The sequence below is a fragment of the Pseudophryne corroboree genome, chromosome 8 (genome assembly GCF_028390025.1).
Source record: "Pseudophryne corroboree isolate aPseCor3 chromosome 8, aPseCor3.hap2, whole genome shotgun sequence".
In the NCBI taxonomy this organism is placed as follows: domain Eukaryota; kingdom Metazoa; phylum Chordata; class Amphibia; order Anura; family Myobatrachidae; genus Pseudophryne; species Pseudophryne corroboree.
In genome coordinates, this window is record NC_086451.1 from 92,237,735 (window position 1) to 92,309,823 (window position 72,089).

Here is a 72,089-nt window from a genome sequence, read left to right on the forward strand (position 1 = left end):
GAGCAGCGCCAACAGGTATTGGGGAGACCAAGACCCATCTTAGAAAGAATATCAGGGCATCTATACCATCGAGAGATTAATTTGTACTGGGTTTCTACTACCAGTGTACTGGGGGAGCAAGCATGAGCCAGTTTGAATATTTTCTCCCAAACGTCTTCGCCCAGCTCTCTGTCGAGATTTCTATCCCACGCCTCAGTAAAGGGAGGGAGAGTTGTGCTGGAGTCTGCCAATAGAAGGTTGTATATCAGGGAGATAGAGTGGGGCGGGGGCGCCGAGCTGTTGCAGAGGCGTTCAAACGGCGTGAGGGCTTGGGGCCTCCCTCTAGAGTAGCCCTGAGACATCAAAAAATGGCGAACTTGCAGATATCGCCAAAAGTCTCTGGGCGGTAAATGCCATTTCTCTTGTAGATTCGAAAAGGAGACAACCTCACCCCCGTCCATCAGCTGCCCGACCCTCCAGAGTCCTAAATCATACCAAGATTGGAAGCCCCGTATGGCCATACCAGGGGGAAATCGTTCATTAAATAAAAAGGACATGTAAGCGGAAGTCGATGAGGAAATAGAGGGGGATTTTCTAATCGCTTTCCAACATGTTAAGGTGGGGCCTATAGTGGGATGGGAGATGGCAGGGAGGGTATGTAACCAGGGAGTGACAGCGATTGGTGACGGGAGTACTTGATTCTCTATCTGCACCCATTGTTTCGATGTTACAGCCCTAGACCACCAAAGGATCCTTTGGAGATGGCAGGCTCGATAGTAGCCTTGTATATCTGGCAGGCGGAGGCCACCTTTGTCTCTCTGCCTAACCATCATGGAAAATTTCAGGCACGGTCTCTTGCCTCCCCAGATAAATTCTCTAAATAGCAGTTGTACCTCCCGGAACCATGTTGAAGGGATTGTGATCGGTAGGGTCTGTAGTAGATACAAGATTTTAGGGAGGGAATTCATCTTGAGAATACCCAGTCTGCCTAGCCAGGAGAAAGACTTAGAAGTCCAGGATTGGAGATCTGCCCGAAGTTTAGTTAGGAGGGGGGTAAAATTAGAGTCGAAAAGGCGGGAAGGATCCCTGGTAATGGTAGTCCCCAAGTATTTCAAATGTGAGGTGTGCCAGGTGAAGGGGAGCGCAGCTTTAAGTCCTGATACCATGGCAGTCGGGGCATTAAGATTCAGGGCCACTGATTTTGAGTAATTTATTTTAAAGTTAGAGAGCTCACCAAAGAGCTTAAACTCATCCATTAAATTAGGCAGGGAGACTGTAGGGTTTGTGATCGTAGCCAGTAAATCATCGGCGTAGAGGGCAAGTTTGTATTCGTCATCCTTGAGCCTAATTCCAGAAATATTTGGGTTGAGCCTAATCGCCCTAGCTAAGGCTTCCATGCAGAGAATAAAAATCATGGGGGATAGGGGGCAGCCCTGTCTAGTTCCGTTATGAATATCGAACGATCCGGACAAGGAACCGTTTATCGCAATTCTGGCCGAAGGGGAGGTGTAAAGGGCCAGGACGCGGTGCAAGCAAGTCGGCCCCAGTCCCATGTGTCTCAGCACCCCAGCCATGAAACCCCAGTCGACTCTATCGAACGCCTTTTCAGCGTCAGTAGATAACAGGATCGACGGGGAGTTCGTTGAGGAAACGTAGTGTATAAGAGCTACGATCTTAGACGTATTGTCCTTCGCCTCTCGACCAGGGACAAACCCCACTTGGTCATTATGTATAAGGGAGGGTAGGAGGGACCTGAGTCTATTAGCAAGGAGCTTGGCGAAGAGCTTAACGTCAGCATTTAGAAGGGATATAGGCCGGTAGCTGGGACACAGGGAGGGGTCCTTGCCTTCCTTAGGGATGACCGTGATGTGGGCCTCGAGGGATTGCCTAGAAAAAGGGTTAGTATCAGAGACTGTATTGCAGGCGTCTAAGAGGAGGGGGGACAATTTATCTTTAAAGGCTTTATAGTAATTGATGGTAAAACCGTCCGGGCCAGGGCTCTTTCCAGAAGGGGTGGATTTGATGGCATCATCGAGGTCTTGTGAGGTAAAGGGCCTCTCCAACTCCTCCTCGGCCTCCTCCGAGAGTTTAGGGAAGCCGACCTTTGTAAGGTAAGCGTCGACGTCACGCGACCGATTGCTAGCCAAGTCGGAGGGGGGGAGATTGTAGAGGGAGGTGTAGTATGAACAAAATATCTCCGCAATTTTGTCTGTGTTATGGAAAAGACGGCCTTGAGTGTCCTTTATGGAGGGGATATATGAGAGCGCTCTCTGGGTACGCAAAGCCCTGGCAAGCATTTTGCCCGGTTTGTTGCCCCAGCGGTAATAACGATTGCGGCACTTTCTGAAAGAGAATTTCACCTTGTCTAATAGCAATTTATTCAAGGACGAACGGGCCGCAACCAGATCGACATAGGTGTCGGGGGAGAGGGAGGCCTTATGGGCGGTTTCTAAGGATTGGATTTGCCGCAGAAGTCCTTCAATTTGTCCCAAGCGTTGGTTCCTTAAATAGGAGCCTAATTGAATGCACTTTCCCCGGATTACACATTTATGAGCCTCCCAAATTGTCAAATCAGATACATCAGGGGAGACATTACAATCAATATACATATCGATGGCATCTTCTAGTTGGGCTTTACAGTACGGGTCGAGTAATAGAGATTCGTTGAAGCGCCACAAGCGTCGCTGAGCAGGGGGGAGTCCGATGGAGATGTCTAGTCTAACCGGAGCGTGGTCAGACCATGTCATCTGGCCTATTGAAGCATCGCAGGCCAGGGGCAGGTGTCTGTGGTCTAGTAGAATATAGTCTAGCCTAGAGCATGAACAATGAGGGGCCGAGTAATATGTGTAATCCCGGTCTGACGGGTGGAATATGCGCCAGACGTCGGACAGCTGACGTGGAGGAGGCGCCGCACCTTCCTGGACAAGCGGTGGCGTACCAGCGGGGACTCGGGGGAGGTGTCTAGAGTGTAGTCGAGGGCCCAGTTGAAGTCTCCTCCCACTATCAGGATCCCCTGTTTCAGCGCATCAACCCTATCCATAATAGCCTCGAGGAAGGCAGGTTGACCTTGGTTGGGAGCATATATATTAACAATTGTAAAGGTTGTGTTAAAGATGGAGCATACTAGTACGAGGCATCTCCCCTCCTCCAACCTATGGGCCACCACATTGGTAATAGGTAAATGTTTAGCAAAGAGGATGGCCACCCCTTTAGATTTAGACTGGGAGTAATTACAATAATACGAAGTGGGAAAAAACCTATTCCTAAAATGGGGTGCAGGGCAGGAGTGCCGGAAATGGGTCTCCTGCACAAAAACAATATCAGCCCTCTCCGCGTGGAACGAACGGAGGGCACAGGCCCTCTTCTCAGGGACGTTTAAACCCCTGGCGTTTATGGAGACTATCCTCAGTGTGGAAGCCATATGTCGGGGTGTTGTAGAGCCTCAAAAATCATATACTGCGGACCAGGTGACGAAAGGGAAAAAAGGAATGGTAGGATTAGGAAGAAAAGAGAAAATGGAAGAGAATCTAGGAACAGGAAAGAGAGAAGGCGACATACCTGAGTAAGTCGAACAGTAAGATACCGCAACCGGACAGGGAAGGGACCGTAAGGGTGTCCCTGTCTCGGGAAAACCGTAGCGGTAGGGGGTATATTAGGGGGCCGCAGCCCCGCCATCCTAAAATCAGTTAATTCAAGTGGAGCGTAAGCAACAAAAATAACCGGTGTTGGTTGTGCATTTCAAGAATAGTAACATAAATAACAACAGTAACAGCAATATTAATAATGATAATGGGAAGGGTCCTTCCGGGGGAGGAGATCAGGCGGCACTAATTAAGGGTCAGAACTGCGTGAAGTAAATGCGTAAAAGTAAGGTCCTAGGTCTAGAAACAAAGTAGTGATTGACAGCTATGGCATGGTACAGTGATGAAATACAGGATATGAATATTGTCAAGCACCTAGGGGGGCTAAGGGGAGAGGGAGTGAGGAGAGGGAAGAGAAAAAAATTTTTTTTTGGAGGGGGACATCACAAATCTGAAGTCATGAAGCAGAAACCACAGAGAAACGAAGCAAATAAGTCACCCATGGGGGACCTTCTACAGGTTCGTCCCGGGAGCCAGTACAATCAAAACTGGAGAAAGGACTAATAAAGTCCCTCAGCCGTACTCCCTTCAGGTGGCATCCATCAGGTGGAGAGGTTCTTCGCCTTTGGATTTCCGTTTTGGATTCTGGACTTTGTGCCACCTCTCTCTTCTGGTCGGATTGGTAGGGGCCAGGGTGGGGAGAGTGAAAGCTCGCCAATCAGGGAGGGAAATATCTTCTAGTCCCAGAGCAGAGCAAAATCCAGGCAAATCCACTGGGGATTGGAGAGAGAGGACCTTACCCGCATGGGATACTTGCAGGGAAAACGGGAAACCCCATCTGTACTTCAGGTCACGTTTGCGCTGCAGTTCTGTCAAGGGCTTCAGCAACCTCCGCTGTTGGAGTGTGCGCCAGGAGAGGTCTTGGAAGATTTGGATCCGAGTACCATTAAAATCAACACCTTCCAGGGCTCGTACTTTGCGCAGGATCTCCACTTTCTGTGAGAAGTAGTGGAGTCTGCAGATGACGTCTCCCGAGCGTTCGGAAGCTGGTCCTTTAGGTCTGAGGGCTCTGTGAGCTCGGTCAAATTCAATCGAGTCAGAGGGGTCCAGGCCCAGAATTTCGCCGAATATTTTAGTTAGAGCGTCAACAAGGCCGGTTGAAGGAACCTCTTCAGGGAGGCCCCGGACTCTAATATTATTCCGACGGCCCCTGTTGTCCAAGTCGTCTAATTTATTCTGCATCAGTTCCATGTCTGACCCCTGTTGGGCGACCGTGTCCCGAAGCTGGAGTAGTTGATCCTCCACTGTATCTCTTTCTTCCTCTAGGGAGACGATTCTGGATCCCAAGTGTTTTATGTCAGATTGTACCGACGAGATCTGGGTTTGAATAGAGTCCTGCAGTCAGCATTCCAGAGCTTGCATGTCTTGTTTAGAAGGAAGGGAGCGGACGTGGGTCAGGATCTCCCCGATTTCACCCCGCAGCTGGGACATATGAGCCTGTAGATCTCCAGGCGGGGGAGAGGAGGCCATTGTGGGTGGGGTAGTGCCTGTATGAGGCGTAGTGGGAGGGGGATCAACGGCAGCCGCTATGGACAGGTAAGATCGGAGATTCGGTTGAGATGAAGTGCTACGTGTAGACCGGGCGGATTTTCCCTGTTGGTTTTTCTTGCCTCTGGCCATCAGAGAGGGGTGAGTGGAAGGACCATTTCAAAAGGACAACACCGTATTCTTAGAAGGATGGCGGGGGATACATTCCCCTACTAGTTAGATAGCATAGCCGGTGGAGAGCATCCGCGCTCACATCCCGTCTGCGGCCCAAAGGCGGACGCCCGGGAGTATGTAAATGAGGAAGAGTACAGTAATATAGTGCACCGCTATCGGAGAGGGAGGGTCAGAGTAGTGCAAAAATCAACAGAGCAGCAGCAGCAGCAGCGATCGTCCAGCAGGAGGGTTCACCTGATGTATGGACGTAGAGCACGGGAGACCCCTGCGGTGATATCAGGGTATAGGCTCTGACCCCCACTAAGTCACCTAAAGCGGCAGGGATTCGGATAGTGCTCCGGGTGTAGAGCCTGCCCAGAGATCCCCAGTGCTCGCTTAATCTAGCAGGATGGCTGACTGGGGGGGAGGGGGGGGAGGTATTGCAGGGTAGGCAAAGTATTAGTTTGTAATCCCCAGGAAGCTCACAATCCTCCAGTGCCTATTAATATAGGAGACTTCAGATCATGGCCAATATTGCCGGAGGGATCAGTGCTCACACCTTACGGAGCCGCCTGCACAGCTGCAGCCCCCGTTCACGGAGCCCCAGCCCGCACCGCTGGTGGAAGGAGAGATGAGGGCGGACGCCGTCGGGACAGTTCACAGGCACTGCTCACCGTGTAGTATGCCCGGCTGCAGGGAGGCTGAGAGGAGGAGACCAGCGCACGGCGTCACAGCGGCTCCACAGCTCCAGGTGGTGGCCGGCAAGATGGTCGCCGCTCGATCTCCGGTCCCCGTGCAGTCGCCCCTCCGCGGTAAACCCCAGCACCCAGCCTCCAGACGGGGGTGTGGGGAGCCCGGACTGAGTAGCAGGACACTGACAACGGCTGGGGGGAGGAGAAAACAGCAGGGTCTCCACTTCGGACGTCCGGCCCGGCCCGTCCCCGAACTCGAGGTCCCGGCTTCACACCGGGGGAAGGCCGCAGTCCGCAGGAGCGCTTAGAAGCACTCCCCGACTCCGCGGGTCCCCAACGGCTACAGCAGTTGAGGGAGAGAGGGCTCAGGTAAGGGACTGAGGTTGATTGGTGCCCGGCAGGGGGGGAAAAGGGTTGTTGGTGAGGGTATTCCTTCAGGAGCTTGGGAGAGCACGTCCACTCTCCAACACAGCCAGGTCACGCCCCCAATATCAACCTTTAAAAACAAAAATCGGCCCTCTGGGTCTATCCATTCCTCCCTAATCTCGTAGTGCAATGATTTACGAAAAAGGAGCAATACTCCCCTTGTTTTGGTAGTATATGAGGCACTTCTAAAGTCTCCAACCCAGGTGTCCCTAAGTATATTAGGATCAGTAATTCGCCAGTGTGTCTCTTGTAGAAACACCACATCGGGATGGAATTTTTTAAGGTGGTTCAATACTTTTTTCCTCTTGATTGGTGTCTTCAAACCCTCTACGATCCACGAGACAAACTTGAGAGACCTCCTTGAGCTATCAAGGGGGGGCTCAACATCTTTAGGGTCCGGCATTATCCAATGCCCAGTCCGAAGGAACGCAGAAGGAGAAGCCACAATCGAAAGCCCAATCCCCCGTCCCAGCGAGCAGGGGAAGGGCTAAAGGAGCACGTCAGGAAGTCACGTGGAGTCACAATAAACATATATAACGAAACAATATGATACATGTATAAAGTACTAACCGATATAACTTTGGCCACCCGTCAAAAACATTTTTGAATTTTTTAACCCAATATGATAGTAGTAATAACCATCCATATGTAACAGAAACCTTAGTATGAATAGAGAAAGAGAAAGAAAAAGGGTCTGACAGAGAAAATGGAAGAAGGGCCTCCCGCCATCCCCGCAACCTCAATGAGTAAGAAAAGCACTTACACAGCAATGGCTGTAAGAGCCAAATGTAAATAATCAACAGTGTACTATCCATTGGAGCAGAAAGAAGAGATAAAAGAAGAGAAAGGAGAAAAAATACTAGGTTTTAGAAAAGTCAATCAGCATCGTCCATCCGAGAATCAGGTTGTGATGCGGGTAAAGACTTGAGAAAGTTGCGAGCAGAGTCCGGGGTATCAAAATAATGTGGTTTGCCGGCATGAAAGAGTCTTAGTTTTGCAGGGTAAAGAAGAGCGAATCTGATGCTTTTGGAGAACAGTTCTTTGCAGACAGGGGAGAATTCTCTTCGTTGTGTTGAAACTTGGAAAGAAAAGTCCTGAAAGAGCAGAAGTTTAGATCCTTCATAACGGAGGTCAGAGCATCTGCGATAGGCCTCCAAGATCTTCACCTTGTCAAGATAATTCAGGGTCAATTGAGCTGCCGCTGACGTAATGGCCTCCATCAATGGCGCCAGCTTTGCGTCTAAGAGTGGTGAGATGACTTCTGAAATTTCTCTGGCCTTTTGTATTGAGGACGGGCTAGCTCGGACATCGGCAAGCGACAGGTCATCTGCGTCTCTCCTGCCAGGAGAGGACGGATACCCCTGCTGAATAGGGCTTTGCTCTTTATCTTTAGCTGTCGGTTTATTTTTATTTTGAGAATTCTTATTCGCGCTGAGTGTTTTGGCCACATACTTTTCCATAGTGGAGAATATGAATCAAGCAACTATGTTTAGGAGGGTCGAGGCAGAATACGCTTCATCCAGGCACAAGTTGTGGTAGGGGGAGGTGAGGCAGGGAAGCAAGACAGCCCACGTGTAACCGCAGCAAGGGCAGAGCTCAGGCAGCGACCAGCGCGGTACCTGAGAAGCCCTAGATGTGTAGTGTGAACTCTTCTCCGACAGGCACAAGCAGGGGCCAGCACGATGCACACGTTGCCACTAGTGCCAGCCAGCCGATGGTGTAGGCGGTGCAGAGATGGCAGGGGTCCGCGTCTCTTCAATGAGGGCAGGGGGGCACAGGGCGCACCAGGTTCCCAGACAGAGGGTCAGGGGGAGACACAGCCGCTGCGGCGGCAGGACGAGTCACGTCCGCATGCACCTGAGACAGCGGAGTTGCCAGACAGCAGTGTGGGGTCCGGCGGGCCGCCGGGGGGCACAGTGGAGTGCTGCAAGCGGTCCGGGATCCCTCAGGCAGCCTAGTCTCGGCCCTGCACGAGGTCCAAGATGGCCGCCGTCATTCACTGCACACAGCGTGTGCGGACTCCGGCGGGCGAAACGGGGGGGGGGGGGGGGAGCGAGCCGGGACACACACCACTTCGCTCCCTATTATCTCCGGGACCCGCGGGTGTAATTGCGGGGTCTCCGGTCCAGGTTGAGCCGCTGGATTAGGCTAGTTAGTGAGCCTGGAGGGAGAGCTCAGGAGAGAGGCAGCCGGATCGTTCGGCCCACCAACCGGAAGTCGTGCTTTTAATTTTTAACAACTGCACCCCTTAATTTTTACAACATACAGGGCCAGCAGCAACCCTATATTTTACAGCATACAGGAGCAGTGTACTTTTAATTTTCAACAACTGCACCCCTGAATTTTTACAACATACAGGGCCAGCAGCACCCCTTTATTATTACAGCATACAGGAGCAGTGTGCTTTTGATTTTTAACAACTGCACTCCTGAATTTTTATAGCATACAGGGCCGGTGTAATGTTATTTGAACAGCACCACCACAATATGTTACAGCATACAGGAGCAGTGTGCTTTTAATTTTTAACAACTGCACCCCTGAATTTTTGCAACATACAGGGCCAGCAGCACCCCTATATTTTACAGCATACAGGAGCAATGTGCTTTTAATTTTTAACTGCACCCATTAATTTTTACAACATACAGGGCCAGCAGCAACCCTATATTTTACAACATACAGGAGCAGTGTGCTTTGAATTTTTAACAACTGCACCCCTGATTTTTTATAGCATACAGGGTCAGTGTAATGTTATTTGAACAGCAGCACCCCAATATTTAACAGCATATAGGAACAGTGTGCTTTTAATTTTTAACAACTGCACCCCTGAATGTTTACAACATACAAGGCCAGCAGCATCCCTATATGTTACAGCATACAGGAGGACAGTGCCCCTGCACCCTGTACAACACTGACAGCCAGGACAGCAACATCCATGTACAGCTGCAGCACCTGGCCGTAACAGCACATGAAACACCAGTGACAGCCAGGACAGCACCCCTAACACAGCACAGGTACACCACAGTGACTGCAGCAGCACCCCTACAGAGCACACACTGACCCCACCCGACGCCACCACCCACAGAGAGAGACAGAGGTCTGTCTCCCTCACTCTCCAAGTCCGGAGTGAAAATGGCGGCGACGCGCGTCTGTTAATATGGAATCCAAATCCCGCGAGAATCCGATAGCATGATGATGACATTTTGCCTCGTTCTGGTTTCTGAGTCTGGCGAGAAGTCCTGAGCCGGACTCGGATCCAGGTTCGGAGCGTGAAGTTCGGGGGGGTTCGCTCATCCCTAATTTTAAGCCACTGTTAAAAAGACAGCAACTTGTAACTGCACTGTTAAAAACACCAGTCCCATCCATACAACAGTCCCATATACCTGTCCCACCTCTTTTTAACCCATTGTTCTGCACTTTGTAAAATATCACCCCTCAAATTACATGTAATTATTGGCCAAATTAAATTACTTATAAACTTCTAATTTCCTATTTAATCATTTGGAAGGGGAAGGTGGGTCTCTGGGGTTCTTAGCCAAGGTGGTAATTCAGAGTTGATTGTGATCACTTTCACAGACATGCGAGGGGACACCCAGCACCGGGCTAGTCCACCCCACATGTCTGGCTCTGCCACGCCGCACAGGTACAAGAGCATCGCACAGCGGCGATGCTTTTGTACCTGATGAGTAGCTCCCTACTAGCAGGGCCCTCTTAACAGCAGTGTAGGCCCCTGGGCACAGCAATGCACTGGGCCCCCTACCCATCCTCCAGAGGTAGGGGTGGGGGTGCTATCAGTGGCAGCTTTGATGTCCTGTGGGTGGTAGAGGGTGTTATATATTCCGCTCAGCATGTAGGTCCTGGAGCAGTAATTTCTGCTAATTACTCCTTTACTGCACAGATGGGGTAAACTGTAGAAGGGGCATTGGGCTGAATGAGGAAGCCCTGGTACATGACTTCCAGGGTGGTAGGGGGTGTTTAATATGTAGGGGAGTCGTGGATAGTGGAGTGGGCTTAATATTTATAATTTTCTGGTGGGAGGGCAGCTTGCTTGACTGCAGATATCTCAAGTTGCTCAAAATAGATTTCTTAGCTTTGAATGGGATAAAAACCTAGAGAGTCCCACCTTTTGGATTAGCCTCAGAAAAACTCGAAGTCAGACAGAACCTGAGATATCTGGCTGGGAAGAGCAATTAACAGGATTGGATGGAGACCACTGCTTTGAAGTCGGATATCTCCGGTTCCCCAGGGCCGATTTTAAAAAATCTGGTACCCCTGGAAAGAGGGGACCCCCAGCTATCAGCCTAGTGCCCTTATACTCATGGGGCCATTGGGCAAGAGCCCATTGAGCCCATACGAAAAGATGGCCCTGCCTACCAGCGCAGCTCCAGCCAAGAGATGCTGATAGCGCACGGCAGCCGATACGCGTGCGCACTCCACAAAAAGATTCAGACTGCGATCGCTGCCGCTGCAGCGATCCAGTCTGAATTACCCCCCCAATTCCCAACAGTTTTACCTTAAAATAGCAATTTTCCCCGACTTTGCACCTGCTCTGGGGTTGCAAGTAAAAAGCCATGTTAAATCGAGTTAAAAATTAACCCGGCTAAAATTCTGTGGCTAATTGGAAACCAAAAACCTTGCACCGGGCCGGCCACGTTAATTGGCAAATCAGGTTAACATAACCAATTAAATAAGCCCCTAGGTATATCCAAGCACTATATTTGCGGGGAGACGTAATTGCGTGTATCTACCTGTCACTTGCAAAGCAAACAAGGATACATATGGACAAACAGGTTGCCTCCTGCGCTCTTTGTCACTGCGCTCTGAGGGCCTAATTCAGAGTTGATCGCAGCAGCAAATTTTTAGCAGTTGGAAAAACCCATGGGGGTAATTCAGAGTTGATCGCAGCAGCAAGATATAACATGTGCAGAGAGAGTTACATTTGGGTGGGATGTGTTCAAACTGAAATCTAAATTGCAGTGTAAAAATAAAGCAGCCACTATTTACCCTGCACAGAAACAAAATAACCCACCCAAATCTAACTCTCTCTGCAAATGTTATATCTGCCACCCCTGCAGTGCAACATGGGGGTCATTCAGGCCGGATCGCACGCCATCTTTTTTTGCAGCAGTGCGATCGGGTCTTAACTGCACATGCATATGCACCGCAATGCGCAGACGCATCGGCTGCCGGAAACGAGGATCGCCGGACAGCATCGGATTTTACGAAGAAAGCGATCTCACCGGTGATCGCAAGAAGATTGACAGGAAGAGGCCGTTTGTGGGTGGCAACTGACCATTTTTATGGAGTGTCCAGGAGAACGCAGGCGTGCCCAGCCGTTCGGAAGGAGGGTTTCTGACGTCAGCATCGGTCCGGATCGTCGCAGCAGCTGAGTAAATCCTGGGCTGTGCAGAGACTGCACAAACTTTTGTTTGTGCAGCTCTCTGCACATCCGTTCGCACCCCTGCACACAGATAACCTCCTCCCCTGTAGGCGGTGACTACCTGGTCGCAGTAGTGCAAAAAACACCTGCTTGCGACCAGGTCTGAATTAGGCCCATGGTTTTGCCCAACTGCTAACAAATTTGCTGCTGCAATCAACTCTGAATTACCCCCTGAGTTTCTGAACACCATTATATATTGGACTGTTAAAAAGATGTCACTTGAGTGCCAAATAAATACTGGTGGAAGATGTGTATTCCCAGGAAGGATAGTCGCAGGACAAGTCTGTACCTTCATCACTCACCCTTAACAGTTTGGAGCCCATGAGTAAACCCTTACACAATCATTCATCTATGTCTATACTGTAGGGTTCTAATTGCGATTTACATACTACAAATACAAATAACTGACTTCTATCTAGAAAATGTCCAAGTCGGATATGTCTTATATACGCAGGTCTAAGAGAGAGAATAATTTATTCCTACTTTCATTTCTGTGGTCGGCGCAGTCTATCGATCACCATCATTCTCATTTCTAAGCAAATTTTGTTTGAATGTTTTATATGTTTTATTGTGGAAAAGAACAAAATAAGTTTATAACATTATGTGGTTTTGGAAACTCCCTCTCTTTTTCCCGCGACTTTCTGTATAGGAAAAGGATTCCTCTAGTAACTCGTCATTTAAACATACCTGCTAACATTACTTATTGGAAAATCAGCAAAAAGTGAGCAATGTCCTGAACATCCAATCCACACACCAATCTATCTAAAAATCTGATTCACCTAAACCCAACCAGGATCTACCTACGCCACACCCGATCCATCTAAACTGTTTCTTAAACCACATAAGCCACACCCAATCCACCTAACCCACTTCCCAAACCACATAAACGCCAACCTAATCCACCTTACACCCACTCCTATTTACATAAACCCAATCTCAATCCACCAAAAACCACTCCGATCCACCTAAACCCTACCTCAATCAAGCAAAACATCTTGAATCACATAAGGCACATCCTGCTACACCTAAACACCACCCTAATCCATCTAGCCCACAACTCAGTCCACCTAAACTACATATTAATCAACTGGAACCCCACCCTTATACATCTAAATCTCCCCCTGACCAAAATATACCACATCTCGAACCACACTAACCCTGCCTTGATCCAACTAAACCACATTTCAATCCACCGAAACCCCACCTCGGTCCACCTAAACACACATCTCAATCCACCTAACCTTCTCTCCATACATCTAAAGCTCATCCGATCAGGCTAAACCACTTCCCTAAAAACATAAACCTCATCCAGAATCACCTAAACCACATCTCAATCATCTAAACCACATTTGAATCCACCAAAACTCCTCCCTCATATGCCTAAACCTCACCCTGATATACCACATCTCAAACCACAGTAACCCCACCCTTCCAAATAAACCCCACCCCAATCAACTAAATCACATCTCAATCCACCTAACCAACTCTCCATACAACCAAACCCCACCTGATCAACATAAACCACATCTTGAACCACATAAATCCCACCCAGATCCACATAAACCATATCTCCATCCACCTAAAACCAACCCCAATTCTCCTAAACTACATCCTGATCCCCCTAACCACACACTGTTCTACCTAAACCGCATCTCCATCAATTGAACCTTGTCTATTCTGGATTATTCCATTACCTTTTTTATGCTGAAAATCGGGACAATCCCAGAAAAATTAGGACTGTTTGGCAGGTACACACTTACTTGAAACTGGGAGCCGTACTATATTGTGAGCTGAGAGGGGCGGTTATCAATGGCAGGAAAGAACAGGGCCCCCTGGCCCTTAAAATACTAATTAAATTAGAATAATCAAGATTAATTATTACCTGTGCTGATATATTATTGATCCTGTTCATATGGCGGTTGTGAGTCATGTGACATAAATGTGGATGGGGACCTAGTAAATTGGGGGATGGTGCTGACTGGGTCAGGAGTCAGGACATGATCTGAACAGATCAGGGGTGTGACATATTCTTCCAAGACCCTCTTATACAGTTCATTTTTTCAAATATAATGAAAAAAATAAGATTTTAAACCTACCGGTAAATCTTTTTCTCCTAGTCCGTAGAGGATGCTGGGGACTCCGTAAGGACCATGGGGAATAGACGGGCTCCGCAGGAGACATGGGCACTAAAAAGAACATTAGATATGGGTGTGCACTGGCTCCTCCCTCTATGCCCCTCCTCCAGATCTCAGTTAGAGAAACTGTGCCCAGAGGAGACGGACAGTACGAGGAAAGGATTTTTGTTAATCCAAGGGCAAGATTCATACCAGCCCACACCATCCACACCGTATAACATGGAATATACGAGCCAGTTAACAGTATGAAACAAAACAGCATCAGCCCGAGACTGATCAAAACTGTAACATAACCCTTCTGTAAGCCAAAACTATATACAAGTCTTGCAGAATTTAGTCCGCACTTGGGACAGGCGCCCAGCATCCTCTATGGACTAGGAGAAAAAGATTTACCAGTAGGTTTAAAATCTTATTTTCTCTTACGTCCTAGAGGATGCTGGGGACTCCGTAAGGACCATGGGGATTATACCAAAGCTCCAAAACGGGCGGGAGAGTGCGGATGACTCTGCAGCACCGACTGAGCAAACATGAGGTCCTCATCAACCAGAGTATCAAACTTGTAGAACTTTGCAAAGGTGTTTGAACCCGACCAAGTCGCCGCTCGGCAAAGCTGTAATGCCGAGACACCTCGGGCAGCCGCCCAAGAAGAGCTCACCTTCCTAGTGGAATGGGCCTTTACTGAATTTGGTAACGGCAATCCAGCCGTAGAATGAGCCTGCTGAATCGTGTTACAGATCCAGCGAGCAATAGTCTGCTTAGAAGCAGGAGCGCCAACCTTGTTGGCTGCATACAGGACAAACAGTGCCTCTGTTTTCCTAACCCGAGCCGTTCTGGCTACATAAATTTTCAATGCCCTGACCACATCAAGAGACTCGGAATCCTTCAAGTCCCGCGTAGCCACAGGCACCACAATAGGTTGGTTCATATGAAAAGAGGAAACCACCTTAGGCAAAAATTGAGGACGAGTCCGCAACTCCGCTCTATCCACATGGAAAATCAGATAGGGGCTTTTATGAGATAAAGCCGCCAACTCAGACACTCGCCTTGCCGATGCCAAGGCCAACAACATGACCACTTTCCAAGTGAGATACTTTATTTCCACCGTTTGAGGAGGCTCAAACCAGTGAGACTTAAGGAACCGTAACACCACGTTAAGGTCCCATGGTGCCACAGGAGGCACAAAAGGAGGCTGGATATGCAGCACTCCCTTCACAAAAGTCTGGACTTCTGGGAGAGAAGCCAATTCCTTCTGAAAGAAAATGGATAGGGCCGAAATCTGAACCTTAATGGAGCCTAATTTTAGGCCCAAATTCACTCCAGTCTGTAGGAAGTGAAGGAAACGGCCCAGATGGAATTCTTCCGGAGGAGCATTCCTGGACTCACACCAAGACACATACTTCCTCCATATACGGTGATAATGTTTTGCTGTCACGTCCTTCCTAGCCTTTATCAGAGTAGGAATGACCTCATCCGGAATGCCCTTTTCCGCTAGGATCCGGCGTTCAACCGCCATGCCGTCAAACGCAGCCGCGGTAAGTCCTGGAACAGACAGGGCCCCTGTTGCAACAGGTCCTCCACGGATCTTCTGTGAGCATTTCCTGCAGATCCGGATACCAGGCCCTTCGAGGCCAATCTGGAACAATGAGAATTGTCTGTACTCCTCTTCGTCTTATGCTGAGGAAGTCCGCTTCCCAGTTGTCCACTCCCGGAATGAAGACTGCCGTCAGAGCGCTTACATGATTTTCCGCCCAGCGAAGAATCCTGGCGGCTTCTGCCATTGCCACTCTGCTCTTTGTTCCGCCTTGACAGTTTACATGAGCCACTGCGGTGATGTTGTCTGACTGAATCAGAACCGGTAGGTCGCGAAGCAAATTCTCCGCTTGACGAAGGCCGTTGTATATGGCCCTTAATTCCAGTACGTTGATGTGTACACAAGCCTCCTGGCTTGACCATAGACCTTGGAAGTTTCTTCCCTGTGTGACTTCTCCCCATCCTCGGAGGCTCGCGTCCGTGGTTACCAGAACCCAGTCCTGAATGCCGAACCTGCGACCCTCTAGAAGGTGAGCACTCTTCAGCCACCACAGGAGAGATACCCTGGCCCTGGGGGACAGGCTGATCATCTGATGAATCTGTAGACCCGGACCACTTGTCCAGAAGGTCCCACTGAAAAGTCCTTGCATTGAACCTGCCGAATTGAATGGCCTCGTAAGACGCCACCATCTTTCCCAGAACTCGAGTGCAGTGATGCACCGACACCCTTTTTGGCTTCAAGAGGTCCCTGACCAAGTTCAGGAGTTCTTGGGCCTTTTCCATCGGGAGAAAAACCCTTTTCTGGTCTGTATCCAGAATCATGCCTAAGAAAGGCAAACGGGTCGTTGGAACCAACTGGGACTTCGGGAGATTGAGAATCCAGCCGTGCTGCTGCAACACCCTCAGGGAGAGTGCTACGCTGTTCAGCAACTGCTCTCTTGATCTCGCTTTTATTAGGAGATTGTCCAAGTACGGGATAATTGTGACTCCCTGCTTGCGCAGGAGCACCATCATTTCCGCCATTATCTTGGTGAAAATCCTCGGGGCCGTGGAAAGCCCAAACGGCAACGTCAGAAATTGGTAATGACAATCCTGTACAGCAAATCTCAGGAATGCCTGATGAGGCGGATATATGGGGACATGAAGGTATGCATCCTTTATGTCCAGGGACACCATATAATCCTCCCATTCCAGGCTGGCGATGACCGCTCTGAGTGATTCCATCTTGAACTTGAACCTTTTTAAGTATAGGTTTAAAGATTTTAAATTCAGAATGGGTCTGACCGAACCGTCCGGTTTCGGGACCACAAACAGGGTTGAGTAATACTCCATCCCCTGCTGAAGCAGGGGAACCTTGACCACCACTTGTTGAAGACACAATTTTTGAATTGCTGCTAAAACTACCTCCCTCTCTGGGGAAGAAACCGGTAGGGCCGATTTGAAAAACCGGCGAGGAGGCACCTCTTCGAATTCCAGCTTGTAACCCTGGGAAACAATGTCTATTGCCCAGGGATCCACATGTGATTGAACCCAGACGTGGCTGAAAAGTCGAAGACGTGCCCCCACTGGAGCGGACTCCCTCAGCGGAGCCCCAGCGTCATGCGGTGGATTTTTTAGAAGCCGGGGAGGACTTCTGCTCCTGGGAACTAGCTGTAGTTGGCAGCTTTTTCCCCTTGCCCTTACCTCTGGCAAGAAAGGAAGATCCCCGTACTCTCTTGGATTTATGCGACCGAAAGGACTGCATCTGATAATGTGGCGTTTTCTTAGGCTGTGAGGAAACATAAGATAAAAAAGTTGATTTACCTGCAGTAGCTGTGGAAACCAGGTCCGTGAGACCTTCCCCAAATAAGTCCTCACCCTTGTAAGGAAAAACCTCCATATGCCTCTTCGAGTCGGCATCACCCGTCCATTGTCGGGTCCATAGGGCTCGCCTAGCAGAAATCGCCATCGCGTTGGCTCTGGAACTCAGTAGGCAAACGTCTCTCTGAGCATCTCTCATATATAGGACAGCATCCTTAATATGACCCAAGGTCAATAAAATGGTTTCCTTATCCAGCGTATCAATATCAGCAGATAAGGTATCTGTCCACGCTGCTACAGCGCTACAAACGCAAGCCGACGCTATCGCCGGTCTGAGTAATGTACCAGTATGTGTGTAAATAGATTTCAAGGTAGTCTCCTGTCTGCGATCAGCAGGATCCTTGAGGGCTGCGGTATCTTGAGATGGCAGCGCTACCTTTTTGGATAAGCGTGTCAACGCTTTGTCCACCCATGGGGAGGATTCCCACCGTATCCTGTCCTTAGTCGGGAAAGGATACGCCATAAGAATCCTCTTGGGAATCTGCAGTTTCTTGTCTGGAGTTTCCCAAGCCCTTTCAAACAACTCATTTAGCTCATGAGAAGGGGGAAAAGTAACCTCAGGCTTCTTTTCTTTAAACATATGTACCCTCGTGTCAGGTACCGAGGGGTCATCTGTTATATGCAACACATCCTTTATTGCAATAATCATATAATGAATACTTTTAGCCAATTTAGGCTGCAACTTCGCATCATCATAGTCGACACTGGAGTCAGAATCCGTGTCGATATCAGTGTCAACTACTTGGGATAGTGGGCGCTTCTGAGACCCAGAAAGTCCCTGCGTCATAGTGAAAGGCAGGGCTTGACTCCCTGTACATTCCCTGGACTCCGCTTTGTCCAACCTCTTGTGTAATAAATTCACATTTGCATTTAAAACATTCTACATATCCAACCAGTCAGGTGTCGGCATTGCAGACGGAGACACCACACTCATTTGCTCCACCTCTTCCTTAGAAGAGCCCTCCGCTTCAGACATGCCGACACAAGCGTACCGACACCCCACACACTCAGGGAAATCTCTAATCTGGAGACAGTTCCCCAACAAGGCCCTTTGGAGAGACAGAGAGAGAGTATGCCAGCACACACCCAGCGCCAATGACCCTGGAAAAATCCCTGATATATATAGCACTTTTCTTTATATAATAACTGCGCCAAATTATGTGCCCCCCCCCTTCTTTAAAACCCTCTGTCACCGTGTTCAGCAGGGGAGAGTCCGGGGAGCCAGCTTCCCAGCGGTGTGCTGTGGAGAAAATGGCGCTGGTTAGTGCTGAGGGATCAAGCTCCGCCCCCTCAGCGGCGGGCTTCGGTCCCGCTCGATTTCTTCAAAAACTGGCGGGGGATTTAAATATACAGCCCGCAGAGCCTATATATCTATACTGGCCAGTCCTAGAGGTTTATTATTGCTGCCCAGGGCGCCCCCCCCTGCACCCGTCAGTGCCTGCCATGTGTGTTGTGTGTGGGAGCAATGGCGCACAGCGTTACCGCTGAGAAGATCTGAAGTCTTCTGCCGCCTCTGAAGTCTTCTATCTTCTTATACTCACCCGGCTTCTATCTTCCGGCTCTGTGAGGAGGGCAGCGACGTGGGTCTGGGACGAACGGCTAGGGTGAGACCTGCGTTCCGATCCCTCTGGAGCTAATGGTGTCCAGTAGCCTAAGAAGCAGAGCCTAGCATTTAAGTAGGTCTGCTTCTCTCTCCTCAGTCCCACGATGCAGGGAGCCTGTTGCCAGCATGTCACATCGCGAGTCGGCCGGTGCTGGACGGGGCTGCGTCTCGGCAGCGCAACCATCCATTACCCCCATGAATTTAATTTTTACCCCATTTGGGGTAATTTACCCCTGCTCTACAGTGTCTTCAACCTCCATCTGCTACACATCCCAGCGTGCCCTGTCACAGTTTTGCTATTAAGGCATGCTAAAATTGAGGCTAAAATGCTGGGATGTGTAGTTCTACAGCAGCTGGAGGGCCACATGTTGAACACCCATGCAAGGCGGTCTACACTCTGGTTATGCATGTACTAGCTTTGTAGATAGACAGCACAATGAATAAAAACTTGGTGATGACACTCAGAAAGCTGACACATGAAGCAGTGAAGAGAGATAAACCAAACACACATAAGACTACACTACCCAGGACACCCCCAGCCCAGCATAGGAAATGTTGTGTATCAGCAGCTTAATATCCAAGACCTGCAGCTTTACAGACAATTAATATAGGAACTTGGGAGAGTTCAGCAGCAGAGAATCATCAGGGAGAGGGGCAGAGAGTGGGCACTCCTGCAGCAGAGACAGGGGCAGAGAGTGGGAGAGGGTGCAGCAAGGACAGCGGTACACAGTGTGCAGCAGGGATAGGGGCAGAGAGTGAGAGAGGGTGCAGTAGCGACAGGGGCAGAGAGTGGGAGAGGGTGCTGCAGGGTCAGGGGCAGAGAGTGGGAGAGGCTGCAGCAGGGGCAAGGACAGAGAGCGGGAGAGGATGCAGTAGGGACAGAGACAGAGAGCGGGAGAGGGTGCAGCAGGGACAGAGAGCGGGAAAGGGTTCAGCAGGGACAGGGAAATAGAGCGGGAGAAGGTGCAGCAGGGACAGGGGCAGAGAGTGGGAGAGGGTGCAGCAGAGACAGGGCAGAAAGTGGGAGAGGGTGCAGCAAGGACATTGGTACAGAGTGTGCAGCAGGGACAGGGGCAGAGAGTGGGAGAGGGTGCAGCAGGGACAGGGGCAGAGAGTGGGAGAGGGTACAGCAGGGACAGAGAGCGGGAGAGGATGCAGCAGGGACAGGGAAAGAGAGTGGGAGAGGGTGCAGCAGGGATAGTGGTACAGAGTGTGCAGCAGGGACAGAGAGTGGGAGAGTGTGCAGCAGAGACAGGGGCAGAGAGTGGGAGAGGGTGCAGAGGGATAGTGGTACAGAGTGTACAGCAGGGACAGAGCTAGAGAGTGGGAGAGGGTGCAGTAGAGACAGGGACAGAGAGCGGGAGAGGGTGCAGCAGGGACAGAGAGTGGGAGAGGATGCAGCAGGGACAGGGAAAGAGAGTGGGAGAGGGTGCAGCAGGGATAGTGGTACAGAGTGTGCAGCAGGTACAGAGAGTGGGAGAGTATGCAGCAGAGACAAGGGCAGAGAGTGGGAAAGGGTGCAGCAGGGACAGGGGCAGAGAGTGGGAGAGTATGCAGCAGAGACAGGGGCAGAGAGTGGGAGAGGGTGGAGCAGGGACAGGGGCAGAGAGTGGGAGAGTCAGCAGCAGAGACAGGGGCAGAGAGTGGGAGAGGGGCAGAGAGTGGGAGAGGGTGCAGCAGGGACAGGGCTAGAGAGTGGGAGAGGGTGCAGCAGGGACAGGGGCAGAGAGTGGGAGAGGGTGCAGGGGCAAAGAGTGGGAGAGGGTGCAGCAAGGACAGTGGTATAGTGTACTGGGTGCAGCAGGGATAATAGTGTACTGAGCGTGCAGCAAAGAGAGTGGCAGAGAGATTGCAGATGGTGTAGAAAGGGCATAGAGTGGACAGAGAGGGCTGTGGGGTCAGAGAGTACAACAGGTACAAGGCTAGAGAGTTGGTAGAGGGTGCTGCAGGGACAGGGGCAGAGAGTGGGAGATGCTGCAGCAGGGGCAGGGACAGGGAGCGGGTGAGGATGCAGTAGGGACAGGGACAGAGAGCGGGAGAGGTTGCAGCAGGGACAGAGAGCGGGAGAGGGTGCAGCAGGGACAGGGAAAGAGAGCGGGAGAAGGTGCAGCAGTGACAGGGGCAGAGAGTGGGAGGGGGTGCAGCAGCGACATGGGCAGAGTGAGAGAGAGTGCAGCAGGGACAGAGAGCAGGAGAGGGTGCAGCAGAGACAGGGCAGAAAGTGGGAGAGGGTGCAGCAAGGACAGTGGTACAGAGTGTGCAGCAGGGACAGGGGCAAAGAGTGGGAGAGGGTGCAGCAGGGACAGGGGCAGAGAGTGGGAAAGGGTGCAGCAGGGACAGAGAGCAGGAGAGGATGCAGCAGGGACAGGGAAAGAGAGTGGGAGAGGGTGCAGCAGGGATAGTGGTACAGAGTGTGCAGCAGGGACAGAGAGTGGGAGAGTGTGCAGCAGAGACAGGGGCAGAGTGGGAGAGGGTGCAGAGGGATAGTGGTACAGAGTGTGCAGCAGGGACAGGGCTAGAGAGTGGGAGAGGGTGCAGCAGGGACAGAGAGCGGGAGAGGGTGCAGTAGGGACAGGGACAGAGAGCGGGAGAGGGTGCAGCAGGGACAGAGAGCGGGAGAGGATGCAGCAGGGACAGGGAAAGAGAGTGGGAGAGGGTGCAGCAGGGATAGTGGTACAGAGTGTGCAGCAGGTACAGAGAGTGGAAGAGTATGCAGCAGAGACAGGGGCAGAGAGTGAGAGAGGGTGCAGCAGGGGCAGAGAGTGGGAGAGTATGCAGCAGAGACAGGGGCAGACAGTGGGAGAGGGTGGAGCAGGGACAGGGGCAGAGAGTGGGAGAGGGTGCAGCAGGGATAGTGGTACAGAGTGTGCAGCAGGGACAGGGCTAGAGATTGGGAGAGGGTGCAGCAGGGACAAGGGCAGAGAGTGGGAGAGGGTGCAGGGGCAAAGAGTGGGAGAGGGTGCAGCAGGGATAGTGGTACAGAGTGTGCAGCAGGGACAGGGCTAGAGATTGGGAGAGGGTGCAGCAGGGACAAGGGCAGAGAGTGGGAGAGGGTGCAGCAGGGACAGGGACAGAGAGTGGGAGAGGGTGCAGCAGGGATAGTGCTACAGAGGGTGCAGCAGGGACAGGGCTCGAGATTGGGAGAGGGTGCAGCAGGGACAAGGGCAGAGAGTGGGAGAGGGTGCAGCAGGGACAGGGACAGAGAGTGGGAGAGGGTGCAGCAGGGATAGTGCTACAGAGGGTGCAGCAGGGACAGGGCTCGAGATTGGGAGAGGGTGCAGCAGGGACAAGGGCAGAGAGTGGGAGAGGGTGCAGCAGGGACAGGGGCAGAGAGTGAGAGAAGGTGGAGCAGGGGCAGAGAGTGGGAGAGGGTGCAGCAAGGACAGTGGTATAGTGTACTGGGTGCAGCAGGGATAATAGTGTGCTGAGCGTGCAGCAAAGACAGTGGCAGAGAGATTGCAGATGGTGTAGAAAGGGCATAGAGTGGACAGAGAGGGCTGCGGGGTCAGAGAATACAACAGGTACAAGGTTAGAGAGTTGGTAGAGGGTGCTGCAGGGACAGGGGCAGAGAGTGGGAGAAGGTGGAGCAGGGGCAGAGAGTTGGTAGAGGGTGCTGCAGGGACAGGGGCAGAGAGTGGGAGAGGGTGCAGCAGGGACAGTGGTATAGTGTACTGGGTGCAGCAGGGATAATAGTGTGCTGAGCGTGCAGCAAAGAGAGTGGCAGAGAGATTGCAGATGGTGTAGAAAGGGCATAGAGTGGACAGAGAGGGCTGCGGGGTCAGAGAGTACAACAGGTACAAGGCTAGAGAGTTGGTAGAGGGTGCTGCAGGGACAGGGGCAGAGAGTTTGCAGAAGGTTTAGCATGGGCACTAGAGTGGGCAGATAGTGCAGCAGGAGCAGGGCAAGAGAGTGGGCAGAGGGCGAAGCAGGGACAGGGGCAGAAAGTTTGCAGATGGTGCAGCAGGGGCAGAAAGTGGGCAGAGAGTACAGCAGAGACAGAGAGTGGGCACTCCTGCAGCAGCAGCAACACACAGGGGTAGAGGGTGCAGCAGGGGGGACAAGATGTGTGGCAGTTCCGAAGGGACTGCTCAGCCGCCCATCAGACTGCAGCAGCGCTGGGTCAGACGGAGCAACACAGCACCCAGGCTGGCAGTGCAGAGGAGCTGGCTGATGGGTGAGTAATCTACACTGCAGACTGGAGTCCCTCCCTAGGGGAGGCGGAGAGCAGAGTTACAGGAGATTAATCTCTCACCACCAGCAGAGTGTCCTTCTTGCGAAGTTTCCTTCTACCAGCAGCAGTGTATGAGGGTGGGGTGTCCCTGTAAGATGCGGTGACAGGCACTGAGCTGCAGGGGGGCACATTGCAGGGAGCATGCACTGCTATGGCAGGGGGACCCTTCTTAGTGACCCCTCCTGGGCAGATATGGGACCCCCTGCTCTTTGCTGCACTATTCATCCTCAGCAGTTCTGTCACAGGAGCTGCAACAGGGAACTGAGGATCCTTAGGGGGTGCTGGAGAAGGTAACCCCCAAAACGCTGCTATCTACAGGAACCCAGAGAGGAGCAGGTAGACCCCCTACTACAACCGAGAGAGGAGCCAGGACCCAGACGAGCAGAGACTGCACTGCTGCTGCTGCATGCCAGCACTGACACAGGTACTTAACAGTCTCTATTTTATTTATGGCTCTTGGCTGAATGGTCACCCCCCTGCATGCCCTCTATCTGCCTTTCATTGCTTCTGATGGCTGGGAGTTAATGGCAGATCCTCTCTTTATGTAACCAAATCTGCAGCCAAGAGTCATTATTAGCATTATGATGTGTCAAATCAACAGACAGAAAGTTCCCCTGCTGGCAATTTTAAGGTGTATCTCCCCCCACCCATACTCACACATTGTAACTTTCACCCCCTGCCCTACTGTCTGCTGTTCACATCATTGCAGATACTGTATATTCATATTATTGTGGGGGAAATAAAACAGTGTCAGTGAGTGAGTGTTCTGTTCTCCCAGCTCTGAGAGGAGGTTGGTGCATTATGCTATAGCAATTCCATCACAATGAAATGCTGATTCCAAATGAACACTGTATTGTCAGCTAAACTGTCCAGATAGCATGAGTATAGTGACTTTCACTAATTGCAGCTGCACCAAAAAGGGATAAAGTATACAGGCAAATCAATGAGGTCCAAATATATATATATAATGTTATTTATAGAATGTTATTTCATCGTTATTCTATGTCAGCAGGAGATGCCTCCGAAAGGGTTAATGACTGTACCCCCTGCGCGATTCTTCAGGCCTGTCCCCAGAATTAGCAGGAGAGAGGCTCCAGCATGGAACCATGGTGCTGTATACTCCACGCCGTTCTGAGCTGCCAGACACCGAATTGAATTTGCAATGTCTACATGTGCCTAAAATGTTTCTAGTAATTTGTGGTGTGCAAAGTGCCTTTTATGGCATAGGCAAGTCATAGCTATAGTATTTAGAGTCGCTGTGCAGTGCTGTAACTGGGCATTTTAGCGATGTGCGCAAGAAACGGCATTGGCGCCCCCCCTATGCAAGATAGGGGCAGTGCGCGGCGTAGGTGCGCGAAAAATATATAGGGGCGTGGCTTCATGGGGAAGGGGCGTGGCCACACAATAATACCAATTCATACTACGGTGCACAGTAGTATTCAAATTACGCTGCACAGTAGCGTCACTACACCAGGTAGAGCCCCTTTTACACATTACGGCAGCCAGTCCCCCTTTTTACACATTACGACAGACAGCGTCCCCCTTTTTACACATTACGGCAGACAGCGTCCCCCTTTTTACACATTACGGCAGACAGCATTCCCTTTTTACACAATACGGCAGACAGCGTCCCCTTTTTTACACATTACGGCAGACAGCATCCCCCTTTTTACACATTACGGCAGACAGCATCCACCTTTTTACACATTACGGCAGACAGTGTTCCCTTTTTACACACCTGGCACACACGTAGTTACGGCGCTGTCGCTGTGTAATGATTCCTGTGTTATTATTATTTGTTGCAATTGGTTTCCGATGCGGCTTCAGGCTAAAAGATAAGTACTCCTTGCAATGTGTCAATTCTTCGTTGTTATCATCTATAATATATGAAGAATATGGAACAAATGACATTCAATTATTTATAGAAACGAAAAAAAAAATTTTTATACACACATTTAAAATTCTGTGTGATCATGTGTTGTGTTGTACGTGAGACAACTGATTTGCTGTGTTCTCTCACTATATCCTTTTACATATTTTATAATGCTCCTGTCATCACGTTCCTAATTACTTAGTTTCTTTAAACAGAAAAAAATTATAATAATAAAAAAAGCATATAGATATGGGTGGTATTCATGTGACCGCCGGTCAGCTGACCGACAGTCACATGACCTCCTCCACGAGCCCGACGGCTCACTATCCCGATGGTCGGCATGCCGACCAACATGGACTATTTCCACTCGCCCCTCCCCGCCGTCGGTATGCTGCCGGGATCCCGGCGTCGGTAAGCTGACCGGCGGTCAGGAGACCGCCGGTCACCAGTACTACACCTATATATATATATATATATATATAAAAAACTAGCTATCACGGGAGTGTTCCAGCAGCAGATTATCTGACATTCAGTAAAAAGTGAGCCTCACGTCTGTCCATAAGCGAAAATTGGAGACTGTTAAAAACACAATGCCTTGCTGACAACAATATATAGTATGCCACATAACAATGGCATTGTATCATTAAATATTGGTTTGCAGATTTTTTGGAAACTTCTAGTTAAAATGTTGACCATCAGTAAATTTTAGAAGGAAAGCTATCACCTAATACAGATTTCTTAAAATATGCAAATAGATTTCTGTATGAGCATGATAAACTTTTCCATTTGTCTATATGGCGTCCCCGAAGTGGCGGTAATAAGGTTTGCCTCATGCCTCAGTAATGTGACTTATGGACCCTACACACTGGGCGATATTACTGAAAGATGTGAACAATCTCGTTCATTAATGAATGAGATACAGTTCATATCTTTCATTGTGGAGGCAGCAACGATAAACGATGCGCGGCCCCGCGCTCGTTCATTGTTGTTGCTCCGTCGCTTGTGCATGCAGACCAATATGGACGATCTCGTCCATATTTGCATGCACTGCTATGGAGCCGGGTGACGGGGGTAGTGAAGAAACTTCACTCCCCCCCCCCCACCTTCCCCCGCCACCGGGTCGCCCGTCTGCCGTATCGGCGGTCGGGCAGCCCGGTGGCGGGCTGTGCAGTGTGTAGGGCCCATAAGGGGCAGATGCACCAGCTCCTAACTGTCAATTTACATATTGGAGCTGATTGGCTGGTGTGTTATCACCTTGCACATATCACTGCTTTATCACTTCTCCAGGCTTAATATAACTGTGAAAAATATGTCTCAATGTGAATGCTCTATTAAGTCAATGGAACTGCTCAGTAAGTCATTCCTACTGACACAAAGGTATAGCTCTTCGTTTATAGCTTACAGTAATATGTAATAGCTTGCTATGTGCGGGCTGTGTGGGAATTTCTTCAGGTATGCCCGTATTTTTAAAGCGGCAATGGTTTACAAGGCAAAACCAACCTGGGGGTAAATTTACTAAGATGGGAGTTCTAGTTAAGATGGGATGTTGCCCATGGCAACCAATCAGATTCTACTTCTCATTTATCTAGCACCTTCTAGAAGATAATACCTGAAATCTGATTGGTTGCTATTGGCAACATCTCATCTTAAATAGAACTCCCATCTTATTAAATTTACCCCCAGATTTTGTCTTGTAAATTATTGCCACTTTAAAAATACGGGTATACAGTACTTGCAGAAATGTCTGCACAGCATGCACATCGTAGGTAGTTACATATTGCCCCAGATCTCTTAGTATAGGGTTTCATCTGCTAATAACTGAATCATTGCAATTAATAAAACATTGTTCATTCCAGGTACCAAGGAGGCTGACCCTGGAACCAGCACGTAGCTTACAGCTCTGAAATGCTTCTGATTCCATCTCTATGGATATAGCAAGAGAAAGCTACCATATAAACTACAGCCATCGGGACGAGGTCTCGCCCATCTGTGACCTGGAAGGCAGGAGCAATATTCAACTATCAATGCGTCGCTTTCCACCGGACTATCTGAGCCTGCTTGAGATTGTCCTGGTGTTAAATACTATGGGGTGCATCCATAGCCTTAGCTGCAAACCCAAGGTCTTCAGAGAGTCCATATCTGTCTTGGATATCAAAGCCTCCATTGACTCTTCTCCCACCAGCATCGATGAGTCGTCCAGCGTCGTTCTCAGATACAGGACGCCCCATTTCCGAGCTACCGCCCAAGTGCTTGTGCCTCAAATCTCTGGGAAGGAGTCCTGGAGGGTGGGCTGGATCCAGGCCTGTAACCATATGGAGTTCTACAATTACTATGGAGACCTTGGCATGTAAGTGTATGCTGCAGGTGACATAATAGAGTAGATGTATGTTCCATTGATTCATTCCATTATTTATATATCTGAAGGAGAACTGAGTAGATAATTGTTTCCATCTTGTCTGCTGAAAATATGACAGTTAGGGGTTAATCGAATTCCCTACGATGTACTTGAACGGCACATTGCAGCCAGCATCATCGCAAGTTTTCCCTTGTGTCTCTCATAGAGGGCTCACTTATCCAGAATTGCATATATTAGTGAATTGCGTTATTACAGTAGAGCCCACATTGCAATATGCGATTCTTATGGCGGGGTGTATCCTTGAACAACCGCAGGGACAGCAGTCCGTCCCTGCTATGTGCTCTGAGTGTTGCAGGGGCTCCTCCGCTGACCACACATGCGCGGTGGCCATTCTCTTTGCATTCCGGAAGTTGGTAAATCTGGCAGCACCGCATTCCCCGTAGAAACCAATAGGGGTTGTGGCTGCGGCAGGAATGGAGGGATCACAGCAGTTGGAGGTTTTTGGAGCAGTCTGCTGCAGTCCCTTAGTAATACATATGAGGATACCCCCCAAAACGGGTGTTTTCGGGGATTAAGCCGCAAATATTCAATGATAAATGGGCCCCATAGAGGTGCACAGGAAAACTTGCGATGTCGAGAGTTCCATAACTAGCTGGTATGCACGCAGCTGAGCACTGCACCAATGCTCGGTGGCACATTGCATACAGTTGAATTGACCCCTAGAAGTTGCGAATGGGGTGTCACACCCTGCATCAGTTACATGCACTGAAGACTATCTCACTGGGATGAAACTTTGGGCCGGATTTAGTACACACAATATACGGCTGCAATGTTCGACAGCGAACATCGCAGTAGAATATGGTACCCCAACATTTCCAGTAACCCTGTGCAAATCTTAGCAGCCATCGACCTGAAACTGAGACTTCCCTTTTGAGTCCTTCTTAATTTGCTCATCCTGCCAGGAAGTGACCCTGCGGCTTAGAGCTGCTTCCTGTTTGTGGAGCGCAAGCTCATGTTCTACAGGATGTGACACCTCACAGAATTTATCAGTCTTGGCACCACAGTTCCTGCACTTGGTTTCAGGACTCTGTAATATCTGTCTGCGGCAATGTTACCCACCTAACAAGTTGACATATTGATGAATAATTATGGGGAAAAAAGCATTGTCAGTGTTAAGTCATCGGGCATGGATCCAGTAAGAGAAAGATCTCGGCTGGCATGGCATGCTGGGACTTGTAGTTTCACGGTAGTTGTAAGGTAGGCTTGGGTATAAGTAATATCATGATTTGTGTAGCTCTAATCTGCTCATTTCCAGCTATGAAACACTATAAACTGATTATGAAGGATCAATATGTGAAATGGATATAGAATCAGCAGTGGAATGAGATCCGCAAGGCTCTTACTATCATAGTGACAGCTGCTTCAAGGATCTTTCTCTCATTATCTATTTGATTGACTTACACTTTTCTGAGAACTCATGTATTAGACATCTTAGAACATTTCTACATTCTACGTCATCCTTCCTCTTATCAACAGCACCTTTATTTCTCCTTGTCTTGAATATTGGACAAGTCACCCCCGTGTGTCCATTGTGAATTATATGGACCTTAGAAATCACTGACGCGTTCTGTCACCATATAGAGGATTTATTGCTTTTATACAGCTCATCGCTTTCCAAGGTGTCTCCTTATATCATTATAAAGTACGGTGGGGGTTATTCAGAGATGGATGCAGATCTTGCTTCACGTAGCAAGATCTGCGTCCATATACCCACATGCTGAGGGCCGCCCGGCACAGGGCAAGGCCGCCCAGCATGTTATGGCGCCGCCCCGCGATACATTTGCAATTAAATTGCAAAAGCAATGAATAGAGGTTGACCCCTGCCCACGCAGCCTGGCTGCGCTGGCAGGCGGTTCGGCGCCATTTTTTGTCTCGGTGAGGCTGTGTGTGACGTCATGCAGCCGACCCGAAAACGGTCCGGTCATGCCTGCGTTGTCCGGACTGCACCCACTAAACGCTGCGTTAACGCCCCCCCCCAGCGGCCACCGCTGTCAATCACCTTGAGGCTGCATCCTTCTGGGAAGCGGCCGCATGGTGATGGGTCACGCACGCACACTATAGACGCTGCGCATACGCAGTCCTCCTGGATGCACCCGCTGCGTGCGAATGCGTGGCTGCGTCCAGGTCTGAATAGACCGCAGTATGCGGTAATGACAAGACACAAGATGTATCTGGTACATGAAATGACAGAAGCTGATTTTATCGCTCTCTGAGGTTTGATACGTCTCCCCCACAGAATTTCATGTTAGATTTATTTTTATTTGATAACAGATCTAGCAGGAGAGAAAACAAAACAGTAAAATAACCCCAATCCCTCGTGTAGCTGAGCCCAGGTGTTGGAGCCTCACCCGTTTTGCGGCAGCACGCATTTCTGGGATAAAACATTGCTTATTGTGGCTCTCACGTCTGTAAGGTGAAGAAGAACAAAGAGATGTCTACTGCCATAACACCTTGCGGCTTAATGAATTGCTCCCGCTGTGTCTGACCCTGCAGTGTTATCGCATTTCCTCCTGCTATATGTAATGACAAACTCCTGAAATGCTAACATGTATATCTGTGAATGTGTCGTTACTGGTACAGTACCAGGGAATTATTTCTCCTGTGTCAGTAGATAACACTTACTGACTCTTTTCCCTTTGCCAGCAGCTGTCAGGGTTACTCCCATACCCTGCTACCCCCATCAATATCTGCCCCTTATCACACTTATTTCAGTCCTTCCGGAGGGCCTAGCTGGGTGGCTGTTAGACACAACAATACTTCTCCCTTCACAGTTCTGTATTTGTATTTGTGTTTGTGTGTGTGTGTGTGTGTGTGTGTGTGTGTGTGTGTGTGTGTGTGTGTGTGTGTGTGTGTGTGTGTGTGTCTGTAGCAAAACAAGCAGTTTTATTTCGTTTCTGCTCTTCAGACTGTAAGCTCCAGTGGCCAAATCCTTTCCGCCTTGTGTCCTGCATCAGTTTAACCACTTGAGTGGCATGCCCGGAAGATCTCTGGGACCAGCTCCACTGGAGAGACAGGTGATCCCGGAAGATTTCTGGGGCATGCCCAGCGCTGCTCCCCCTCCTTCCTTGTACCCCGTTCGGGGGAGCGGAGTATTGCAGAATGACGCGGATGCGTTGTGATGTTCTGCAAAACTCTGTCCCCCAGAGCAGAGTATGAAGGAGGCGGGGGAGAGAATTTCAGTGCTGGCGCAAATATACACCCCCTTGGCAATGAGCAATCCCCTTGCCAACAAGCATTTCCCTTGGCACCAAGCCTTACTATTGGCAATGAGCATGGATCCCAGAGCATGAAACCCCTGGCAACGAGCATGACACCCAGCACGTGAAACCCCTGGCAACGAGCAGGTAATTCATTTAAAAACCAACCCTGGGAGGTGTGACATAGTAAAAATAAAGTCACCACTGAGGGGTTAAAGCGTGTTTAATTTGTCTCTCTGATTACAGAACAAGATGGAGGATAATAATAGTAAAGCATTAAGATCACAATTGTTGCTCCCATGACTGGAGTGTCCCTGTTGTAGATATGTTTCTCCCTCTAAACTGCACTGATAGGAGCTGTTGACCTAATAAGTGAGGCCAGCATGCTGCAGTAATGATCTGAGCAGTATGGGGCCTGGATGCTAGTTACCTGCTTCATTTCCTAGTGGAAATTCCATTGGCAATACATCCTTTCCTGCAGTTAAATATGTCATGAGTCTGACATTCCCTGCCAGGACCACCAGATAATGACAGTAATTGTTTATGTCTGCTGTATATTATTTAGCGGGCACGCACGCATGGACACACACACACACACACACACACACACACACACACACACACACACACACAATGACCTGTTTGAGTTGTGTGCTGTACATCTGGCAGGGCCTGTGTTTTGTCTGTGTCAGGGGTTATCTGGTTGTGTGACACTGAGAAACATGATGGAAATTTAGTTTTCTGCCACCGATACTGCGCTAGGAAAGAAGTGATTAGGGCATAAACAGCTACCATACTGCTTATATATTCATGGCTTATGTGCATATAAAAGTACAGGCCTACTGCATATAAGGAGAGCTTGCAGTTTGTATAGGAGCAGAGCCGGTCCTAACCAATGTGATGCCCTAGGCAAGATTTTGGCTGGTGCCCCCTAGCACCACCGCTGGTTCCGCCTCTGACCTTGCACCTCTTTCCCAGCACCATCACCCCTTACCCATAGCAATCGTTATTTTGGTGTTTGTACCCCCTATATTTTAAATAGGAACAGTTTGCACATTTGGTGCTCAGCCCAAAAAGGGGTGTGTTTTTGCTGGCAAGGGGCATGGCCACACAATAGTAACCCCAATTCCAATTACGACACACAGCACTGCAACTTTATTCACATTTGATCATGCGATAGTGTCCATAATTCATACAGGTTGAGTATCCCATATCCAAATATTCCGAAATACGGAATATTCCGAAATACGGACTTTTTTGAGTGAGAGTGAGATAGTGAAACCTTTGTTTTTTGATGGCTCAATGTACACAAACTTTGTTTAATACACAAAGCTATTAAAAATATTGTATTAAATAACCTTCAGGCTGTGTGTATAAGGTGTATATGAAACATAAAGGAATTGTGTAAATGTAGATACACTTTGTTCAATGCACAAAGTTACAAAAAATATTGGCTAAAATTACCTTCCGGCTGTGTGTATAAGGTGTATATGTAACATAAATGCATTCTGTGCTTAGACTTGGGTCCCATCACCATGATATCTCATTATGGTATGCAATTATTCCAAAATACGGAAAAATCCGATATCCAAAATACCTCTGGTCCCAAGCATTTTGGATAAGGGATACTCAACCTGTATTACATCCCACAGTAGTATCACTTTACCTTATAACGTTACTCCTCACAGTAGAGCCCCTTATTCACATTACATCACACTGACTTGCTCCTTATTCACATTACACCACACCCTATTGCTCTTTTTTCACATTAGACGACACAGTAGTGCCTTTTCTATACACGCCACATAGTAGAGCACCTTATACACATAATGCCACAGAGTAATGCCCCTTGCACATATGAAACACATTATTAAATGTCCTTATAAACATAATGCGCCTTACACATTATGACAACCTTTATTAATGCCCTTTTACACATAATGTCCCTTACACATATGCCGCACATTATTAATGCCCTTATACACATAATGACACACATAGTGCCCCCTACACATTTGCTGCACATTATTAGTGCCCCATACACATAATGACACACATACAGTAGTACCCTGTTACACATATGTCACACATTATTAATGCCCTTATACACATAATGACACACATAGTGCCCCTTACACATATGTTGCACATTATTAATGCATTTTTACATGACACACATAATGCTCCTTACACATATTCCGAACACTACTGCACAACCAACCCACTCACATGCACACAACACTCACACTGCCACTAACACTGTGACCTCTGCCTCTGCTTGGATACAGATGTGTCCTCATAAATCTTGCCTCAATGCTAACGTCGGGCACCTTTTTTTAAATGAAAATGCATCTTATTTCCATTGCTATGTGGCTGGGATGCACAAGCAGCTTCTGCTGATTAAAATGATATGCAGCATGCCTATATACTCTGTGAGACTGTGGCTGTATCTGCATATGAAATGCTACACACAGAATATAGGCATGCCACATATCATTTTAATCAGCAGAAGCTGCTGATGCCCCTAGGCATATCAAATGCCCTAGGCAATTGCCTAGTTTACCTATGCCTATGGCCGGCTCTGTATAGGAGGAGATGATTTCACTCAACAACCAGGAGGAAGCTAATCACAAACAAGTACAGAGGTGTTACAGATACCGAGAGGTAGCTGTAACTAGCAAAAAAAAACAACCCAAACACTGCTGCCATAGGCAAACGCAGGGGGGGGGGGGGGGTTCCGGTTGCCTGGAAACCCCCCTCCCCCTTGGCAAGTGGCTCAAATTATGACAACAGTTGCAATGGTATATAATACAATTACTAGAGCTGCCCCCACATCATGCAATTTTAGCTGCTGCGCATGCCCATGGATAGAAGCTTTTGAGGCATCAATCTGTGCACTGGACCAAAGAGTAGCTACCAAGAAGAAGAGATAGGAACCTTATAATGAGGTGGGAGAATGTGTGCTTAGAAAGTGCAGTACTGGTTATATTATATTTGTGTATTTATTTATTATGGTATGTTTAACCTTTTCCTGACCACTTACATTATCTGAATTATATAAAATATGTTTGATACAGCCTATACTATTGACCATCTATAGTGTTAAATATTAATATTGTATTCCATGTTCCGCAGAGTGGGATATTATGGATTGCATTTGGAAACCCCCCTCTAGAAATCCTGTGTTTGCCACTGGCTGCATATTCAGTTATTGTGGCCACAAGTTCTGTACCGGCTGAAGCCAAACGTTCGGTGCCGTCGTTGGTAATCGGGATCAGTGAGGGATAGGAAAGCACATGAGGTAGAGAAGATGCTTTTATAAAGAGCACAAAGGGAGGTGTTTAGGAAGAACAGTAGAGAAGGTGAATGACGACTGGGAGGAGCTTTTGTAATTCTTTTCATTTTAAAATTCTTTATTATTACGTACAAATTGAATTTATATTATAACTAAAGGAAATATGAGGATTCCATCCATTACCCAGACACTGCCTTGCACAGTTTACAGAGTTTCCAGGCAACCAGAGAATGCTGAAGTGGGCCTATTTATTATAATGTATTTATGTTCACTTGTGCATTTATCCATAGTTGCCGACTTCTGGGCTGCTCTCTCCGGGAGAGAGCAGCCCGTCGGCTTAGCAGGGGGGGCGGGCAGTGAGGTGACGTGACAGGGGGGGGCAGAGGCGGAACGGAGGCGGGCCAGAGGCGGAACGGGGCGTGGCTTCTGAACAGCATCATTTAAGCCACGCCCCCGCTGTGTAATGGCGCGATTACCGGCATTATACAGCAGGGTGTGTGGTTACGATGACGCGATTCAACAAGAATCGCGTCATCGCCTGCCCGGACCGCCCACTTTACTCGTTAAGTGGGCGGCGGGCAGGGGGTGACCCGCGGATATCGGGAGACTTGCCTGCTCTTCCGGGGGGCCGGGAGGGTCACCCGTTTTTCGGGAGCCTCCCGGCCATTCCGGGAGGGTAGGCAAGTATGCATTTATCCCATCAGGTTAATACGTGTGTTAGACGTGACAATTCTCCAAGCAGGAACTGCATGTAATAGAGGTGTGACCAAGGTCACTCTCAGGGTCAGTGTCGGACTGGGACATGAAGGGCCCACCGGGAGGATGCTGTTGTAGGGGTCCATGCTTAAGGGTGTAGCCAGGCTCCAGTGGAAGCGTGGCCAGCCACCACAGAGGTTTGACTAACCATTACAGAGTACATGTTCTGTGCCCCTTGTTAAATGTATAAGAAAACAAATTCTTGTGAAGTATAATGTAACATATGTATAATGCATAATTCAAGTGCACTAGGATAGAGTCTGGAACCTGATCCCTAGAGGAGGAGGAGGGCCCACAGGCGGTGGGGCCCACCGGTGGTTTCCCCTGTTCCCCCTGTGGGCCAGTCCGACCTTGCTCAGGGTACCTTGTTCTATATCACACTGATTTTTCAGGTTGATCAGGTTGCTATGTAGACTCTTGCATAGCAACGCTGCACTGTGAGAGAGTGACCAGGAGCCAGGGACACCTCAGTACTGCACTGCATCATTGGGGCAATGGATCATGTTAATTCATAAATATTATTTCTCTTACGTCCTAGAGGATGCTGGGGACTCCAAAAGGACCATGGGGTATAGACGGGATCCGCAGGAGACATGGGCACACTAAAAGACATTGACTGGGTGTGAACTGGCTCCTCCCTCTATGCCCCTCCCCCAGACCCCAGTTAGATTCTGTGCCCAGGAGTGACTGGACACACACTAGGGGAGCTCTACTGAGTTTTTCTGGAAAAGACTTTATGTTAGGTTTTTTATTTTCAGAGAGATCTGCTGGCTACAGGCTCTCTGCTTCGTTGGAGTGAGGGGAGAGAAGTCAGACCTACTTCTGCTGAGTTAAGGGCTCTGCTTCTTAGGCTACTGGACACCATTAGCTCCAGTGGGTTTGATCACTTGGTGCGCCTAGCTGCTTGTTCCCGGAGCCGCGCCGTCACCCCCCTCACAGAAGACAGAAGCCGGGTGAGTATGCAGAAGGCAGAAGACTTCAGACGGCAGAAGACTTCAGTAACGGAGGTACAGTGCAGCGGTCGCGCTGCGCTCCATGCTCCCACACACACACCAACGGCACTCACAGGGTGCAGGGCGCTTGGGGTGAGCGCCCTGGGCAGCAAGTTACTGAGGGTCTTTTGACTGGCAAGAGATGCATATTCGGTGCCCGGGCACCGTGTACGATACCCCCGCCAGTATAAAAAAATTAAAATTTAAGCGGGACTACAGCGCGCCGGGAAGGGGCGGGGCTTAGCCGCACAGCTTACCAGCGCCATTTTATCTCTTCACAGCCGCTGCAGAGACGCTGGCCCGGACCTCCACTCTCCTTACAAGTACAAGAAAGCAAAACGGGGGGCGGGGCACAGGCAATTTGGTGCTGTATATGTATGTATTTACAGCGCAGACATCATATATTATTGATTTAGTAGTATATGGGACGCTGGGGTGTGAGCTGGCATACTCCCTCTGTGTTCTCTCTGCAGGCTTCCCTGTGGGTCTGTCCCCTTTTGGCCGGTGTGAGTGTGGGTGTGTCGGTACTGCGTGTCGACATGTCTGAGGCTGAGTGTTCCTTACCGGAGGAAGTTACTGGGGGCGCAGAGAAGGATTTGGGAGTGGCTCTGTCGGCACAGCCAACTGCTGATTGGGTAAATACGTTGAGTACATTGAATGCAAACGTGGCATTGTTGTCTAAGCAGCTAGATAAATCTGATTCTCAGACACAAACATGGAGAAAATCCATGAAGAACGCTTTGTCTCAGGTACAGACCCCCTCGGGGTCACAAAAACGTTAATTTACCCAGATGGCAGATACAGATACCGACACAGACTCTGATTCCAGTGTCGACTTCAATGAGGCCAGTTTACATACGAAGGTGGTAAAGAGTATTCAGTACATGATTGTGGCTATTAAAGATGTTTTACTTATTTCTGAGGAACCTCCTGTTCCAGATACAAGGGTTTGTTTATTTAAAGGGAAAAAGCCTGAGGTGAAGTTTCGCCCCTCTCATGAACTGAACGCTCTTTGTGAAAAGGCTTGGGAGTCGCCTGACAAAAGATGGCAGATTCCCAAGAGAATTTTTATGGCATATCCTTTCCCCTCTGACGACAGGGAGAAATGGAAGTCGTCTCCCAATGTGGACAAGGCTCTGTCCCGACTGTCCAAGAAGGTGGCGCTTCCGTCTCCTGACACGGCTGCCCTCAAGGATCCGGCGGATCGCAAGCAGGAGACGACATTGAAGGCCATTTTTGTTACTACTGGTGCACTACTCAGGCCTGCTGTGGCGTCGGCGTGGGTGAGTAGTGCTATTGCTAAGTGGGCTGATAATTTAGCTTCTGATAGGGATACACTTGATAAGGATAACATTCTTTTGACTCTTGGTTATATCAAGGACGCTGCTGATTACCTAAAGGATGCGGCGAGGGATATTGGCCTCTTGGGATCAAGGGCCAATGCCATGGCGGTCTCTGTCAGGAGGGCGCTGTGGATTCATCAATGGAATGCTGATGCCAACTCCAAGAAAGCTATGGAAGCTCTCCCTTTCAAAGGTAGTGTCGTGTTTGGTAACGACCTTGCTGACCTGGTATCTACCGCTACTGCGGGTAAGTCATCTTTTCTTCCTTATGGCCCTCATTCCGAGTTGTCCGCTCGCTAGCCGCTTTTCGCAGCAGTACACACGCTAAGCCGCCGCCCTCTGTGAGTGTATCTTAGCTTAGCAGAATTGCAAACGAAGTATTCGCAATATTGCGAAAAGATTTTTCTGTGCAGTTTCTGAGTAGCTCGAGACTTACTCTTCCAGTGCGATCAGTTCAGTGCTTGTCGTTCCTGGTTTGACGTCACAAACACACCCAGCGTTCGCCCAGACACTCCCCCGTTTCTTCAGCCACTCCCGCGTTTTTCCCAGAAATGGCAGCGTTTTTTCACACACTCCCATAAAACGGCCAGTTTCCGCCCAGAAACACCCACTTCCTGTCAATCACACTCTGATCACCAGAACGAAGAAAAAACCTCGTAATGCCGTGAGTAAAATAGCAAACTTCTTAGCAAATTTACTTGGCGCAGTCGCAGTGCGAACATTGCGCATGCGCAATTAGCGGAAAATCGCTGCGATGCGAAGAAAATTACCGAGCGAACAACTCGGAATGAGGGCCTATGGCCCTCATTCCGAGTTGTTCGCTCGCAAGCTGCTTTTAGCAGCATTGCACACGCTAAGCCGCCGCCTACTGGGAGTGAATCTTAGCTTAGCAAAATTGCGAACGAAAGATTATCAAAATTGCGAATAGAAATTTCTAAGCAGTTTCTGAGTAGCTCGACACTTACTCTGCCACTGCGATCAGTTCAGTCAGTTTCGTTCCTGGTTTGACGTCACAAACACACCCAGCGTTCGCCCAGAAACTCCCCCGTTTCTCCAGCCACTCCCGCGTTTTTCCCAGAAACGGCAGCGTTTTTTCACACACACCCATAAAACGGACAGTTTCCGCCCAGAAACACCCACTTCCTGTCAATCACACAACGATCACCAGAACGACGAAAAAACCTCGTAATGCCGTGAGTAAAATACCAAACTTCTTAGCAAATTTACTTGGCGCAGTCGCAGTGCGAACATTGCGCATGCCCAGTTTGCGGAAAATCGCTGCGATGCGATGAAAAAGAACGAGCGAACAACTCGGAATGAGGGCCTATGTTCACACACAACAGAAAAAGGCGCCCCATTATCAGACGCAGTCCTTTCGGCCTAATAAATACAAAAAAGGAAAGGGCTCGTCCTTCCTCGCTTCAAAGGGTAGAGGAAGGGGAAAAAGGTCGCCTGCTGTGTCTGGCCCCCAGGACCAAAAGGCCTCCCCCGCCTCTACCAAGTCCACCGCATGACGCTGGGGCTTCCCTGCGGGAGTCCGTGCCGGTGGGGGGCCGTCTCCGAATCTTCAGTCAGGTCTGGTTTCAATCGGCACTGGATCCTTGGGTCTTAGACATAGTGTCCCAAGGGTACAAGCTGGAGTTTCAGGAGATGCCCCCCTGCCTTGCCAGTTTCTCTTCCAGAAAGAGAAGTGGTAAATGCTGCGATACAGAAGCTGTGTCAACAGAGGGTCATTGTCCCGGTTCCCCCGTCCCAGAGGGGGGAAGGGTTCTATTCGAGCCTCTTTGTCGTGCTAAAGCCGGATGGCTCCGTCAGACCGATTCTGAACCTAAAATCCCTCAATCCATACTTGAAAACTTTCAAGTTCAAGATGGAATCTCTTTGAGCTGTGATCTCCAGCCTAGAAGGGGGGGATTTTATGGCGTCAGTCGACATAAAGGATGCCTACTTACACGTCCCGATATATCCTCCTCATCAAGCCTTCCTACGTTTTGCGGTGCAGGATTGTCATTACCAATTTCAGACGTTGCCGTTTGGGCTTTCCACGGCCCGAGGGTATTCACCAAGGTGATGGCGAAAATTATGGTACTCCTACGCAAGCAGGGGGTCACAGTTATCCCGTACTTGGACGATCTCCTGATAAAGGCGAGATCAAAAGAGCAGTTGCTACGAAATGTGGAACTCTCCCTGACGGTTCTGCAACATCATGGTTGGATTCTAAATTTGCCAAAGTCTCACTTGATTCCGACAAATCGCCTGCCCTTCTTGGGCATGATTCTAGACACGGAACTACGGAGGGTGTTTCTTCCGGCGGAAAAAGCTCTGGAAATCCAGACCATGGTCAAGGACATTCTGAGACCGGCAAGAGTATCGATTCATCAATGCACTCGTGTGCTAGGGAAGATGGTTGCGGTTTACAAAGCCATTCCGTTTGGCAGGTTTCATGCCCGGGTGTTTCAGTGGGATCTGCTGAACAAATGGTCCGGGTCTCACCTGCACATGCACCGGAAAATAAGTCTATCTTCCAGGACCAGAATTTCTCTCCTGTGGTGGCTGCAAGGTTCTCACCTTCTAGAGGGACGCCGATTCGGTATCCAGGATTGGGTCCTACTGACCACAGATGCAAGTCTCCGAGGCTGGGGTGCAGTCACGCAAGGAAGAAGTTTCCAGGGAAGATGGTCAACCCAGGAATCTTGTCTCCACATAAATGTTCTCGAGTTAAGAGCCTCATGCAAGCGAAGAACATTCTTCAAGGTCTCCCTGTCCTGATCCAGTCGGACAACATAACAGCGGTGGTATACGTAAACCGCCAGGTTGGAACAAAGAGCAGGACGGCAATGGCGGAGGCCACAAGAGTTCTCCGCTAGGCGGAACAGCACGTGAGCGCTCTGTCTTCCGGGAGTGGACAACTGGGCAGCAGACTTCCTCAGCAGACACGATCTCCATCCAGGAGAGTGGGCCCTTCATCAAGAGGTATTTGCGGAAGTAACAAGGCGTTGGGGAATTCCTCAAATAGACATGATGGCGTCTCGTCTCAATAAGAAGCTTCCGAGGTATTGTTCCAGGTCGAGGGACCCCCAAGCCAGTGCAGTGCACGCCCTGGTAACTCCGTGGGTGTTTCAGTCGGTGTATGTGTTCCCTCCACTTCCTCTCATTCCAAGAGTGTTGAGAATTATAAGACGAACAAGGGTTCAGGCAATTCTCGTCGTTCCAGATTGGCCACGGAGGGCCTGGTATCCAGATCTTCAGGAATTACTTGTAGAAGATCCTTGGCCGCTTCCTCTAAGAGAGGACCTGTTACTGCAGGGGCCATGCGTGTTTCCGGACTTACCGCGGCTGCGTTTGACGGCGTGGAGGTTGAACGCCAAATCCTAGCTCGGAAAGGTATTCCCTGGGAAGTCATCCCCACTCTCCTTAAGGCTAGAAAGGAGGTCACGGCAAAACATTATCACCATATTTGGAGAAAATATGTGTCGTGGTGTGAAACCAAAAAAGCTCCTGCGGAGGAGTTTCACTTGGGTCGTTTTCTCCATTTTTTGCAGGCAGGCGTGGATGCAGGCCTGAAATTGGGTTCCATCAAAGTACAGATTTCGGCTTTATCTATTTTCTTTCAAAGGGAATTGTCCGCCCTTCCTGAGGTTCAGACTTTCGTGAAGGGAGTGCTGCATATCCATCCCCCGTTTGTGCCACCCGTGGCCCCGTGGGATCTTGAAATGGTGTAAAAGTTTCATATGTCTCACTGTTTTGAACCTTTGTGAAAGGTTGAGTTAAAGTTTCTCACTTGGAAAGTGGTCATGCTTTTGGCCTTGGCATTTGCCAGACGAGTGTCAGAATTGGCGGCTTTGTCTCACAAGAGCCCGTATTTGATTTTTCATGTGGATAGAGCGGAATTGAGGACTCGTCAACAATTTCTGCCGAAGGTGGTTTCTTCGTCTCACATAAATCAACCTATTGTGGTTCCTGTGGCTATGGAGGCTGTTGCGGTTCCAAAGTCTCTTGATGTCGTCAGAGCTTTAAAAATTTATGTCGCCAGAATGGCTCTTGTTAGGAAAACGGAAATACTGTTTGTCCTGTATGCTTCCAACAGGATTGGTAATCCTGCTTCCAAGCAGACTATTGCACGCTGGATTTGTAATACGATTCAGCATGCTCACTCTTCGGCCGGGTTGCCATTGCCGAAGTCAGTAAAGGCCCATTCTACCAGGAAGGTGGGCTCATCTTGGGCGGCTGCCCGAGGGGTCTCGGCACTTCAGCTTTGCCGAGCAGCTACGTGGTCGGGTTCAAACACTTTTGCTAAGTTCTATAAGTTTGATACCCTGGCTGAGGAGGACCTCATGTTTGCTCAATCGGTGCTGCAGAGTCGTCCACACTCTCCCGCCCGGTCTGGAGCTTTGGTATAGACCCCATGGTCCTTTTGGAGTCCCCAGCATCCTCTAGGACGTAAGAGAAAATAGGATTTTAATACCTACCGGTAAATCCTTTTCTCCTAGTCCGTAGAGAATGCTGGGCGCCCATCCCAGTGCGTACTGTTACTTGCAGTTGTATTGTTGGTTGTTGGTTTCTGTTACACGAAGGTTGTATATCGGTTATGCTTGTTGCTGTTTTTCGTTCATACTGTTATCTGGGATTCCTGCTAATCCAGTTATACGGTGTGTTTGTGGTGTGAGCTAGTATGTATCTCACCCTTAGTTAACAAAAATCCTTTTCCTCGAAATGTCCATCTCTCCTGGACACAGTTCCTATAACTGAGGTCTGGGGGAGGGGCATAGAGGGAGGAGCCAGTTCACACCCAGTCAAAGTCTTTTAGTGTGCCCATGTCTCCTGCGGATCCCGTCTATACCCCATGGTCCTTTTGGAGTCCCCAGCATCCTCTACGGACTAGGAGAAAAGGATTTACCGGTAGGTATTAAAATCCTATTATACATAGTATGTTTCCTGCTTCCCCCATCTGGTGCATGTCTGGGTACTTGGAGTATATGCAACCATACACTTTTTAAGTATGGAGAGCAGAGCAGGTGGAGAACTGAGCATGTCAGCACTGCGGCTGCCACATCATGAATTACCCTCTGGCTGCTGCCCACTTGGATTGGTTGGCAGTTAACATTGGGTGTATCTGACACAACTGTATATGTCTTCAGGCAATTGTATTGGCCACCGTAAGCCTTAATTTGGTTATATAATATATATATAATTATACAATAACTGGAGTTGACCAGTACTTAACTAACTCTAGATGTTACATTAAAATATCATTTTAAATGCACAATCCTGCCCCAGAGTTGAGCTTCAGTTTAAAATTATGGGCAGCCAAGCCACTAAACCTGCCTGACCAATGGTGAATCAGTGTGGCTTAGGCCCTCATTCAGCTTCAGTTGCAGTTCAGCCAATTTAGCAAAACTGCAACTGTTAGCACTCCCATGCTGAGTGCCGCCGAGCATGAAAATGTGAAGCATACTTACCTACTTTCAATTTCTCCTCTCCAGCAGAAGCCCGGAGAGGAGCCAATGCAGGAGACTTCGGGGGGGGGGGGGGGGGGGGGGTGCTACCGGGAGAGTAGGCAAGTATGCTGTGAAGGCAGTCGGACCACCGCCATATTCTCCGTTGCAGCGGCTGCGCGTGATGTCCTGCAGCCGCCCCGAAAATGGCCCAGACCTGCCACCATTTTTGCTGCACCTCACCCGCAATGCTGCGTCACTGACCCTCGAATGCAGGCAGAGGTGTTCGCATTGCTGAGATGCGATCATTCTCCCTGCGCAGTGTGGGCCCCGCACGTGCGCACTGCCCCTGAAAACAGGGAAATGCGATTGCACCTCAGTAGCGTCTGCTACTGAATAAGGCCCTAGTTAGGTGTATGTTTGTCTGAGAATCCCTGTTCAATAATACATATATACATTGTGTTCATCGTGCGGCCAAGCCACACACAGCAGTGGACTGGTTAGCTGGGTATCTGGATGGTAGGTCAACAGTACTTAGGTCAAGAGTCAATAGGTCGACCACTATTGGTCGACTTGGACAAGGTCGACATACGGAAGAGATCACCACGGTGAAAATGTCGATACATGAAAATGTCGACATGAGGGTATTTTAAAATTTTCTTATTTTTTACTTTTTCATACTTTACCATTCACGTGGACTACAATTGGAAATAGTAAGGGGATGCAGTACATTAATAACGGGTTCCTGGTCTTGTTACGGAGAAAACTACACCAAAAACATAAAAAAAAACATGTTGACCTTTTGATGTGTCAACCTGTCCCATGTCAACATTTTTTTTGTCAAACTTTTTCCAATGTTGACCTTGTCCATGTTGACCAATAGTAGTCGATCTATTGACTGTCGACCTTCTCCAGGTCGACCCATTGATCCATAAGCGTTTAGCTGCTACTAGAGACCAGACTAGGAGCGATTGCTGTTTGGTTCGGATGGATGAGCACTTTATCAAATAAGAGTTTGTAATCTATGCTTCTGGGAGCAGATTGTATGCAGATTGGTATTAATAAATTGCCGTTTGGGGTATACAGTATGTACTAAAGTGCGGGTTTACAGAAGTGGAAATGCTGCCCATAGTAACCAATCACATTCTAGATATTATCTTCTAGAAGGTGCTAGCAGTGGTGGCACCAGGGTGGGTGACACCCCATTTGCTAAGAGCTCCCTTGAAAAGAGTGTGTGGCCCTGCAGGTAGGGAGTGTACATCACTTAGGGTGTACTCAGCATCCCTGGAGATGCTGGGCTACTCCCAGAGACTAGTATCTGCACAGCCGCCTCCTCAGTGATAGGAACCGAGTGCTGCAGTATAATGGGGTCTATGTACTAAGCCTTGGAGAGAATTAAAGTGGATGGTGATAAAGTACCAACCAGCTACTAACTGTCATTTTTCAAACACAGCCTGTAACATGGCAGTTAGGAGCTGATTGGCTGGTACTTTATCTCCAATAATGTCCCCAGTGCCACACCGCAGCACCCGGCTGCTGTCACTGCAGAGGAACCGCCATTTTGGTGTCACCCCGTCTGAGGGTGACACCCAGGAGTGGCTCGCACCCCATTGGGATGCCTCTGGGTGCAAGATAAATTGAATATGATTGCTTGGTTGCTATGCTCAACATCTCCACTTCTGGAAATCCGCACTTTAGTAAATATACCCCCTAGTGTTTTGATTATTTTGATAGTAGATTCGCTGGATGTTCCTGGACTAAGGTCCTGATTCAAAGATGTACCCAAACCAGATTTCTACCCCAGCTGAGCAATTATCATCTGACTGTGCATGCGTCTAAGTGGCACTGCACATGTTTCGCAATGGCGGTCAGACGGAGAATTTAATCCGAAAGTGATTGACAAGTCAGAGACCGTTTGGGGCGGTGTCTGGGAGTGGCGGCAAAAACACCTTCATGCCATGGCCTGTTTCGGGTGTATCTCAATCTTTGACTGCGATCCGCAATGGTTCCAGTGTCCTACTTCCTGCGGTCATTCTGCGCAACTGATATGTGACTGACTCTGCATCTTTGTAAGCTGTTGCTGGGACTCACAAAGTTGCCGGCGGGCGCTAGATAGATAGATAGATAGATAGATAGATAGATAGATAGATAGATAGATAGATAGATAGATAGATAGAGTGAGTGAGCTTTGTTGTGATGCAGCCTTATCCATCCTTAGGTATCAGTCAGCCTGTAGGCTGCAGAACGATACACAGGGATGACAGAGAGCGTCCTTGCTATTCTCCTGCTGCTGGGTTGTGTAATCACTGCTCTTATTGATTCCATTCATGCAATACATTGATGAGTTCTGCCGTCATTCTCTGCTTATTGCAGCTGCTAAAACCCCCACTCAAAGCTCCTGTTGTGTTAAAGCTCCTCAAGTTATCCTTCCTACAAGAGGAAGAGCTGTGTCTGGCGGAAATAGCAGAACACAGGAAGATCGGTGGTAACGAGAATAACAAGAGATAATAACTCGGGCCCTCTCCTCAGCACAGGGCCTGCCTGTGATACAGCAGGATGTTCTTAGTGAGAAGAACCACATCAGTGACAATGATCTTACAAAGCTGTTACCTCTGCCAGGAAGGGCAGGCCACGCTAGCTGAAACGTGAGAGTGTACACGCTTAACACGGCTAGTGTGTCCTCTGCAAGCAATCCAGGAATAAATGTTTTCAGTGGTCTTGAAGCAGAAGACGCACACCTTGATTAAAAGCCAACTAAACATTAAATACATGATACCTAAAAGAGCTACTAATATCCTCCGGTTTGTAAGTAAACGTTTCCATACCTTGAAAGAATTTATATGTTTGACATTATATTTACATTTGCTGCACAGCTGTAGGCCTGAGAGAGTCCTGAAGGTTTTCTAAAGGGGGGTACTCACGGAGAGATCCATGCTTAAAATCTAAGCAATCTGACTAGATTGCTTAGATTTTAAGAACAGATCACTCGTGTGTACCCCCTCAGCGATAGTGATGCACATCGCTATCGCCGGTGCTAGATTCAATCTAGCACGTCGCTCATTTCACCCAGCTCCCCGTCCTCCCCCGCATCGCTCAGCACACATCGCGCTGTGCTGAGCGGCGGGAGAGATGTGTGCTGAGCGGCTCGCGCACATCTCACCTGTGTATATGGCCCTTTAAGCCCCATACACACTAGGTTTGTGAACTATATTGCTCAGAAAGGGCTTTCTGAACGATTGTTCACAATATTGCCTAGTGTGTACACTCGTTATCGTGAACGATGCGCGCACCCGTGGGTCGTTAACGACCCCCTCCCTCGTCTGAACATGTACAGACGAGGGAGATCCTCCCCCCCGCCCCACCGTCGCTCCTTTCCCCACTTGTATCGGCAAGTGTGTATGCGCTTGCCGATGCCGGCACCCCGCCGAGTCCCCGGTGCCACCAATATCGGTGTTGGCGGGGGTTCGGCTAGTGTGTATGGGGATTTAGATTTGTCCATGTTAAGAGGCATACAGTCTGTGTAAGTGCACATTAATATAATGGGTCAGATAAGGTTCTGCAGTAAGACAATGCTTCTTATTTAAGAACACGATACAGTGGCCCTCATTCCAAGCATAGCCGGCCATAGGCATAGGCAAACTAGGCAATTGCCTAGGGCATTTGATATGCCTAGGGGCATCAGCAGCTTCTGCTGATTAAAATGATATGCAGCATGCCTATATTCTGTGTATAGCATTTCATATGCAGATACAGCCACAGTCTCACACAGTATATAGGCATGCTGCATATCATTTCAATCAGCAGAAGCTGCTTGTGCATCCTAGCCACATAGCAATGCAAATAAGATGCATTTTCATAAAAAAGGTGCCCGACGTTAGCATTGATGCAAGATTTATGAGGACACATCTGTATCCAAGCAGAGGCAGAGGTCACAGGGTTAGTGGCAGTGTGAGTGCTGTGTGCATGTGAGTGGGTTGGTTGTGCAGTAGTGTTCGGAATATGTGTAACGAGCATTATGTGTGTCATGTAAAAATGCATTAATAATGTGCAACATATGTGTAAGGGGCACTATGTGTGTTATTATGTGTATAGGGGCACTAATAATGTGCAGCAAATGTGTAGGGGGCACTAGGTGTGTCATTATGTGTATAAGGGCATTAATAATGTGCGGCATATGTGTAAGGGACATTATGTGTAAAAGGGCATTAATAAAGGTTGTCATAATGTGTAAGGCGCATTATGTTTATAAGGACATTAATAAGGTGTCTCGTATGTGTAAGGGACATTACTGTGTGGAATTAGGTGTATAAATGCATTACTAATGTGTGGCATTATGTGTATAAGGTGCTCTACTATGTGGCGTTGCATATAGAAAAGGCGCTACTGTGTCATTTAATGTGAATAAAGAGCAATATAATGTGGTGTAATGTGAATAAGGAGCAATTCAGTGTGATGTAATGTGAATAAGGGGCTCTACTGTGAGGAGTATCGTTTATAAGGTAAAGTGATACTACTGTGGGATGTAATATGAATTATGGACACTATCGCAAGATAAAGTGTGAATAAAGTTGCAGTACTGTGTGGCGTAATTGGAATTGGTGTTAATATTGTGTGGCCATGCTCCTTGCAAGCAAAAACACCCCCCTTTTTGGGCTGTGTGCCAAATATGCGAACTGTTCCTATTTAAAATATAGGGAGTACAAACCCCAAAATAAGGACTGCTATAGGTGAGGGGTGATGGTGCTGGGAAAAAGGTGCAAGGTCAGAGGCGGAACCAGCGGTGGTGCTAGGGGGCACCAGCCAAAATTTTGCCTAGGGCATCAAATTGGTTAGGGCCGGCTCTGATTCCAAGTTGTTCGCTCGCTAGCCGCTTTTCGCAGCAGTACACACGCTAAGCCGCCGCCCTCTGGGAGTGTATCTTAGCTTAGCAGAATTGCGAACGAAGTATTCGCAATATTGCGAAATGATTTTTCTGTGCAGTTTCTGAGTAGCTCGAGACTTACTCTTCCAGTGCGATCAGTTCAGTGCTTGTCGTTCGTGGGTTGACGTCACAAACACACCCAGCGTTCGCCCAGACACTCCCCCGTTTCTTCAGCCACTCCCACGTTTTCCCCAGAAACGGCAGCGTTTTTTCACACACTCCCATAAAACGTCCAGTTTCCGCCCAGAAACACCCACTTCCTGTCAATCACACTCCGAACACCAGAACGAAGAAAAAACCTCGTAATGCCGTGAGTAAAATACCAAACTTCTTAGCAAATTTACTTGGTGCAGTCGCAGTGCGAACATTGCGCATGCGCAATTAGCGGAAAATCGCTGCGATGCGAAGAAAATTACCGAGTGAACAACTCGGAATGAGGGCCAGTGTGCGTAAATTTACGTACTGCAACCAATAAGATCTTTCCTTTCATTTTCTAAACTGCACAAAAGAGAAGTTTAATTTGGATGTTTTGCTGTTGGTTATAGCACATCTGGGCGTTTATTTATGAACATATAAATGAAGGGGAGGGGGGCTATTTTAAGCGAAGTGGTTTTGGCAGGCAGAGCATTCTGATCCTTGCATAAAGCGGCTTGGTTAAGTTTCAGAGTAAAAGCTAGGTTACGTTCATTCTGGTTTAATACTTCTTTCCTCCAAAATTCTCTACTTAACCGTCTATTGTACCTGAGTTTCAAACCCAGCTAACGCTACTACCCTTTATGCGTATGAGGCTGGAAGTCACAATTAAGGATCTGGTGGTCTATTTACTAAGACTTGTAGAGATAAAAAGTGGAGAGAGATAAAGTACCATTCACCCAGTCCTAACTTATTTATCTACACTGCCTGTAACAAAGCAGTTAGGAGCTGATTGGCTAGTACTTTATCTCTGTCCACTTTATCTCTCTCTAAGGATTCGTAAAAAGATGACCCCACTACTTTGGGGTCTATGTAATAAACCATGGAGAGAGATAAAGTGACAATCAGTTCCTAACTGCCATATTACAGACCGTGCTTGAAAAATGACAGTTAGGAGCAGATTGGTTGGTTCTAGTGCATGCAGGCCAATCTAGCACCAGCGATAGTGACGCTTGGGGCAGCGCATCGCTATCGCTGTGGGGCATACATACGGAGAGAACAGTGCTTAAGTTCTAAGCAATCTAGTTAGATTGCTTAGAATTTAAGCACTGATCTCTCCGTGTGTTCCCCCCCTTTAGAATGTATCTATGCTATTAAGCCAGTAAAGGGGGGTACTCACGGAGCGATCGCTGCTTAAAATCTAAGCAATCTGACTAGATTGCTTAGATTTTAAGCCTGATCGCTCCGTGTGTACCCCCTACAGCGATAGCGATGCGCAGCCCCGCGCATCGCTATCGCTGGTGCTAGATTGGCCCCCCCCCATATCCCCCCGCACGCTCAGCACACATCTCTCCCGCATTGGTCAGTGAGTACTGGCCTTAACTCTATAGGTATTGTGGTGCAAAAGAGGTAACTAAAAATAGATTTGCAAGTCATTAATCACGATGGCTAGACTGAAGTTTAATCCTTCAGTCTCTGGTTCTATTGCACATACAGGTTGTTATAAACTAGCAGTGAGAATGCTACTGCACCCTTACCCCCCATATACAGATGTCTCCTTATTCACACAACCTGTTTGTGTCAATGTGGCTATAAACACATGCAGAAATTTAGGGGGTAATTCAGAGTTGATTGCACGTAGCATATTTTTGCTGCCCGTGCGATCAACTTGACGCCGCCTATGGGGGGGGTGGGGGGGGGAGAGAGTGTATTTCTGCATAGCAAGGCTGCGAACGCTTGTGCAGTCCTGCTATGCAAAAAAAAGGTTTTGTGTAGAACTAGACCAGGGTAACAGTTACTTACCCTGTGTGATCAATCCAGCGATGCAGGTCCTGGAATTGACGTCAGACATCCGCCCTCCAAACGCCTGGACACGCCTGCGTTGGATTCACCACTCCCAGAAAACGGTGAGTTGCCGGCCCAGAACGCCTTCCTGCGATAGCGCCAGCAATCGCTTTCTTCGTTCTTCTGGTCATTGCCCGGCGACAGCCGTCGCTGGGCAATGACGCGCATGCGCATTGCGGCCGCCGCGCAGGCGCAGAACCGGCCCGTTTGCACTGCTGTGACAACCAGCAGTGTGCGAACGGGTCGGAATGACCCCCTTAGATGCCCCGCCTCTGATTTCTGGACTTTCATATCTAATTCTCAATTTAGCGTCTGTGACACATTGTAGCAGCATCCAAAGTCACTTATAGTGTACTGGGTGCTTAAGATTAGACTTATTGTTGCAAAGGAGTCGGTATAAAGCTGCAAATTAAGGCAGGATGCATAACGTGGTTCACTCATATTGCCATCACACTCTAGGCTCCAGGTTGCACACCGCAGCTGCATGTAATGCCATTTGGACAATTTGGTCATCGTCTAACTAGATTTTCAGGCTGATTGATGAACTGGCAGATAACAATTAGATGTTGTCAATGTTGATCTACTGTTTTAGGTCCAGGACAAAACTACCTGACTGTCTGGCAAAAGTACAGCATGTATAAGTACCCGGGTCTCAGTGGGCCAGATCACTGCCTGATTTTTTAATCCACCCCTGGATAGATGAGCAGCCAATGGACAAGTGACATGTAAAATACTTTGGCTTACGTGTAATAAACAATAACATTAGTGCGCAAAGGCATTGAGAATAGATGGTGCACCCACATACTGTAGAACATTGGCTGGTTAAAATTAAATGGAATAGACTGCTATATGGGAACATACACTTACAAGATGCTGTACAACTTGCACTGCAGCTGAAGCCTAGATTGAGACTTTTTTTTTTTTTTATGTCAAAGGAAGGAAGCACAGGTTGTTGGGGAGAACACAATGACAAGTAGGAAACCTGTTTAGAATGCCTAGCCCGGAATGCTTCTTTTGTTTTACTAATATGGACACAGTAAAAAAAAATTAAAAAAAGAGACAGTGTAACTCTTGACTTATTACATGTATTTATTTTGTTCTCATTTCAGATCCAGTTGGGAACTGCCAGATCTTGATAATGGTACAATCCCGGCAATCAGTGACTCGGACGGAGTAAACTACCCTTGGTATGGCAATACTACTGAGACCTGCACTGTTACTGGCCCCACCAAACGGGACACCAAGTTTACCGTTAGTATGAATGACAATTTCTACCCAAGTGTGACATGGGCTGTGCCTGTTAGCGATTCCAATGTGCCTTCGTTGACGGGCATCAAGAGGGACCAAAGTTTTACCACTTGGCTGGTGGCCATAAACATGGCTTGTGGTGACCTCATTATTCTACACACCATCAAGTGGAGGATGAAACTGGAGATAGAGGTCAAGCCGACCTCACCGTTGGGACAACGGGCCAAACTACAGGAACCTTTTGGACAAGAGCAGCCGCAAGTGACAATCAAGAACGAACCCATTCCACCAAACGCTCTTGTAAAACCGAATGCCAATGATGCGCAGGTGCTTATGTGGAGGCCAAAGAACAAACCAGCAGTTGTAGTGATACCCCCAAAACGTCGGTGAGCCTAACAAAATGGGCTGACGCCAATAGCTGCTAACAAAAGACATTTATAGAGAAATTCAACAAATCTGTTGTTGCTTTATTCAAATCTTGGGTATCACTGTGTTATTTTATACATAAGAACCATGGTCTATCACTGAATAGCGATGAGGTCTCTGAAGACTACCTAGCTGAGGAAACCTAGCAAAGGTTTTCAATTGAACTTCTCCAGATCCTCAATGAGAACCTTCATCTAACCATGATGGTCTACAATCTGCACTGCACCTCATTTCAGGTTGGGCTTACAGTCCTACCTTTCTAAGTCTACTTTTGGGGAACCATTGGAGGCAATAACGTTAAAGCTTCTGATATTGTTTTTTTTTTTAGAGATTTACTTTTACATTATCGTGTGTAATTAATGACGTTTCTTGTGATATGCACCTCCAAATACTCTCATGGGTTGAAAGTTGCCAAAAACATCCTCATAACCCTCTTGTCAGAAGGCAACATTTTTGTATGTTGTCTTTGAGGCAGGTAATAGACGTTGGGAGAGACTATATTACAGACGTTGACAAAGAGTAAGGCATTTTACATTTCACTTGCCAATATAGCACCATTGGAATGCTGTTAGCAGACACAAAACTCAGGGGTAGTGTAGCTAGTAGCTTAGCTACTGAAGGGATAACCGAGCATTGCTGGGCGGTGCTCCTCTATCTCTCAATCAGTATAGCTGCTTTTTCTTAAAAGGGGGTAACTATGGTACAAATGAAATCCTCAATAGGTAACAAGCAATGCATACCAGCATTACAAAATAATTATCCATAACAAAGATATATATTCAAACCATGACCGGCTGCGTTGTAAATGGCATTACCAGGGCGTCTAGACTCCCGTTGTAAATGGCATTACCCGGGCGTCTAGTCTATTATTGTAATTGCCATTACCCAGGCGTGTAGTCTCCTGTTGTAAATGGCATTACCCAGGCGTCTAGTCTCCTGATCTAAATGGCATTACCCGGGAGTCTAGTCTCCTGTTGTAAATGGCATTACCGGGGCATCTAGTCTCCTGCTGTAAATGGCATTACCCGGGCATCTAGTCTCCTGTTGTAAATGGCATTACCCAGGCGTCTGGTCTCCTGATCTAAATGGCATTACCCGGGAGTCTAGTCTCCTGTTGTAAATGGCATTACCGGGGCATCTAGTCTCCTATTGTAAATGGTATTACCCGGGCATCTAGTGTCCTGTTGTAAATGGCATTACCCAGGCGTCTGGTCTCCTGATCTAAATGGCATTACCCGGGAGTCTAGTCTCCTGTTGTAAATGGCATTACCGGGGCATCTAGTCTCCTATTGTAAATGGTATTACCCGGGCATCTAGTGTCCTGTTGTAAATGGCATTACCCGGGCGTCTAGTCTATTATTGTAATTGCAATTACCCAGGCGTCTTGTCTCATGTTATAAATGGCATTACCTGGGCGTCTAATCTCCTGATGTAAATGGCATTACCCAGGCGTCTAGTCTCCTGATGTAAATGGCATTACCGGGGCGTCTAGTCTCCTGATGTAAATGGCATTACCCAGGCGTCTAGTCTCCTGAATAAATGGCATTACCGGGGCATCTAGTCTCCTGATGTAAATGGCATTACCCAGGCGTCTAGTCTCCTGAATAAATGGCATTACCGGGGCGTCTAGTCTCCTGATGTAAATGGCATTACCCAGTCGTCTAGTCTCCTGAATAAATGGCATTACCCGGGCGTCTAGTCTACTGATGGCACTTGTTTGCGTTACTTACACAGATAAATTCACAACAGTGGGACAGATAGGAGCAAACTCTCATCACGGCAGCTGCTATGGGGCCACAGCTGGGACCCCATCTTCCTGCAAAAGCTAGCCCTAATATATATTAGATATATTTTGCTTTTTATTTTCATTCTGAGTGGTACATGGGGGCCATTCAAATATTTTGCTACGAGGCCCATAAATGACTAGTTACACATATGAGTGATGCATAGCTCACTAAAGATCTTTATTTTCTTATGGAAGCAAGTGTTCGCTGTATCTGATAGCTGGATTGTGTAATGCCGTTGAAAATAATCTATTGTTTCAGAGATAAAAATAAAAATTAGAACTGCAGAAGTGGGAACTTCTGAAAACAAACATCTGGTGGAAAGTATTGTCATGCTTAAAAATCACAAGTGAAACTGCGCCAGTGGTAACTTCTGTAACACCAAACATCTGTAAAAAGCAACAAAACAAACAAAAACAACATATTTTGAAACTGGTCTGTTAGAAAGCGGAACCTGAAAGTATTAGGGCAGAGGCTAGGGTATAAAAGAAATGGACATCGAAATCTAATATGCTGTGTACAATTAAATAATTGAATAGTCTGATTTAGTTATAAAAAATAGTTTTCATTATGTGACAGGGAGAATTAGAGGCTTGTTTGGCCGGGTTCGGTATGAAAGACCGGTGGTTGGGATGCCGGCAGTCACATGACCGATAGCGGCATCCTGACACTGAAGATATCGACATTGGAGTGGGTAAGTATCTATACCCTCACCTACCCTAACTCTCCAGGGGGTGGAGACTAGGGTTAACCCTTGGGGGTGGGTTATGGCGGTGATAGCTAGGCCTAACCCCAACCCCTCACTCCCCCCGGGCTCTAAACAGAACCCTGATAATTACCTTCGGGATGTCGGTGTTCCAGCACTGTTCTCCTAAATTGTGTTGGGATTTTGCCGTCGGTCACATGACCACCGGCATCCCGTTTGGAGGACACTGCTGTGGTTCTTCTCTCGTAGCCTTATATAGGGCCAGGCCACAGATGGACGGAGTAGCACAGACGCCAATATGCTAATGCTGCAGGAAGAATTTTGTGTAAATAGTCGCCTCCTTACGACTTCTGTGATCTGATGCTGTGTTGGCGGATGCAGCATCGGTTCATCTGTGGGAACATTGGTCATCTGAGTAACGCTCACGTTACATGCTACGTTCATGTTGCTGAAGCTAGTGACGTTGTGCCCAAGGATGCAGCCACTATCTTCAGCACACCCAGAAAATGGGGCTAATACACCCATTTCCTGCAAAGCTGCCTGTCGCCACCCGTTCCCTGCATCAAACGGCCGTCATTGCGCAGAAACAGATCTGCAAATGCGCAGTACGGATCCTATGCATACTCAGATCCAGAGCCGGCCCTAACCAATATGATGACCTAGGCAAGATTTTGGCTGGTGCCCCCTAGCACAACCGCTGGTTCCGCCTCTGACCTTGCACCTCTTTCCCAGCACCATCACGCCTCACCCATAGCAGTCCTTATTTTGGTGTTTGTACCCCCTATATTTTAAATAGGAACAGTTCACACATTTGGCGCACAGCCCAAAAAGGGGTGTGTTTTTGCTGGCAAGGGGCATGGCCACACAATAGTAACCCCAATTCCAATTACGCCACACAGTACTGCAACGTTATTCACTTTTGATCATGCGATAGTGTCGATAATTCATATTACATCCCACAGTAGTATCACTTTACCTTAAACATTACTCCTCACAGTAGAGCCCCTTATTCACATTGCATCACACTGAATTGCTCCTTATTCACATTACACCACACCCTATTGCTCTTTATTCACATTAGACGACACAGTAGTGCCCTTTCTATACGCAACGCCACATAGTAGAGCACCTTATACACATAATGCCTTACATTAGTAATGCATTTATACACATAATTCCACACAGTAATGCCCCTTACACATATGCAACACATTATTAATGTCCTTATAAACATAATGCACCTTACACATTGTGACAACCTTTAATAATGCCCTTTTACACATAATGTCCCTTACACATATGCAGCACATTATTAATGCCCTTATACACATAATGACACACATAGTTCCCCCTACACATTTGCTGCACATTATTAGTGCCCCTATACACATAATGACACACATACAGTAGTACCCTGTTACACATATGCCGCACATTATTAATGCCCTTATACACATAATGACACACATAGTGCCCCTTACACATATGTTGCACATTACTAATGCATTTTTACATGTCACAAATAATGCTCCTTACACATATTCCGAACACTCCTGCACAACCAACCCACTCACATGCACACAGCACTCACACTGCCACTAACACTGTGACCTCTGCCTCTGCTTGGCTACAGATGTGTCCTCATAAATCTTGCCTCACTGCTAACGTCGGGCACCTTTTTTTTATGAAAATGCATCTAATTTGCTATGTGGCTAGGATGCACAAGCAGCTTCTGCTGATTAAAATGATATGCAGCATGCCTAAGTACTGTGTAAGACTGTGGCTGTATCTGCATATGAAATGCTACACACAGAATATAGGCATGCCACATATCATTTTAATCAGCAGAAGCTGCTGATGCCCCTAGGCATATCAAATGCCCTAGGCAATTGCCTAGTTTGCCTATGCCTATGGCCGGCTCTGCTCAGATCTACAGTCATCGGAGATGTTAGTAAAACAGACATCTCCTGTGTCTGCTGGATTAAATTGTATTTCTCCACATTCATGAAACACTTACTGAAACATATCAAGACGATTTAGCAGTGTTCCAAACTCAGATTAAATGTCCGTCAGAAACCTAGAACTGGAAAATGAAATGTGAAGACCTTTGGAGACTTGTTTTAGAAAATATTACAATGGAATAAAACCCTCCTGCCCTTGATGCTACTTCCTGCCTTACCTAATAGTTCTCCACTATTAACTGGACAACAGGAAGCGGCCTTCTCCAAAATCATTAGAAAAGGATGTTTCTGGTTACTGTTTGTGTGGGCACAGGAAAAGTTACAATAGGTACTGACACCATTCATAGAGATGAGACAGGGCATATACATGCAGCATGTAAACTGGGTGATTCATGGAGGCCTAAATTGACTTTTTGCTTATGCTGTCATCACCAAAATTCCATTTATCAGGAGGAAATAAAATTCTGTACTTCAAAGAGAGGGCCTGCTGAATGGAGCTGGAGTGCGAAGCCCCGTGCAATCTTTGCTTTTATCATTTCACCCGTGCCAAGCGCTTTCAAAAGTGGCATCTGGCATTGCAGCAAGACAATCCATTTTTAAGTGCCACTATCATTTCCCTGCATCGTGATCAGTTTTCTCAAACAGGTCTGCAGAACACCACTGCACATAGAGGGGTATAGGGGTAATTCTGAGTTGTTCGCTCGCTAGCTGCTTTTAGCAGCATTGCACACTCTAAGCCGCCGCCTACTGGGAGTGTATCTTAGCATAGCAGAATTGCGAACGAAAGCTTCGCTAATTTTCTCGTAACGATTACCCCGCAGTTTCTGAGTAGCTCCAGACTTACTCAGCCATTGCGACCAGCTCAGCACTCAGCACTTTTCGTTCCTGGTTTTTTTTTTTTAATTAATATTTTTTATTAAAGAAGAGTCGAGTATGCAAGTACAGAACAGACAGGAGATGAGATGACAGCTCCAAGTAAATGCTTAATCACATACAAGTTATCCCCTAGGGAATAGCCAAATATTACAGAAACAAGGGAGTATTATGACAATACCAAGTATATGCATGTCTCGACCATCACAGTTTTTTATGTTTAAACAACAGACAAGTAAAAAGAAAATAATAAGAAAGATTCTAAGAAGAAGAGAGAGAAAAATAGTGGGGGAGAGAGGGGAAAGAGAGGGGGGGGGGGGATGGGAGAGTGGTGGTTCGTCAGAGAAACGAACTAGGTGAGTACACGAGATGGGAGAATAATACTTCCCAGCTACAAATCATACCATCTGAGCAACCGGGGTCTGTGTTTCATCTCTTATGTTTATTGGGACCTGTGTGGTGTCGAGAGCTGCCTCCTAATGTGACCTATTCCATCAAATCCCGGTAGCGGGGGGCGTAGTATAGGTGAACCATGGTTCCCATATCCTCCTATATTTGTCCGATCTGTCATGTAAGGAGGCTGTGATTTTCTCCATCGTGGAGATATGCCAAATTTTTGCTATTAGCATGCTCCTAGGGGGAGCGTTGGTGTTTTTCCAATTTTTGGCTACCACACAGCGAGCTGCATGTAAGATTTGGAGAACTAAGCTATTCGCCTGGTTATCTAGGTTGGGTAAAGGTAGGCCTAGCAAGGCTGACCAGGGGCCTAGGGTTATCCGTGAGCCAAAGATAGAGCCTAAGAGAACCTCCACCTGAGACCAGAACGTGTGCATTTTGGGGCATGACCACCAGATGTGTATAAAGTCTCCAGTTTGGCCACATCCACGCCAGCACAGTGGGGAGGACCCGGGAAAGATCTTATGCATTGTTGCTGGGACCCGATACCATCTAGTGTATACTTTATAAGAATTTTCCTTCACAAGAGAGGAAATTGATGATTGGGCAACTTTTTGTCTAATGGTTTCCCATGAGTCTTCATCAGGTGGAGGGCCTAGGTCCTGCTCCCACTTACGTTCATGGGGGAGAATATTTGTTGCCTTCAGGGAACGTAATAATCCGTAGAGTATAGAGATGATACCCTGCCGCATAGGAGAGTAAATGCATAGCCGCTCCAAGGGGGTGAGTTGGCGAAGAACCTGGGCTTTGGGCAGGGAGCTTAAAAAGGAGCGGAGCTGTAAATATTCATAAAATACGGGTTGGGAGATATCGTATTTGTCACATAAAGATTGTAGGGAACGCCATGAGGACCCGTCTATGAAATCAAATACAAGACCCGGGCGTGGGTTCAGATGAAGCCACGAATGAGATTGCAAAGTGGAACCTGGGGGGAAGTCCCTGTTATCCCAGATGGACGTGATAGGAGATGGGAAAGTGGACAGGCCATAATGTCGAATGCAGAAAAACCACAGGGCGCAGGTGAGTTTTGTCGAAGGGACACAAGTTTGTAATGACCGTAGTGGCTTGGTCGGTGAGAGGAGGGAGACCAAAGAGGAGACCCCGGCCGCCAGAAGCTCGATTCGGATCCAAGGCAGGTGGGGGGCAGGGGAGAACCATGCCAGAGCCTGACTCAGGTGGGTTGCATGGTAATATTTACGAATATCCGGCAATCCCCTACCCCCCGCCAGCGGGTCACGTATCAGGGTGGAGGTCTTGATTCTAGGGGGCTTACCAGACCATATAAATTTCACAAATAGTTTCTGCATTCGACATAAGGCCTCAGCGGGGATGCCCACGGGGATTGTTTGGATCAGATATAGGATCCTCGGGAGAATGTTCATTTTAATTGAAACTATCCGTCCAAACCAGGCTATAATCTGTTTGTCCCAAGCTCTAAGGTCAGACTCTATACACTTGAAGAGGGCAGGGAAGTTTTCAGAGTATAGGGAATCGTAGGAGTTTGTGATGTACACGCCAAGGTACTTGATTTTCTTGGAGCGCCAAGAGAAATTATAGTTAACAGCTAGGAGAGACCTGGTATTCTCATCAAGATGCAGTGGAAGGGCTTCCGATTTGGAGTAATTAATACGATATCCAGAGTAATGAGAGTATAATGAGAGGGTTTTAAATAGGTTAGGGATGGATATGTTGGGAGAGGAGATAGTCAAGAGGACATCATCTGCGAATAACGATAATTTGAATTCCTCCTCACCAACATGGATGCCTTTGATATCAGGGTTGGCCCTAACCATACACGCCAAAGGTTCGATCGTCATGGCAAAAATTAGTGGTGACAAGGGACACCCCTGGCGTGTACCGTTGCTAATGTGAAAGATTTGAGAGTCCTTGCCGTTGACCCGAACTCTAGCGGAGGGATTGGAGTAAAGTGCCTGGATGCCCTGTAGTAAGCTTCCCCCCAGACCGAATCTACGCAGAGTGGCAAACATGAAAGGCCATAGTATTTTGTCGAAAGCCTTCTCTGCGTCTAGCGAGAGAAGGACGGAGGGTAATTTAGTTTTGTTAATAAGATGGACCAGATTAATAGTTCTCCGTGTATTGTCTCTGGCTTGTCGGCCTGGGATGAAGCCCACCTGGTCAGCGTGTATTAAGCGCGGGAGAACTGGGTTTAATCTTAAGGCTATAATTTTGGCGAATAACTTAATATCGTTATTTAATAAGGAAATGGGGCGGTAGCTGGCGCAGGAGTTGGGATCTTTCCCAGGTTTATGGATTAAGACTATTCGTGCCTCTAAGGTACGGGGTGATAGAGGATTACCACTTAGGAAACCATTGAAGAGCCGGCAAAGGTGGGGCAGAATCGTCCCCTTAAATTTCTTATAATAAGTAATTGACATCCCATCAGGTCCAGGGGCCTTACCCGGTTTCTGAGTTTTAAGTGCGTTCTCTATTTCTTCGATAGTAATCTCTGAGCCTAATTGGGACACTGTCGGGCCGCTCAGTGACGGTAGGTTACATTTGTCTAGGAGGGCGTCGATTCCCTTTTCAAGTCTCAGTGATGCAGGGGGGGTAGTTTCCGAGTTGTACAGCAATTTGTAAAATTCCTCGAATTCACCCAGAATGCGGTCAGGATCATGGGTCAGAGCCCCTTGTTTGGTGCGAATGGATAAGATATTTTTGGAGGAGATCTGAGCCCTCAATTTTCTGGCTAATAGTTTATCCGCCTTATCCCCTTTTTCGTAGTAAATCTGATTAAGACGTCTAAGGCACATTTCAGTCTTATGAGACAACAGTAGATTAAGATCGCCTCTGGTTTTAAGTACCTTCTCTAAATCAGCAGGGTCTAGAGAGGACTTATGCACTTCCTCCAATTGGTGGAGCCGAGTAGATAACTCCAGAATCTTTTGGGAACGCTGCTTGGTGATCCTGGCCGCAGTCTGGATGAAGTGGCCCCGGAGGACCGCCTTGTGTGCCTCCCACAGGGTCATATCGGATATGCCGGGGGTTTGGTTCTCATTGAAGTAGTCAGTTAATACCTGATTAGTTTGCTGTAACACTTCAGGTTGTTGGAGGAGGGCATCGTTAAGCGACCAGGAGGGGGGGGAAGGAGTGCGGGCTAGCCCAGTCAAAGTTAGGGAAATCGGGGCGTGATCAGACCACGTAATTGGATAAATACAGCAGTTCTGAATTCTAGATGTTAGATCTCTCCCGACCATAATCATATCAATTCTAGTATATAGATTATGGACTGGGGAATAGAATGTGTAATCCTTAATTAGGGGATCGACAACCCTCCAGGAGTCAAATAGAAGGTGATTTTTGAGCAGCGACTGGAGGGCTCTAGAGTTGCGGGTGCTGAGATGGGACTGGGACCGTGGGAGGGGATGGGAGCGATCCAGACTATGGTGTAGTGTGGTGTTAAAATCTCCTGCTATTAAGAGGTCACCTTTCCTACACTGGGCGATTTTGGAGTCTAAGGAAGCAAAGAACGAGGCCTGGTTAATATTGGGAGCGTAGACATTAACCATGGTGATAGGGACATTATTAAGTTTACCTACTATAATGAGAAACCTACCGCGCCTATCCTTAATGATTCGGTCTGATTCCAAATGTAAATGAGCGGGAATCAGAATGGCGACCCCTCTTTTCTTTTGAGTGCGATCACAGGCGTGTATGGCAACGGGGTGGCGTCTAGAACGAAGTTCAGGGTGGGTAGTCCCTTTGAAATGCGTCTCCTGAAGGAATACCAGATCTCCCCCCACCTGCTTCAGAAAAAGAAATAACTTGGACCTCTTTTGAGGGCTATTGAGGCCCTTCACATTGTAGGATATTACGTTAACAGACATAGTGTTACAAGTGTAAGTGTAGCATGAGTAATCTTGAAGAGCCATAAGTAGTCTCCCAGTGGAACAAGGGACGCGAGGAGGAGAGGATTAGCGGGAAGTGGGGGAAGAAAGGAGAGGAGAAGAAAAAGAAGAAAGAGAAGAAAAATCAAAAGAGTCACAAAAAAACATTTAAGAGATTGTAACATGAACAAATAGAATTGACCGAGCCATCGACCCATTGTACGTTGCGTACGGGTCCGTATGTTTGAGCACCCGTATGGGGAATGTAAGGGAGAAGAGAACTCCCTTATGCTCAAAACTGACTATGGAGGCTCGGTGGAGGGCGCGGCACCGGCCACCGGGACGCCCACCAGTTAAACATAGGGGGGGCGACCAAGGGGGTCGTTGCAACAGCCCGTCACAATGGACCATCATTGGAATTACATAGGTAAATAAGTAAATAATCTCAGCTCAAGAAAAAAAGTTCTTAAACCTCTAAACTAGTTTATAAAACAGTAACATTCAACGTATAGTGACCCAGCAGCACATCTGTGCAAAGATTTTTACGGCGGGTCATGGCTTGTAGAGGTTTTCTCCGGAACTGTCGACCAAAGACGTCTAGGTGCACGCTGAGGGAGGGGTGAGTTTGGAGAATGTCGGAGATCTGGAGCATCCCGTGGAGAGGTAGGTTTGTTGGCCTCCGGGGGGGGTAAGTTCAGTCTCAACAGGAGCCTGTGGGCCTCTTCCTTGGATCGTGCCAACAATCTCTTCCCATCCAGTTGTACAATTAAGGCAAAAGGAAAGCCCCATCTGTAGCGGATTTGATTATTCCTGAGGATTTGGGTGTACTCCCTCAGATCGAAGCGCCTTTTGAGAGTAGTAGGGGATAAGTCCTGAAACACCAGTAGCTTATGTGATTCGAATAGACATACGTCTTTATTCCGGGCAGCCGACAAAATTTTCTCTTTAGTTTTGAAATAGTGACAGCGCAAAACTACGTCTCTTGGGGGAGACGAGGTCGAGGGCTTTTGACGCAGTGAGCGATGGGCTCTGTCCAAGAGGAACTGCTCACACGAAGTGTCCGGTAGGAGGTGTTGAAAGAACCTGAGGAGGAAGGCCTCCAGTTGGGCTGATTCTACTGACTCTGGAATATATTTAATACGCAAGTTGTTACGTCGCGCGCGGTTATCAGCGTCCTCTTGTTGGTCCTGGAGTAGGTATATATCCTCCTGCATGACTTGTACCGAGTGCTCCAGCTCCTGTTGGAAGGTGATAACTTCATCGATTTTCTGTTCCACATCATTAGTGCGGGCCCCAAGATCAGATATCTCGACCTTAAGGCCGGAGATGGCTTTGTGGATCTCCGAGTGAAAAGCCTGCTTCAGCGACTTCATTTCTGATAAAATTGAGGAGAAGCAATCTTTCATGGAGGGTTCAGGGGCTGACGGATCTTCCTCAGATTCCGAAACCAGGTCAGAGGGGGGGGCAACTGGAGGTTTGGCCGCACTAGACTTCATCTTGGAAATAAAGGTCGAGATTTCCGTCGACGCTGTGGATTTCTTAGTCTTGGATTTAGATTTAGGCATGGTGTAGGACAGTCCCGGGGATAATGAAGGTCATAGATCACAGCTGAGGTATAACGTAAGTAATTAGTGATCCATCATGTAGGCTGCATGGAGATAGAACATGAGAGGACCCCCCGGGTCGCACCCATAGGGACTCAGCACGACATTCCCCCGCTTAAAGAGATCATGGGGGACTATGGTGTCATATAGGGAGAATCGCCGGTATTGGGTAGGGGGGGTGGCACCCCCGGACTGTAGGTTGTAATATAGGAAGAGTCCAGTGCCTTGAAATAGATACAGGATACAGGAAGCCCCAGTTATATGTGGTTATAGGTGGCACTTAGGGGGAGAGTGAGTGAGAAGGGACCTAATGAAAAAAGGCCTCACAAAAAGGGCCAGGAGGCACCTCCCGTGGTCAGGTTTAGAGCAAATGCTGGGGAGAAGGATGGTGTGCCAGCGTGCGTGGGGGCTAGTTAACCTCAGTCAGGGCCCCCTGATGTACCGTGCGTGCTCAGCTCTGTGGGTCCAGGAGGGAGAGGAAGCAGGGCTCAGCAGTTAGGTGGAGCGTGTATGCAAAGAGCCCTGGAGCTTGTCACCTCGGGTCGCACGTCCCGCCGGGCCGGATCACCCACACCTCACCGGGTGCAGGGCTGAGCGTCGTCGACCCCGGCACGCGATCTACGCCCGCCGAGTCCGGTCTGGAGGGCGAGAGACAGCCCCCAAAGATGATCCCGGTCAAAGCCGCTGCGGGGCCGCACATCACCTGGTGGTCGGCCGTGAGGGAGACGTCTGCGGTCACTCGCTGAGTGCGGCTGGATGTAGCAGAAGCGGGAGTAGGTAAGCGTTGGTGGGGGAGAGCAGGAGCGTGGCGTTCTGCCGGGTCCCGCAGCCGCAGTTTCTCCCGGGTTATAAGAAAGTTTAATGCTGGGGGGGCATTAGAACGTCTATAGAGCCCCTGTGGTGCGAGAGGATGGCAGCCTGTTCAGCTCAGTTGTGCCTAGAAGCAGGGAGGGGGGGGGGGAGGACAGACGCCAGCATCCGTGGGAGTAGCTGTATGGGGCGCCCCAGTGACCAGGTGAGGACCGCGGGCCGAGGGCCACCTGACAGGTGAGAACGGAGGAGGGTCGAGGGTTGTAAGGGCCCCACCGCCAGGTGCCAGTGACGAGGCAGCAGGTGTAGGTGCGGTGGTGCTGCACTGCCGCGTTTCCCTCCGGCGTTCAGCGCGGAGTGTCCCGCAGCAGCCTCCAGCTGGCTTCGAGCGCGGATAACGGTGGGGGAGATGGTGTGTTGGGGGAGCAGCTCACCTCAGGGTATATTGAAGGCTGCAGAGTCCCTGGACCGCCGCTCTGCCCCAGGGTCCGAAATCCAAAATGGCCGCCGCTCCCGGAGCTCCGGGTCCCCGGCGTCTGTGCTCCGGCCGATTCCCCCTCTCCTCTGCCACCTCTGATGCAGCGTCAGTCTGGGGACGCGTGTGTCGGCTCCCAGGGGATCCACTTCAGGGCGCTGGTGAACACCGTAGGGCCGGGGCTGAAGTTCCGTACGACCCGCCGCTGGACCTTCCAAAATCTAGGCCCCGGCTTTGGAGTGGTGGGTAGGCCGCAACCCGCAGGAGCCGGTAAACCGGCTCCCCGATTCCGCAACGCTATCCCACCACCGCTGAGTGTTCCCTCCGTCAGGGGGAACAAGTTTGGAGGGGTTTTCTGAGGCAGAAGGTAGCTATTGAGGGCAAATCACCTCAGTTTCTGCAGAGCTCTGAACCTGTGCTGCCTATCGATTCAGCCTCCAGGCCACGCCCCTTTTCGTTCCTGGTTTGACGTCACAAACACACCCAGCGTTTGCCCAGCCACTCCCCCGTTTCTCCAGACACTCCCGCGTTTTGGAACTCGAACGCCTGCGTTTTTTCCGCACACTCCCATAAAACAGCCAGTTTCCTCCCAGAAACACCCACTTCCTGTCAATCACACTACGATCACCACAGCGATGAAAAAGCTTCGTTATGCCGTGAGTAAAATACCTAACTTTTGTGTAAACTAACTAAGCGCATGCGCTCTGCGAACCTTGCGCATGCGCAGTAAGCGACTAATCGCAGTATAGCGAAAATCGGCAACGAGCGAACAACTCGGAATGACCCCCCATGTGCACTGCAGGGGAGGCAGATATAACATGTGCAGAGAGAGTTAGATTTGGGTGGGGTGTGTTCAATCTCCAATCTAAATTGCAGTGTAAAGATAAAGCAGCCAGTATTTACCCTGCACAGAAACAATATACCCCACCCAAATCTAACTCTCTCTGCACATGTTATATCTGCCCCCCCTGCAGTGCCCATGGTTTTGCCCAACTGCTAACAAAGTTCCTGCTGCGATCAACTCAGAATTACCCCCATAGTTACTAAAGTGCAGGTTTTTAGAAGTGGAGATGTTGCCCATAGCAACCAATTCTAGCTATTATGCTGTAGACGATGCAAGATAAATAAGTAGAATCTGATTGGTTGTTATGGGGGGATGAAATCACTTTACCGGCTGTCTGGATCCCGGCATTTCGGAAACCAATGCCAGAATCCTGACACTTGGTAATATACTTACATCCAGAATCCCAACACCCACCCGGTATGCCTCCTCAGTTGGTGGGTCTACGCCACCAACCGAGTGATGTTCACCTGGTGAATTAAATTCACCACTGGCCCTAGAGTGTGGCGAGCCCACGAGGGAACTCGCTGCCGGGATTACGGCAGATGGGATGCGGGCATAGGTATAGTGACAGACGGCATCCAGTCTCCCGGGATATCGTATGTGTCCTGCTATGGAGAACATCTCCACTTCTAAAACATGTGTGTGTGTGTGTGTGTGTGTGTGTGTGTGTGTGTGTGTGTGTGTGTGTATATATATATATCGTGTGTATGATTTGTCCCTGAGGACGGGACGCAGTCCCCGAAACGACGTAGGACCACAATAAAGACGATTTAACTCATTATGCAGTCTGCTGAGTGCCGCTGATTTCCACCTTCATATATATATATATATATATATATATATATATATGTATATAGTTATCCCATAAAGCCTGATGCAGAGATATACACAAACCCGATTTTTCCATAGTTCGGCAATTATCATATTGTGTATGTACCACAGCGGCGGTTGCATAATATTTATTTGCAAAGTGATTGACCATTAGAACGTTTGGGGAAGGTAAAGGGGAGTGGCAGCAAAAACGTAAGGGTCTGCTGCTATTTCAGGGCATGTTTGTGGCTGTGACTTCGATCCAGTACACAGCTGCCATGTCTCCAGCTTTTTACTTCCTGCAGCCATGCTGCGTGACCGTAGGGCTCGTCAGAACTTCCATAATCGACTGATCTGCGATGGACGCTGCGTCATAGTTTGCAGACCCTGGGATTTGTAAAGCCGCAGATGGACATCTCAATACAAATCCAAGCAGCTTCTGCATTTGCATCCATCTCTGCATCAGGCCAATAGACACTAGACAATAGATCCCAGGGTGCCGTTGGCGCCACAAAGGGAGGCTGGATGTACAGAACCCCTTTCAAAAAGGTCTGAACCTCAGGGAGGACAGCCAATTGTTTTTGAAAGAAGATGGACAAAGCAGAGATTTGAACCTTGATGGCTCCCAATCTCAGGCCCATATCCACTCCTGCCTGCAGGAAAAGGAGAAAACGTCCAAGTTGAAACTCCACCACAAGAAACTTCCTGGCTTCACACCAAGAAACATATTTCTACCAAATACGGTGGTAATGTTTAGACGTCCCCCCCTTCCTAGCCTGATTCAGGGTAGGAATGATCTCACTCGGAATACCTTTCCGAGCTAAGACCTGGCGTTCAACCGCCATGCCGTCAAACGTAGCCGTGGTAAGTCTTGATAGGCAAATGGCCCCTGCAGCAGCAGATCCTCCTGAACAGGTAAGGGCCTTGGATCCTCCAGCAGAAGATCCTGTAGATCCGCATACCAAGCCCTCCTTGGCCAGTCCAGAGCAATGAGGATTGCCAGAACCTTTGTTCTTCTTACCAGCTGAAGGACCTTTGGAATCAGAGGAAGAGGAGGGAACACATACACTGACGGGAACACCCACGGTGTTACCAGTGCGTCAACCGCCACTACCTGCGGGTCCCTCGACCTGGAACAGTACCTCCCCAGCTTCTTGTTGAGGCGGGAGGCCATCATGTCTATGTGAGGAAACCCCCACCAACCGGTTACCTCCTCGAACACCTCCGGATGGGGGCCCCACTCCCCTGAATAAAGATCGTGTCTGCTGAGGAAGTCTGCTTCCCATTGTCTACTCCCGGAATGAAGATGGCCGACATCGCTACAGCGTGCCTTTCTGCCCAGAGGAGGATTCTTGACACCTCTGACATGGCAGTCCTGCTCTTCATTCCGCCTTGTCGGTTTATGTAGGCCACTGTGGTCACGTTGTCCGACTGCACCTGAACAGCCCGATCCTGTAGAAGGTGTGCTGCTTGCAGAAGGGCGTTGTACATGGCCCTTAGCTCCAGGATTCCTCGGAAGGTTTCCCCTAGAGCGACTGCTCCCCAACTTCTTAGACTTGCATCTGTGGTTAAAAGGATCCAGTCCTGAATTCCGAACCTTCGGCCCTCCAGAAGGTGAGGAAGTCGTAGCCACCAGAGGAGTGAAATCCTGGCTTTCGGAGACAGGCGTATCCTCTTGTGCATGTGTAGGTGAGAGCCCGACCACTGGTCCAATAGGTCCAGCTGAAAAGGTCGAGCATGAAACCTGCCGTACTGCAGAGCCTCATAGGCAGCAACCATCTTCCCCAGAAGGCGTATGCATTGATGAACCGATACCCGGGTAGGCCGTAGGACATCCCGGACCATTGCTTGAATCACCAACGCTTTCTCCACTGGGAAAAATACCCTCTGCACTTCCGTGTCGAGGATAATTCCCAGGAAAGACAGCCGCCTTGTCGGTTCCAGATAAGACTTTGGAAGGTTTAGGATCCAACCGTGCCTCCTGAGCAGTTGTGTCGTGAGCGCGATGGACCACAACAACCTCTCCCTGGACGACGCCTTGATCAGGAAATCGTCCAGATATGGAATTATGTTCACCCCCTGTTTGCGGAGGAGAACCATCATCTCCGCCATCACCTTGGTGAAGATCCTCGGTGCTGTGTAGAGGCCAAACGGCAGCACCTGGAACTGATAGTGATCATCCATCAGTGCAAATCTGAGATATGCTTGATGCGGCGCCCAAATGGGAATGTGGAGGTAAGCATCCTTGATGTCCAGCGACACCAGGAACTCTCCCTCCGTCAGTCCCGAGATGACAGCTCTCAGAGATTCCATCTTGAATTTGAACTCCCTGAGGTAAGGGTTCAAAGACTTTAAGTTTAGAATAGGCCATACCGAACCATCCGGTTTTGGTACCAAAAAAAGGTTCAAATAATAACCCTTGTTCCACTGTTGAGGTGGGACCGGAACAATGACCTCTGACACCACCAATTTCTTGATGGCCTCCAGAAGAATTGTCCTGTCCGCCAGCAGGGCTGGCAAGCCTGACTTGAAGAAACGGTGAGGCGGGGGATCTTGAAACTCCAGTCTGTACCCTCTGGACACTATATCCAAAACCCAAGGGTCCAGACCCGACGACACCCAGACTTGGCTGAACTTCCGGAGTCTTGCCCCCACCTAACCTTCCTCCAGGCCTTGCTGTCCCCTGTCATGCGGAGGACTTAGGGGTATCAGAAGCGGGCTTCTGGGTCTGGGAACCTGCGGGAGCAGGTTTCTTTCCCTTGAAAAAGGCTTCTTCGTAGCCGGTGCAGCTGAGGGGAGAAAAGGAGACTTACCCGTGGTAGCCGTGGCAATCCACACATCCAGTGCCTCCCCAAAGAGAGCCTGACCCTTGTATGGTAGGCCCTCCACACACTTCCTGGATTCCACGTCCGCAGAACAGTTGCGCAGCCAGAGACCCCTGCGAGCCAAGACAGACATGGAGGAGATCCCCGCAGCCATGGAATCCAGGTCTTTTATGGAATCCACCAGGAACCCTGCAGAATACTGAATATTACGTAAAAATAAATCAACGTCACCTTTGTCCAGCGTAGATGACTCCTCCTTTAGAGTTATTGACCACCTGGCAATAGCTTTAGCAATCCAAGCACAGGCTATAGTAGGCCGTAATATGGCCCCTGAAGCCGTGTAAATGGATTTCAGTGTAGCGTCCACCTTGCGATCTGCTGGGTCCTTTAACGCGGTAGACCCCAGGACCGGTAATACCACCTGTTTGGACAGCCTGGAGACAGAGGCGTCTACGATCGGCGGGGACTCCCATCTCTTTCTATCTTCCTCAGGGAAGGGAAAAGCCACCAAGACCCTCTTGGGAATCTGGAATTTCTTTTATGGTGTTTCCCATGCCTTTTCAAAGATAGCATTTAGGCCCTCATTCCGAGTTGTTCACTTGCTGCTAATTTTAGCAGAATTGCTAATAGGCTAAAATCCGGCAGTTCTGCGCATGCGTATGCATCTCAGGACGCACGCGCTAAGCAAATTTACACAAAACTATGCTATTTTACTTACAGGCGAACAAAGCTTTTCAATCGCTCTGCTGATTGACAGGAAGTGGGTGTTTCTGGGCGGAAACTGTCCGTTTTCAGGGAGTGTGCTAAAAAACGCAGGCGTGCCAGGTAAAAACGCAGGAGTGGCTGGAGAAACGGAGGAGTGGCTGGTCAGACACTGGGCGTGTTTGTGACGTCAAACCAGGAACTAAACGGACTGAGGTGATCGCAATCTAGGAGTAGGTCTGGAGCTACTCAGAAACTGCAAGGAAATTGCTTTAGTTAGCAATTCTGCTAATATTAGCAGAATTGCTAATCTTTCGTTAGCAATTCTGCTATGCTAAGATACACTCCCAGAGGGCGGCGGCTTTGTGTTTGCATTTCTGCTAAAAGTAGCTAGCGAACGAACAACTCGGAATGAGGGCCTAAATTCTTTGGATGCCGGGAAAGTGAGGGGGGGGGCTTCTTATTATCTGTAAAGAAGGCCTCCTCCACCTGTTCCGGAACTGTGTCCGAAATGTGTAAAACATCCCTAACAGCCTCAGTCATCAACTGCACCCCCTTAGCAAGGGATGCTGTCCCCCTCAATACATACCTGTCACCATCTGCAGCGTCAGAGTTGGTGCCCGTGTCATCAAGTGCACGTTTGTGAGAATGTACCGCAGGGGACCCCGAGCAGGCAGTATCAGACCATACAACCATAGAGGACTGGAGGACCTGAGTGGCATGCTCAGTCCTAGCTACCCTATCAGAAATCTGAGAAATAGTCCCCCTCAGAGAGACTAACCATTCTGGCTCTCTAGCTGGGATCTGCGTTAAAACAGTGCAATCCTGATTACATGGTATGGAGTCTTCCTGGGAAGACAAATCCTCTGCAGCATATGCATATGAAACAGTGTCCCTAGACATGTTGTCACACACCCTCAAACACACAGGATATTATGTAGACAGAGTTTCCCCCCCCCCAAGAGTGGCAGAGAGACACAGAGATTGGAGCCAACCCACACACGGCGCTATTTGAGTATAGGGAGACCCTAAACCCGCGCTGGCTGTGCCCCTTAATAGGTGACACAGCCTATAATACAGCCTCCCCCCCCCCCCCCCCCCTTCTAGAAGCCCCTGGTACCGTACAGATAGCTGGAGATTGCTCTGGAGGGAACTGGATCCACTTGGCAGTGAGTGCAGGCAGGAAAAATGTCGCTGAGCGCTGCTGGATCCGCTCTGAGGAGAAGCTTCGCTCCCTCAATGATGCTGTCTTCCTGCTCTCTGAATGATTATACTGGCCGGAGTTGTACTGGCCTGGATCCACAGACCCCGACAGGCTTGATGTGACCAGTGTAGGGTTCAGAGGTGGCCCAAGGCGCCCCCCCCCCCCCCCAGCGCCGCACCGCAGTACCGCTGAGCCTTCCAGGAGCGCGGTTAAGACCGCGCTCCTACCCTCCTAGCCGCCCTCTTCACACTGTCCCCCCGCTTGCAAGGGGGGACAGTGACTCAATTGCCACTTCTTCAGCACCTGAGGGGGTGGCGGCTGTCTGCCGGGGTGAGCATTCCCCTGTGGCGGGGTGCTATCAGACACCTCTGGAGCTAACGTCCAGTCAGCAGGAGCAGTGGCTCAAGACCGCGCAAGGTGGACATTGCTGCCCTCCCCCCCAGTCCCTCGCTGCAGGGAGGCTGTCGCCAGCAGTCTCCCTGTAAAATAACAAAACCTGAAAAGAAATAAAAACTCTTTTTTAAGAGAACTCTGTAGAGCTCCCCTAGCTGTGACTGGCTCCTCCGGGCACATTTTCTAAACTGAGTCTGGTAGGAGGGGCATAGAGGGAGGAGCCAGCCCACACTCTTAAACTCTTAAAGTGCCAATGGCTCCTGGTGGACCCGTCTATACCCAATGGTACTAATATGGACCCCAGCATCCTCTAGGACGTAAGAGAAATAAAAGTATCCTTACTTAGAGCAATCTGGAGCGAGTTCTTAGGTTCATACTGAAAATACATTTCTCCGCAAGGCACACCCGTACTTGAACTCTCAACCTCATACACCGCAGTCGGAAACCTAACACATATTTGCTCCTGCAGATAAACACTTATTCTAACTCTATGAAGCTAGTTGTAGTGGCCAATTTAAAAGAATTGCAGTGAAGCAGATCTATGAAGTGTGCACTCACAGCCACACACTTCATAGACCTGCTTAGCTGTAATTAGGAAGCACTGTCACAATGGAAAAAGAGGAATTAAATTGTCCCCATAAAAAATGACACAAATTAACGGACACAAATGTAATAAGTATGTAATTCCGACGCACGAGATCCCAGTGTTCATAATACCGGCACTGGGATCCCAATATATGAAATCCCGTCAGGGATGATTGCAGGCTATTTGCCCCTCTCCCCTATTCCCGCAGCCTAACCCTAATCACCCCCACATATGCCTAAACCTAACCCCACATCCCCGCTGTCTAAACCTAACCCTTCCTCCCCCGCAGTCTGACCCTAACCCCCTTCCCTGCAGCCTAACCTACCCCATACTCGCAGCCTAACCCTAACCTCCTGTATGGCACGTAAACCTAACACCCCCCACCCTTCCCATCTCTAAACCTAACCCGCCGGCTGTACTTATGGTCAGGGTTCCGGCGTCGGGCTCCTTCCCCTTTCGGAGCCATATTCCAACGAGTATTGGGATTCAGGCGTCTGTATTTCGGCTGCCGGGATCCCGAACGCATCCCAAAGGAATAGTTTATATGAAATATTGCAGACGCTGGAGGGGCCTTGATAGGGAAATACAGTATACAGTTCTTTTATTTGCCGTATTATTATAAATGTCAGAATACAGCTAATAGTCAAAGGGGTGGATTCAATTAGCAGCCACAATGTGCTGTGCATACATTTGTCATGTGCTGTACACTCTACATTGCATGTTTCTGTGCACCTCTCTGTGGGAGCAATGCAGTATGCCAATGTGAAAAGCAATGTCACACCTAAATGTATCGATACCAAAGTGCCATGAAGAATGGCAGAATAGGTACTAGGCCCAATGGCGTTCTAATGCCGTCAGCACACCTCCTTGCGCCCCGCAAACGCCTCTGCCTGTCAATCTCACAGAGGCGATCGCACCAGTGAGACGCTTTCGCATCTCACTTGGTGCACGTGCGCGCTGCGTAAAGGGCTTCAGAGGGCGATTGCTGTTGTAGCAGTGATCGCCTCTGAATTAGGCCCAAAGTGTTTTAAAAACATAACATTGTTTGAACATAATGAACTTTGAATTTAAAAAGGGCGTATTATAGTTTGTAAACAACGAAGCTATCCAATGGAGCCAGGCTAGTCGTGGCTCCGTCTGTGCCTAGCCGCGCCTAG

General features: G+C 48.7%; 1 protein-coding gene across 4 annotated transcripts; it reads left to right on the top strand.

Annotated features, from left to right (window-relative positions):
• Window positions 1–23,160: 23,160 nt before the first annotated feature.
• Window positions 23,161–53,149, top strand: FAM78A (family with sequence similarity 78 member A). Of its 4 annotated transcripts, none has more exons than XM_063936798.1 (4): window positions 23,161–23,599; window positions 24,185–24,402; window positions 26,905–27,395; window positions 50,490–53,149. In XM_063936798.1, the coding sequence occupies exons 3-4, from the start codon at window positions 26,974–26,976 to the stop codon at window positions 51,016–51,018; spliced, it is 951 nt and encodes a 316-aa protein (XP_063792868.1). In that variant the 5' UTR covers window positions 23,161–23,599; window positions 24,185–24,402; window positions 26,905–26,973; the 3' UTR covers window positions 51,019–53,149. The 4 variants fall into 4 exon arrangements, with proteins under 4 accessions (XP_063792868.1, XP_063792867.1, XP_063792869.1 ...); XM_063936797.1 differs by having other exon boundaries at window positions 24,188–24,402; XM_063936799.1 differs by having other exon boundaries at window positions 24,188–24,284.
• Window positions 53,150–72,089: the final 18,940 nt, after the last annotated feature.

Excerpts from the sequence above, each read along its gene's own strand:
- FAM78A (XM_063936798.1), top strand. The coding sequence starts at position 26,974 with ATGGATATAGCAAGAGAAAGCTACCATATAAACTACAGCCATCGGGAC. Across the intron at positions 27,396-50,489 it reads TACTATGGAGACCTTGGCAT|ATCCAGTTGGGAACTGCCAG; the intron begins GTAAGTGTATGC and ends TTCTCATTTCAG.